This window comes from Tamandua tetradactyla, chromosome 5, assembly GCF_023851605.1.
Source record: "Tamandua tetradactyla isolate mTamTet1 chromosome 5, mTamTet1.pri, whole genome shotgun sequence".
Classification (NCBI taxonomy): domain Eukaryota; kingdom Metazoa; phylum Chordata; class Mammalia; order Pilosa; family Myrmecophagidae; genus Tamandua; species Tamandua tetradactyla.
Window position 1 is genome coordinate 148,953,226 of NC_135331.1, and position 72,089 is coordinate 149,025,314.

A 72,089-nucleotide genomic window follows, 5' to 3' on the forward strand; every position below is an offset into this window, starting at 1 on the left:
TCTATATGGTCATGTAATTCTTAGTGTGGTGGACCAGTGTCTGTTTCATGTCTACATGCACAGTTTTCAGCAGAACACCTACTATGGACTCAGGTAAAATGAGCATGTTCATATTGTGATGGAATGATTGAGGATCAAAATGCAAAGTATGCATTTACCATCACAAATCTGTTACATAATTTTATAAATGCATGTTGAATTTCCAGCAAAAATCCTCTGTAATCAGGCTGCTATCTTAAAGATCCTTGTGGTATAGAACTTTAGACCTATCCATTGGTACCTGGGGTTGGCAGAGAGACGTCTGCAGTGGTACTGACATGTGTATGTTTCACAGTGCAGAACCGTCAGACTAGAAATATTTCATCAAGATGCACATTCCGGGCAACTTTAATGATGCTCCCGTGGGTATCGGTGCTATGTGAAAGCCCCTCTCAATAGCACTTATAGTTCTTGGAAAACAGTTGTATGTACTGTACAGCTGGAATTATGGGCCTTGGTTAAAGAATGAAGGGAAATGAGAGATAAATAGCTCTACTGCTAATCAGCGAACTTTGACTCTTAGATTTCAATATTCATGGAACTGGTAGTATTTTATAAATATCAGATTGCATTATTATCTTTGAGTGAACTGTTTTTCTGCAAGTACTTACACCTAGCAACCAACTCTGAAATTTACTTTCCCATTTTAATTAGTGAAAGTGCCCCTTACATATTGAAATCCTGAAGTCCAAGCAATGTTCTCTCTGCTGATCATAGAGAAGCAGTGCTGAATAATGTTTTGTGTCTTACAAACATATCTTATTGTTTTGAGCCATTAAATGTTGATATAGTAGTTGCCTCTAGCATGTTTAAGCAATAAGCTCTGACTGGAGACTCTGCCACTTCATAATGCCCTGGGTATATTGTTGGGGAGAGTTTTCTAATCAGTCAGGAAGGTTCAACTCCCAAATATATTCTACTAAGTGGCTGTTCTTTCAGTATATTATAATAATCACCTGGGTTGTTCATTATATATCTATTTAAAAATTTAATATGTACAGTATCTTAAGTCAAGCAAAACCACGTCAAATATTTGCAGCCCTAAACAATGAAAAGAAAGAACAGGAATCAAGATGTACATATCCTGCTTTGGGTATTTCAAATTTTTTATCATTATTTCATGCCCTCCTCTCCTCTCCTCCAGGGATTCTGTCCCTCCTGTATCAAGGTTTCTTTCACCTCGGTCTGTAATAACACTTTCTTCTTTTATTTTAGATTTTTAAAAAGCTATCTCAGGAATTTTGGTGTAGCTCCTGATTCAGCTGTATTGATGGTAATTGAGAGGGGAATACAAACTGAACTCAAGTGCAGCTCCACTTAAATTTACTTCCCCTGAGAGATGAATTTCCAAAGCTGCCAGTCCAAAGGCTTCTATGAAATCTGTGTTTGTAAGAGCAGCCCTTCATTATACTTTATTCTTTTTGAAATGATCTAGAGTACTGTGAAAATTATCACAGCTTCCAAAGGGGATGGGCTGAAGTTTGTGGGCTGAAGAAAAAAACTATTAGGTCTTGAGAGCTTTCCTTTTTATTTAAAAATAAACACTGGTACCTCTGAATAAATTATTGAGACGAAAAAGGTGGAGTCAACTCATTCTATTTATAGATCTCCCCATGAGGAAATTTTGCTGCATTGAAATGATCTATGAGGATCATTGCTCTTGTATATTTAAAGATGATGGGCAGTCTTTGCTCCTTTTTATCTATCACTGTACCTGTATGCACCACCCCCCTACATACACATTATGGAAATAGAGATATATCCACCCACACTCTAATGAGAACCTTGATTATATACAGTGACAAAGTGGGCAGTAATTTCTGATAATTAGTTTATATGGATACATATATATATATATGTTAACTAAGTAGAAATATGTAGATATATATAATGAGATATAATAAATATATGATATATATTTAAAGAGATATTTAATGAATTCAAGCAGTTTGGTTGATGGTGAATAGGAAAGGGAGACTCTACTATTCTGATGAAATATTATAAACATAGATATCCTTCCTGTAAGCCTAGTTATTGCATATATGATAAATGTAATGTGTATTATAGAGATAGCTAGATTTCAGTATTGTCCCCCAAGGTACAGAATATTTATAAATAGAGATGGGGGATGCTAGCTAATTAAGTTTGTATTTGAGAATTAGAGGGCAAAATTAAGTTTGAGTCAAAGCCAGACCAGGGAGACACTCTCAGGAAAAAGAAGGGATTAATATTCATTGGGAAGAGTCCAAACCTGGGACAGAATGGAAGATGATACTGTGATGAGCTTCCAAGATGCCCTTCAAGAATGTGACATGTATTCTTCAAGTTGCTGGTGCATGGCTGCTGACAGCACATAGCTGGATCCATTCTAGGAATTGTACTTGCCAGAAGAAAGCTCTCTCGCCCAGTGGTATGCCCTTTTCTGGAGGAAGCTCACATCCAATGACCAATTGATTCAAATTTCAATGTCTCAGAATATATTTTCCCAGAAATGCAGCCTACAGCATGTATGTTCCAAAATTAAGATGTGATAGTATGTTATATTTCTATGTAATAGTATGTGATGTCTTATTTCCACAGAGCTTGTAAAATAGGAGGTTGGGAATAGACACACATTTGCCTTAGCCTCCAAGACATTGAACATGAAACTACAAAGCAGTTAGGCCCCACATAACATGGGGGTACACGATATCACCAACACAGAGTGTTTCCATCCCACCACTGTACAAACTGATATGTGGATGCTGTTTGCAGTTCTAGCTCTGAGAAATGGCTCTTTCAGTTGCAAAGGGCTCACATCATTTTAGAGAGCATACTGATCCCTGAGACAGCTGACACAATCACATGATTTGAGACACAGAACACTTTGTCGAGAGTAAAAGAGCCACAGAATGAAACAGCCACTCAGCATAAGGAAGAGCTTATGGGAAGAAGGAATGCCTTCCATGGAGACCAATGAGTAATCATCTCACAAATATTGGACTTGGATCAAGGACACATTTAAAAGATTAATGTACTGTGTCACAAAAGTGACTTAAGAAACTTAGTTATGTATAACTCTTAAGGTATTTTAGATAGATAATGGTAGCTACTGGTTCCCACAATATCCGCACCAGGCAATAATGAAAGCAAGTGTCAGATTCTAGCACACACACAGACATATTGAATAATCATTTATTAGAAAGCAGTCACAAAACCTTTTAAACAAATCATAAGATGGATGGAATCCTGGCTGCCTATCTTTGTCGGTACTGCTATCATGTTTGTCTGAGAAGCTCATTTGAAGCTGATATGACAATATTCCAGATACCAGTGGCTGGATATAAGCTCATCGAGGGGCCCTTTAGAATGCACCATCCCTAAGGGTACACTTTAAAGGGCTTACTAGAATTTTATATTCTGTTTATGTAAGAATAGAGACTGTGTCTGAAATAATTAAGCCAATCAACATATCTGAATAGTATGATTTTTACCAAAGAAAGCTGATTTCTGAATTGCATTACTCTATCTATCAAATCACTAAATCTACCACTGGAAACCCACTTTAAAAATGTATTAAGCTTAATAACAAAGCCTTTATAATGATCAAAGTTATGAATTGCTGAAGTGATTATTTTAGGTTAAGCCATATGAATTTAACATTTCACCATGTTTGACCCTCAAGAATGGTATCCCAGAGGATACTCAGGGAGTGCATCCTTTCTAAGTAGCTGTTTACTGATCCTTAAAATGGCTTTATGACTAGGACAACTGGACATCTCAGAAGTAGCTATTACATACACAGCCTATGTTGATGTATTTTTAAATGAATTCCAGTCATCATATGAAATGATATTAAGGACATTAAAACAGAGTACATCTATTACCAGATTGTCAGCTTCTTGAGGACAGAAAGAAAGTAGGAGAAGCAAAAGAGAAGTAAAACTAAACTATAGCTATTTATGAGGCCATGCCCACTTTTGATGATCACCACTTTGTTGGCCAGAAAGAACTAAAGACTCAGAAATCAATGCCCTCTCTGTAGGATTCACTGTAGATTAAGCATGGTTTTTATTAGAGAATTTGGGACAAATCGATATAAAAACAAAGTTTGATTAGCTCCATAAAGCTCTGAGTTAAAGAAGCCCCTGTAAGTATAGCTCTGGGGAGATAGGCAGATCCATTTGCCTATGACAATCCAGAGTCTCCAATCCAGTTCATGTCCACGAGAGGAAACTCTCTCACTGAGGCTTCAGTTTTTGTTGAATGTGGAATAGGTTTAAGTATAAAATAATGGGGAAAAAGGAAAAAGTTAAAGCCCCATGGTTAAGAAAATTTAAGAGTTAATACTTTTTTAAGATCATCAAATTGTATTTTTGAACAGTAATTATAGATATAATAAAAACCCAATCAATAAAATAGATCTAACAAGACTCACAAGACCACCATTTATTGATTTTGCAAGCATTACACTAGTATATTTGATGTGTGTGGTGTCTCTGAGTATTACTGATTCAAGAATCTGCTGAAGGTTGGAGAAATGCTAAATCAATCTCAAGGATGGTGACATTTGTACAGAGTGATTGGCCTTTGAACATCATTTATATCACATGTAGAAAACGCTTTTTAGTACTAATAGCTAAGAACTGTAGAAATTGGTATCTTTATATAAAAATATTTCTAACAAAAAGCAACCTAAGGGAACATCAAAATTGCCTTAAAATTTGGAAGGAAGCAACTTTATATAAAGAAAGAACACTGCTTTTCAAATTTGTCATTTGTTTTTGGTATTTATTAGCCCTAATAAGATATATGACGATAGTATCATAATCAAGCCACCCGGCTTTTTCAACATTTTTTTCTCAAACTCTATGACTAAGGATCTCTGAATAGAGGTTATGAGAATCCTAATTATTCCTATATATCTTTTGTTCTAAGATTACATTCATCTTTTTTGGGGATGTAATTTTCTCTGAAAGATATTGAAACTAATCTCAGGAATGTAAAATAAACTGAAGAACACATGGATACTTAGTGTTTTTTCTTCAACATGCCGTGGTTAAGTAAGAAAAGTCTTCTTGACTAAACCTCTTTTGTCATAAGAAACTAGTCAAAAGAAGGAGAAAATCAAATGCTTATTAAGCATCATCTATGTGTTAGGCATATGTCATATGTTTTCTCATTAAATTATATGAACAATTATAAACTACTTAATATCCTCATTTTATAAACACTAATATTATAAATTAGGACTATTAAATAAACTTGTTGAAGGTCATAGGATAGGTGGGACTCCCACCTTAAACTTGAGGTCTGCCTGACTACAAAGTCCAAGTCCATTGTTTGAAAGATAAGAATAATTAGGATTCTCACAATCTTTATTCAGAGATCTTTGTCAAAAAAATAACTGGTATCACCAATCACATATTTATCTTGATAATACATTTCTGTTTTCATCTCTCAAGGTGGCCAGAATCGAGTTAAAGAAATATCTGCTGACATTTGACTCCTCACTTCTGATTCTTCAAGTAATGAAATATAAAAAATGGAAGCTGAGCATAGAACTGATTCGATGGCAAAAGCAGTGAACTGTTTGTGGGACTGGGTGCTGAGTCTAAAGGCCTTCCCCAGCAATAGAGTTATGCTATTCAACTTTTAGGTGCTAAATGAATTTAGAGCAGTTGGAAGCCATTGGTACACCTGACCCCGGCACACAGCCTTCATCCCACATGTCAGGGTAGTTCTCAAGACCAGAAATGCCAGGACCAGTTTTGGAGCCATTTGAGAGCATAAATTAACCTTTGGCTTTCTGCAGTCAGGGACTTTGTCTTTTTTCTCCAATTGCATGCTAGACTCATTTGGCAGCCATTCTGTATGAGCGTCCTCTCAGGACTAGGCATATTCAGGGAGGGAAGCGTGGCACTCATCTACTTTAATAGGTGTTTTCTTGCCAGCTGGTGCTGTCCACCTACAGAAATCCCAGAATATCCAAATTAGGCCAAAACACATTTTGAGCACCACTACTCTTGTTTGTTTGTTTTATTGTAAAAGTAAATTTCTTCCCTTTTCAGTTTGTTATTATTTTTTTCCTATATATTTTTCCATAACTATTGTTTATTATTCTGACTTGGAAATTTGGGGTTAGGTTTTGGTTTTAAGTAATATAACAGTTGAAGGGAAAAAATGAAAATTGTTAAAATATTTTCTATTCTATATAAATACAAATACATAAGCAAACAAAACTTTTTTTCGACATAATGTTATGAAAGAAAACAGACTTTAAAGTTAGGCAAGACTGAAGTTTGAATCCTGGCTTGGCCAACATCTTCTTGGACACTCAGTTTATTCTTTCTGAAAAAAATAGAGAGTAGATATTGTATCTACTTGCAGAGTTGAGGAGAGAATTAGAAATAATAAAGTGTCCATCACAAATACCTAGCCTGCAGAGGGCATTAAGTGAATTATTTCTATCATTGACCTATTACCACCATTGTTTTTTTCTACCTTGATCAATTAAGAAAGTTGCTGCATCAGAGATTTATGAAATTAAAAATCATAAGTCATGGTATATAACCAAGATGGGGCTGGCCATCCATGCCTGTTAGTCTCCAGTAGACTCCAAAGTGCAGAGCCTACATGAACTGAGTTCCTCTCTCTCTTCCAAATTTGCTGTCCCCAAACATTTCACTGGGGTAACTGAATGGTTTGGGATTTAAAACTAAAGTTTCATAGCTGCAAATATTCTTTCCATTGCACGATTAGGCAGGCACTTGTGGGAAAGCACATAAGCACCAGAGGTTGATATTCCTTTTTCCACTTTGGATCTACCACATTCTCCACACAGCGTCCACAGCAAGCTTTTTATGAAGTTGTTCAATGTCCACAATAGTTTGAAGCATCTGTACCCCAGAAAAACATGAAGGATGAAATTTAATCCACTCCTGTGGGTGTGAACCCATTGTAAGTAGGACCTTTTGATGAAGTTACATCATTTAAAGTGCATCCCACCTTAGTCAGGATGGGTCTAAATCCTGTTACTGGAGTCCTTTCTAAGAGAATGAAATTCAGACAAACAGAGAAAGCAAGACGCTGAAACAGAACCCAGAAGAGAAGGGAGAAAGCAACAGACACCATCATGCACCTTGCCATGTGATGAGTTAAGGATCTAAGGTTGCCAGTAGGCAGCCCCAGAACACCACAATCTTTGGAAAGAAAGCATCATCTTAATGATGCCATAATTTAGACTTTTTCCCAACCTCAAATCATGAGCTAATACATTCCTAACCCATCTCAAGATATTTGCTTGGGCAGCCTGGGAAGCTAAAACAGATACCATTCTCCTGCTTTAATCCATCTACGCTTAAAATAAAATCCCAGTTCTTCATCATGGCCCAACAGGCTTTAAATAATCTGGTATCAATCTGTGTCTCAAAGAGGATCTCCTCCAGGAGACACCTTCCTCATCCTGTACTAGAGACACCATCCTGCCCTTTCATCATTTTAGCAAGATTGCTCTCCTCTAAGTGACATGATCTTCTCTCTGGGCTTCAAGTAACTGGGTTCTTCTCACACTCCATATCTTAGCTCAAGTATTACTTACTTGAAGAGGACTTCCTTGACCCTCATAACTAAAAATGGTCCTTCGCTCACTGACTATGTATTACTCATTATATTAGCATTTATTTTTGCCGTGTATTTCTTGTGCAAATATGAAATTATAATTTTTCTATCCATTCTAAAATGTATGCATGTGACAGTAGGAACCAACTTATAGCCTGGCCCATACTGGTCACTCAACAAAAACAGTTGTTGAATAATTCCTGTACTTGGAATGTGGGTATGTGAGGGAAGAATGGCAAAAGATTGCAGTAATGGATGGAAGTGATGGTAGCACAACACTGTATGCATAATTAACAACTCTAAATTATATATGTGATTGCGGTTTAAAGAGAGAGATTTTAGTTTGTTCATGTTACTAGAATAAAAATTAAAACAAAACAAAGCATAGAATTGTACAGCACAAGCAAGAAACCTAATATAAAACATGAACTATAGTTAATAGTACAATCACAATAATATTCATTTATGAATTGTAGCAATGTACCACACTCAAACAGTATGTTGAAAATAGGGAGGGTATACAGAAACTCTGTATTTTCTGCATGATTTTTCTGAAAACCTATAGCTTCTCTAATAAAGATAAAATAAAAATGAAGAAATTAGATAGATGAAGACTGACAGGAGCTAAATAATAGTTGGTCTTATGTAATAGGCTAAAGATTTCTCTTCTTTTTCTTTTTTTATTTCCCCTAGAAGGATAGAAATTAAATAAGTTTGAGTAGGTCAATAGCATTATCAGATCTATATAAAATCTCAGGTATTATATGACTAGCTCATGGATTAGACAGTAGGGTGGTGAAAGAAGAAGTAATGGGCCAGACATTGTAAAAAAAGAGCAGCCTTGATAGGATTTGGCAGTAGTTTGCATAAAAAGAGAAGAGGATATTGGAAAATAATTTTTAGTTATGAGTTATGAATTATTAACAGAGAACCTTATATATTCCTATAATTGATTTAAAATTAAACTTTAGTGACTCATCATTTCTTTAAAAAGACATCTCCAACCTATCCAGACATAAGCTTTTCATATCGTACTAGATGTCAGTTTAAGGGATGATCAAAGAATACATATAAATTCATAAATATTTTAAACTGATCTAGTATCAAAATATTATTTTAAATGGTCCCACAAACAGCTTGAGCCATAGTTCGGATTCCCAACTTTGCATTGATTTACTACTCTATTATTTCACCTCAAAGAAGAACTGTTTAGATAATTCATTCCTAAGTCCTAAAGCCTTTTCCAGAGGTCTCTACATGCAATGGAGTGTACGATTTTATACATTTTCTGATTCCTGTTGCCCATATTTCAATTCTTTATCTAATTATCTCTTTCAAAAAATTGTAAGAGAACATATCTTAGCAAAATAATCAAATATATAAAAAAAAAAAACAAGGTGAACTGAGAGAAAATTCAGGGTTGAAAGAGCTGTGCAATCCTAATTGCCTGGATGCTCCTTTCATCTCTTCTTTTCTCTTCCTGGGTTTTCCACCTCTTGACCTCACAGGTTTTATTTTAGAGGTGATTGTGAGCTAGCTTCATAGATAAGTCTAGCAGGCAGTGAAGTATAATCCTAGGACATCACAGAGACCTGCTACAGCAGAAAAGATTATAGATTCAAATCCTGGGTGCCTTATTGAGTTTACTCAGCCATCAATTACAGGGATGCCTGCTTTGGTGAGTAGAAAACTCAATGATTTCTTAAATCAAAACCTCATGGCCCCCAAAGAACTACCCACTATATCCACCTTTCGTGATTGAACACTGTGTAAGTCAGATGAGGTCAGTACTTGGTGTTATTTGTATAGATGAGATACATTTGACCCTCCTAGAGAGCAGAGACACATAGTGTGTACTAATTCTTCTCACTTCCCCAGGTAACTCTTGATGACTCATCCAAGCTCATTCCCTCATCTCCTCAATAAGGTGCAAAGTCTATGAATATAAAATGACCTTCAATTTAGGGCCTCAATTTCATTCTTTAAGTCAATTATAACAATCTTTCTTTACAATGACTGTTTTTTCCTTCTATTCTTAATATTGTTTAAAACTCATATCAGCAAGAAGGTATTTTTTTCTTTGTACTCTTTTAATAACATTTCTCATCTTTCCATGAAGTTGATATACATCTGCATACTGATACATTTGGAAAGTACAGGGGAAGGGAATATCATACTATGTCTCTCTCTCTGATTTCTCCTTCATTCATATAGTAAAATTGAACTTCGTGTTGGGTCTTTGAGAGTCGTTTCACATGGCCTGACTCTTCGCTGGCCTACACTGTCCCTTGCCCTTCCGAACTCTTGCCATTTTCCAAGACTTGGGACTTTTTGCTCCATCTGCTTTGAATCCCCTTTCCCCAGAACCACTGGGGCTGACTTATTCTCACATTTCAAGTTTTAATTTATAAGATCATTTCATTGACAAGGTCTTTACTGACTATCCTACTTGACTCTCCTATCTGAAATTTTCCAGATTTCTCAATTTTTGAAGAAAAGCCAGATATTTGGATATTTTCATGAAGACCTCTAATTTTTAAATCTTATCTAATGTCATCTATTTTACAATTGAAGAAAAAGAAAGTACTATGTAAGCCAAAGAAAACTGGCTGTTTGCTGTCCGCATTTGGTCTTCTGGTGACCAACTCGAGAACTCTCAATTACATAATCAGTACCTATCATGGTTATTTTGCTTCTTTTAAAAATTTATCTCTCACTATCAAATAAGCTCCATGAGAGCTAAGGCCTCATTTATCTTATATTATTCTAGTTTCTCAGTAACCTGACTCACAGCAGGTATTCAATTAATACTTGGTGGGTAAATGAATCTCAAAGCCTGAAAATAACATTTTAGTACCTATATATTATCCTTTCCTGCAGATCAACATTAAAAAGGATAAGAAAAAGTATGAAATTTTAACAGTATACTTTTTCTAATAACTAGATTTTTCACAAATTTATCAACTATATTTTCCAGTATTTTTGTACATTCTCCTACATTGTCACTCCTATTTGGAATTCCCAGGTAATTTTTTTTATTGCTTTCTATTCTCTTTAATATGTATGTCCTCAAGTCGGTGAAAATTGTAGTCTGGTTTGTGTTCAGATTGGAGCTCCTCCTAAATCTTTTTCATGCAGCCCATTTCTCCATTTAAGCTGGAAATTCTTTGGGGATTGGCTACTCTGTTAAGGAATAGTTGCAGTCTGGACAGAGTCACTGTTGGCTGTAATTTACAAAACAAAACATTACCTAGATCACTTTTGGAGGCCTAAATTCAGGTTTTTGATGAAGAGACCCGGGCTCTTAATCCAGCTCTGTTACTAACCAGGCAGAGTGAAATAAATTTTCCCACCTGAGACTTTCACATCTACAAACAAAGAAGTTATTGTCAATTGTATCTGAGGACTCTTCTTGCTTTAATGCTTTATGAGCTCACAATATAGACCACACAAAGCCACTAGCCGGCTCTTTCTCAGCCAGGTATTCTCTTCCCTAGAGGAAAGCCTGGGCCTGTGGCAGGCCTGGACAAACCACCCTCAGCTCTAGTCACCTTGTTCTCACAGCTCTGTGTCCCAGAAGACGAAAGAGGTTTTTTTCTCCTACTTCTCTCCACCCTGATTACATGTTTCCCTGAGGAAACAAACAATCCAACTTCTCTTTGTAAATCTTCTTTCCTTCTTCTTTAATGCTCTAGTTTTAGTTTCCCTTTCTCACTTTTGCTAACACTTTTCCTGGCCCTCACCCTCTTCCCCAGCAGGACCATGGCTATTTTCATTGGCATTTTATACTTTCATCTCAAAGAATCAATCTACCCTCTTCTTTCTGCTCGTTTTGCACATTCAGTTCCCCTGAGCTCTGTTCAGCTGTCAGGCTCAGCGATGAGTGGCACCAATTCCCAGAGTTATTAGGGAGCACTCGGAGCATCTCTGCAGCGCTGATGCTGACAGTTGAACACACAGGCGCATCGGGCTCAGTGGGGAAAGAACGAGGAGGAGGTGAGCGCTATTCATTGCAGTGTATTTATAACATGGTCCTGAAAGCAGCTACGGCAGTATTCAAATAGGAGAGAGTGAAAAGACATTTTATTCTAATTAAAAAGGTAATTAAGTAGCACATCGAAGAATTTAAATCAGTGCTTCTGGTTTTTATGACAGGTCTGATGCTATAACTACCCAGAAGCCCTTTTGGAACAACAAATGCTTCTTCTTAAGCTCTGTTGCTTGTTGAGTGGCCAACTATGGATGACAAGTTACAGTAGGAATCCCAGGCAGTTAGCGGCTGAGATAAGTAAAGGTCCCTCTCAAAGGAAAACAATGCTGGAATTCTCCAGCCAGGCAGATTAAAACTCTATGCACAGATCACCGCCATCGCTCCCATCCCCGCTCAGATCTGACTGGCCAGCCTGATCTGGCTCTCACCTAGAAGATTGTCTAGTCTTTTTATAAATTTCCTTTTTTTTTTTGCTGCCTCTTATTTTTTATGCTTTTTAAATTTGTATTCTAGTGACATATATACAACCTATAATTCCCCCTTTCAACCACATTCGCATTTACAGTTCAGTGCTGTTAATTGCACTCGGTGTTGCGCTCCCATTTCCATCACCCATTACCAAAACTTTACAATCGACCTACAGAGAAATTCTGTACAACTCAAGCATTAACTTGGGGCTATGCATTTCCAGGCATGCCCTTTACTGGACTTTTGTTGCCAAATCTATTCTATCTGACAGTAGGTTAAACTTTTCTTTTCTTTTATTAATTAATTACTTAATTTATTTAATCACTTTAGTACTACATCTATCTTTCTGAGATGTTTTCTGAAAACTAAGAAAACAGACCATTGATAATGTTTCAAGTCCAAAGGCCTGATAATTCTTGATTCATGGCTGGCCAGATTTTGAATTTTTCAAAAGTTTCTTTACAACTTGATTTGACTTGACACAGTAACTTATTTGTCTTTTGTGAATGAAATTGTTTAAATTATGTTTACTTGTAAACTACTGATTATTTATAAAGTGCCATAAATAAGCAATTTTCCATTCTATTTTTCACACAATTCTCAGTGCTAGTTATGTTAACAACACTGACATAGCAATGGTTGTTTTCTTTAGGTTACTTCCATAACCGATTCCTAATTATTTTCACATTTTCTCGATGTAATTGCATTACATGTACATATTTTGCTTGTCGGTTTGTTTCTATAGCTGAAAATATATGATGCAAAGGTATGACCATATGTATATGGTACCAGATTTGTTATAGTTATAAGTGCAAATATTTTATCTTATGCTATTTAGTATGAAAAACATCTGAGAACCCTGAATAGGACAAGGTAATATGAAAATCACATCTTAATGTGACTTACCAAAGCAAAATCCAATCAAAATATTTGAAAGAATATTATTCCTATCAAATAATAGTTCTTATTAATTTTCATGTACTATTTTAGTTTCCTAGGCTGCTTAAACAAATACCATGAAAAGGGTCAGGCTAAAACATACGAATTGATTTGCTTACAATTTTAAGGCTAAACGAAAGTCCAGATCAAAGTGTTATCAGAGTGATGCTTTCTCCCAGAGATTGTGGTGTTCTGGAGTTTGGCTGCTGGTAATCTTTGGCCCTCGGCTTGTCACATGACAAAGCACATGGTGGCATCTGTTGGTCTTTCCCTTCTTTTTCAGTTTCTGTTGATGTTCAATTTTGTGCTTCCTGTGATTTTCTTTCTCTCCATCTGAACTTCCTTCTGCTTATAAGGGGCTCCAGTAATAAGAGTAAGATACACCCTGATTGGGCTGGGCCACAGCTTAACTGAAGTGGCTTCCTCAAAAGGTCCTACTTACAGGGTTCATACCCACAGGACTGGATGAAATTTAAAACATTTTTCTGGGTACATACAGTTCAAACCATCACACTCTTGGCCCTCTGAACCTCCAAAAGACAAGTTCTCTCTACATGAAAAATACATTTATTCTGTCACATGTACATTCCTTTAAATACTCAAGGAACCAAAGAAAAGTTGAAAGGATGTTTCTCTTTCTGTTTGCTAAAGCCGTTGTAATACAATATACCAGAAATGGACTGGCTTTTTCAAAGGGAATTTATTAAGTTATAAGTTACAATTCTAAGACTGTGAAAATGTCCAAATTAAAGCACCAACAAGAGGATGCCTTGTTAGAGGAAAGGCAGCTGGCATCCAGGGTTCATCTGTCATAAGGGAAGGTCCATAACACCATCTGCTGTCCTTCTCTCCCAGCTTCCTGTTTCAAACTACTCTCAGCGTCTGTGGGTCCTTCTTGCCTCTCCCCTGTGTGTTTTCTTTCTAAACTCGCTCTTTTTCTCTCTCTCTTGCTCCCTCTCTCTTTCTCTCTCAGCTGTCTTAAAGGATTCCAGGAAAGGATTAAGACCCATCTTGCATTGGGTGGGTTAAATCTCCATGGAAGCAGCCTAATTAAAAGATCTCACCCAACAATAGGTCCATCCCTTTATGATTCGATAAAATAACATAAGCTTTTCTGGAGTACATAACAAAGTCAAACCAGTATAGTTTCTCATAAGAAATGCATCATACTGTAGTATACAAAGATTTCTGAGGTGTGATAAATACTGAATTGTACATTGCTAAAGAGCAGAGTAAATGTCAACAGTTCCAATTCATCTAAGAAGATTAGCCAAAAATTCATACCTCTTTTTAGCTTTATGGAAATTTATTAAATTACCATAGCAAATACTATTTTTATTAATGCAATAGGCTCTTTTACCCACTAGTTGCGTTTATCCTGATTTTACTGTAAATGTGCAAATTTCAAGTGAGGGAAATAAAAAGTGTCAACATTTGACAATGAAGTTTATTGCTTTTAATAAAATTTGATGCTCTCTTGGATTCAGCTCTGCACCCTGAATTTCAGATTTCAGCTTGTTTGTCAGTAATCACATTGTTTTTCCATGCCAATGGTAGTTAGAAATAATTTTGAAATGGTAAAGTATGTGTAATTACAAAGTTGAAATTTTTTGTTCAATGGTTATGTTTGTAAATCTTTGATACCTAAATATCTTCATTTTCTAGGGGCAACACAATAAAGTCCCATACAAATGGACAACTTGAAACAATGGACATTTATTGTTTCATAGTTTTAGAGGCTACGACTCAAGGTGTTGAAAGTTCATGCCTCTCTCCTGGCTTCTGGTGGTGGCAGTAGTCCTTGGCATGCCACTTTCAGCCTCTGTCTTCACATGGCCATTTTACCTGCTTATTATAAGCGCGTCTATCATAATGCATAAGGGACCACACTACTTACTGTATGATCTCATTCTAACTTAACTAGTTCCACTTGTGATGACCCTATTTCCATATAAAATCACATTCACAGGTACCATGGCTTTGGACTTCCCCTATCTTTTGGGGGGCCATAACACCAGGTAAAGTCTGTGAGATGTGCAAGATACAGTAGCATGCCCTATGGGTAAACACATTACCGAGAAAATTGAAGTCTTTTTATCTATAATTTGCATGGAGATAAGAAAAGACATATTCTGTGCCTACCAGAAAAGCTATTTTATTTGACGTGCCCAAAGAAGCATTTACTTGAAGCCATGTTCATTTTCAGAAATTTGCCTTAATTTAGTTTTATTGGATATTTCTATGGTTTATAGTGAATGTGTCATATTTGAATGAAGACCCATGTCTCCTGCTTTATAGAGCCCTGTTTTAGGGGAAATGTCATTTTAGGGAAAAGAATGTTTATATTTTTCTATGACTTTTTATTTAATAACATATGTGCCCTGAGTGATGCCCCTGATTTTTCCCAAACCTCAGGAACTAGTTAGATTTTTTTTTTAATTAAAACCTTTGTTTTTATTTTCTCTAAACGGAAAGTAACACTGACATTTTCCAAGGTAAAATAGAACTTCTACATGCATTTCTTTCTCTTGTCTACTTATCACCATAATAAATGAAGCCATCAGATTATCTAAATTCTAAGTACAAATATTGTCAGTTTTCAGCATTTTTTTCTTTGCATCTCAAGCCTAATGAGGGTGAACAGTAGTGAGTTCATGAGCGTCTCCAAGTGAGCCCAGAGGGCCAAGCTTATCCCTGATGAGCTGTTCTCCGAAGCTCTGGTGTTTACCAAATGTGTCAGATGGATAATGTTCATTAATGAACCTGAGTATCTCAAAGCAGAGTGATTCCTTCAAATATTATGATGCTTTAATAACACTTGTAATAAGACCACCAAGGGCTTCCAGCAGCTAACAAATATGCATTTCTAAATGTAATGTTACTAAATGTTTGAACGAGGCAAAGCCTTAAAACTGGTACATGAAAGTCTACTTCCTTTGCCTCCTGAGGACCTCAGAAATAAATAAGTGATGAGGAAGACAGCGCTGCATGCAGCAATGCGACTGTGAGGAAATGGGGCAGCGATGGCACTTCCAGCAACTTGCATTTAATACATAGAAAAAAGGAAAAAGAAACAAACTTAGATAGAGACATGTAGAGGAAAGTAGAGACATTAAAATGGGATATAAAATATATAAAATTATATTATGAGTAAGAAAATGAATTTCTGGATGGTCTTACTAGAATCCTAGTGAGGATGTTATTGAAGTGTCTTTGCTTGGTCCAGCCATCTACTGATCTCCTTACACCAAAGCATTGCCCTGAGACCACCTGTCTGTCTGTGGCATTGCTTTCTTCTTCCCTCCTTCCTCTGTGGTTTTGTTAAGCACTGAGTCCTCAAAGTCAGTCCTTCCCTACCTCATGGAGAGAAAAAAAGTGGTTCAACTTTTCAATGGATCTCTATGGAATTCCATGGGCAGCTTTCAGATTCCTGAGACTGCACTTTCATACATCAATTGAATATGGCAGTTTCTTTCATTCTTAAGTAACCAACAATGATATCACTTGAGCTATGTCTGCTCTTATTTTTTTCACACAGTAATTATTATTGTAAAAATACTAAAAAATAAGAAAGCTAATTTCTCCTTCCTTGTTGAAAGATTAGTACAATGTTTTCTAAAGGGTAAGAAAGGCATGTCCATCAATAAAGTGAAAGATGAATTTAATAAAATGTCTTCTTCCTATCTTATTTTTCCTCTTTTAAATAAAAGTCTTTATATCTATCATTCATTCATTCATTCATTTATTCAATAAATATTTATCAAGTCTATTTAATGCATAAAATGATAGAGTAAATGGTTTTTGTAAATTATTTAAAGTAAACCTTTATTATAGGCTCCAAAGGACATAAAATAATGGTTGTGCTCTCCAAAATTGACCTTCAGATAGACTATCAAATTGCTATCCACCAAACTTAGGCTTTCACATATAATTGTGGTTAGTGTTCTTAAAAAGAATTTAAACTTCGTATTTCTTATAAATGTGAACATTTTTTTCTTCTTCCCTTACTCTCCTCTCTCTTTTTAAATTTCTTTTTCAACTTTAATGACGTTTCTTGTCCACATATACCAGAAAACATTGATAAAAATGTTTCTCTCTTTTTCTTGTGTTCTGTAGACTTTAACTCTAATTTTCACTCCTTTGTATATCTAGGTACTTACTGATATAAATATACCGATCATACAAATATTACTTAGAGTATATAGTTGACTTAGTACCTCTCTGCACCCCCACAACCTACTATTTAACAATAAACAAATTTTGCACTAATCCAGGACATCTCCTTTGAACTTTCCCTGTGCTATCACTAAAGACTATAATTATACCTTTGAAGTTTACTTAAACAAAGATGAATTCGCCAAATAATTTATCACACTGCTCCATACACTTCTGATTCAAAAGGCAGCTAAAAATAACTAAGAGCTGTTATCATCATGCCTTTTAGTAAATGTAAAGGTTTGTATTTTACCCATCAACATTTTCCAGTAAGTAATTAGATTCAATAAATGTTTTTCACTTAGCAAAGAACACTAAATAAGATTATGATTTGGGAATAGATTTAAAGACAAAGTACTACTGATGGATTTATATTTTGTTCTCCTTTGTTATCCTTCTCTTAAATGCAATCTAAGGATAAGACCATCACAGCTAATCAGATTCTAGTTTTTGAGCTCTCAGAGAAATGAGTTAAAACATATATCTTACATCTAACTTAAAATATTTGTCCTGAAGCTTTCACTGATTTTATTTGCTATCTAAGTCAAAAGATATATGACATGAGCCATAAGCTGCATTCTCATGGAATCTATATTTCATTTCCGACCTCTGTTTTCAGTAACATGGTAAAGCATTGCCCTTAACAAGCCTTCATTCCTCACAACTACCTCCAATACAGCATTTCCTTTTCGACTGAAAAACCTAGAAAGTGGGGTTGATTTTTTTTCTTGCTCCCTACTACCATGTATCTGCTGGTGGTTCCATTCTTTGCACCAATAGTAGGATCTCCCACTTTGTACTGATGTTTCTCAAACATCCTGCCCTTCCACGTCCTTAGTGTCAGCTTTTCCAATGGTCTCCACCTCTACTCAGTCACCCAATGGCAAAACCCCACCTCACAGTTGCCATAAAAAACAATGATATATTTTCCAATGTCATATCTTGAAATTATTTCTCTATGGACTTCTCTTTTAGTATTTTCCAGCTACTTAATACTAATCCTTCAGTTTAAAAGGCATTTTAAACTCCTCTTCCATTTCTGATCTTATTTATTTGCATCCTCTCTCTTCTTCTTTTTGTCAGTCTCGCTAAGGGCTCATCAATCTTATTGATTTTCTCATAGAACCAACTTCTGGTTTTATTGATTTTCTCCATTTTTTCCATGTTCTCAATTTCATTTATTTCTGCTCTAATCTTTGTTATTTCTTTCCTTTTGCTTGCTTTGGGGTTAGTTTGCTGTTCTTTTTCCAGCTCTTCCAAGTGGGCAGTTAATTCCTGAATTTTTGCCCTTTCTTCTTTTTAGATACAGGCATTTAGGGCAATAAATTTCCCCCTTAGCACTGCCTTTGCTGCATCCCATAAGTTTTGATATGTTGTGTTTTCATTTTCATTTGCCTCAAGATATTTACTGATTTCTCTTGTAATTTCTTCCTTGACCCACTGGTTGTTTAAGAGTGTGTTGTTGAGCCTCCACGTATTTGTGAATTTTCTGGTGCTCTGCCTATTATTGATTTCCAACTTCATTCCCTTATGATCTGAGGAAGTGTTGTGTATGATTTCAATCTTTTTAAATTTGTTGAGACTTGCTTTGTGACCCAGCATATGGTCTATCTTTGAGAATGATCCATGAGCACTTGAGAAAAAGGTGTATCCTGCTGTTGTGGGGTGTAATGTCCTATAAATGTCTGTTAAGTCTAGCTCATTTATTGTAATATTCAAATTCTCTGTTTCTTTATTGATCCTCTGTCTAGATGTTCTGTCCATTGATGAGAGTGGAGAATTGAAATCTCCAACTATTATTTTCAGTTTTTCAATTTTTTCAGAGTTCATCATCCTTTTCTTGGTTTCATGTCCTCTCCTTTCTGGTTTGGAGATACAGCTCAAACACATTCCTTATTTACTTATGGCTTGTAGGGATTAACTCCTTTACTCTTTGACCCTTCTGCCATTCCCAAGGGTTTTTCCAACCATCTACTTTCTTTTTTCCCAGTGTTCACTTCCCAAGTACATCTAATAAAATTAAGTAGCATACATATTTGTACTCTTATAACAACCAACTTTCAACTCTATGTCTGCTCTTTGTGTAGTTACTCTTAGCTTCAAACTTTTGAAGAATTCTTGCACTCCTACCCCAAGGATTCCTATTCAGAAGTAATAAAAATACTCCAGTAGAATTTTTCAGTTTCACAATATTTTAACCATAAATGAAGCATCAACAAGTTCTTCTCTAGCACTCATTTTCTCCTCTCTGCAGACCACAATTAAGATATTTCCCCACCTTCCCCTGCAATGCAATGTGTCCTTGTTATTGAGTTCTAACCAATGGAATATGAGTGGATATGTGCTGTTTCTGTTCCAAGGGTTTTAAGAAGCAAGTATGCCCTCCGTACCTTCCTTTTCCCTTTCTGCAGGATAGATGAATGTAAAAATGAGGCTTTAATGGGTGGTGACCCCACAAGATGGAAAGATACTGGATCCCTAAATCTCTGCATGCAAGATGATCACCTGCTTTGAACTTGTATGTAAATAAGAAATTATCTTCTATTATATTTGCACCATTACACTCCTTGCCTATTTTCTGCCTATTAGCAAGCCCAAACTATTACATAATTTACAGCAATACAAAGAAGAAAACTAAGGGTTTCTCAAAATATTTTAAAATTTCCTTTTGATACATCAGTCATTTGTATATTCAGAAATTTTCTTCTGTTGCATTTTAAATTTCTTTGTTCAAAAAAAATAGCACCTTGGACTGTATACATTTTATCACCAATAAATAATGTCAGTAGTATTCATTAGAAAGAAGGACTATTATATTCTATAAAAATTTCCATGCAAGTTCCTTAAGATTATATACTAAGAACAGGAATATAGCAATCCTCGTCTTCAACATTCAATGAAAAAAGTTTGATGAATTATTTTAGTGACAAAATATATCTACCACAAGAAATTGAGACCTGTAATGTGCCTTATTGTGTCATTTACCCTTTACCACCCATTCTAATGACCATGGTTCAAATGGCTGTCTACCACTCTTAAATATTATTAAAGAAAGAGAATCTAAAATCCTCACTGGCCAGGTTTCATCTATAAAAGCAATCCAATTAGAAAAAAACTCCAGCAGGCTATTTATCTCATAGAAATCCTACTGCAAGGCAACTGGGTTTCTGGTTTATAAATAAGCTTGCACTGTACTTCACTTGTTTATTTATTTATTTATTTTGGTAAATGAATTCACTTGGGCTATATTTCATAAAAGTTTTGTTTACGAGAGGTTCAGGAAGAAATAGCCGGCTTAAGTAGCTGTGGCAGATAATGAAACAAGTTATGATGCATATGACAACACAGGATGGAGAACCAGTTTATGGATGATCTTCTCAGAGCACTCTCATCCAATATTTGTAAGCACATAGCTGGCAAAACTCCCTGTATTTCTCAGAGACTTTATTGATTTATATAGGATTAACAAATAGGACCCAAGGCAGACATTCTCCTAAAACGGCATTATCAAAAGGGAATAAAAAGTCTCTTGTTTGGTCTTATTTGGGGCACAATCTCCTTAGTGAAACACGTAGGCCCTTTAAAACCAGCCTGGTCTTGGCCACACTGGAAATAGGAGTAAGACTACTCTTAGTAACAAAATCATTCTGGAAAACTTGAGATTTTACAGCCCGTTGGCCTGCTATTAAAGACCACGGATGGGAATTTCTTAGGAAAAAGAACTAGCATTGTGCAAGAAGTTAGCAGTGACACCACAAAGAGAATTTGGCCATGGAAGGGGTGGGGAGCAAAGATTCTTATCAAAACTCATGCTATTAAAGAAATGAAATCGAAGCGCCACAAAGCTGAAGATAGAAATGACAGGTAATGGTGCAGAACAAGGTTACATCAGCATTGAGTTTCAGGCAGTTCCCATTCCATTTTACCTGCATTCCCCGAAAGTTGAGCCAGTGTCAATTTCCACTTAGAATGCAGTTGATCACAATGCTATGGGAAGTCAAATTGACAGTTAAGAGGAAGCAAAAGTTCAGGGTCATGTCTCAGCTGGATTTTAATTTATTCTCATTAGGCCCACTAATACAGTGAAGCTACAGTAGTGTTTTCTCCCCCCGTTTATTAAGACCACAAATCATGAATATGAATGTAGTTCTGTTCAGGTTGCCACGCAGTTTGCAGGATGGTGGTGGAGGGGTAGGTGGGCTGCCAAGTTATGATGCTATTGGGTTTGTTTAAAGAAAGGTTCCTGACAAGGTTCTCCAAATGCAGCTGGGTGAGCAGTCCCCATTCTCTTTGTGTTACATAATGTCCCATCTGTGCTCATGGAGTGTAGCTTGATGAGGCTGCCATCAGGTGATGTGTCTGACTTAATGGTATTCTTTCAGAGCTGGAGCAATAAACATTAAGAGGCCTTAATTGTATTCTTTGCAGAGGGAGCAATAAACATTAGGGGCCCTATTGTACCCTTTCCCAAAGTGTCCCTCAAGCCCTATTTGGGGAATGTCTTGATAGCCAGTTATAATTTCAAATCCTCCCTCCCATTCCATGTGTTTTGAAATTGAAAGAATGGACAAAAACAAAGAAATTAGATTAACAGGCATATCTGCACATTACCAATTCCTGGAAAGATTCAGTAGCTCCCATCACTTACTCGACCCACGGGAGCCCTAATGGAACAAAATAAAGCATGCTGATTGACCTGACTTGTTTGTCTATGGGGACAAAATTTAATGAACTGCAGCTACTAGCCACAGAAGCTCAGGGGTAAATATTTTTACTTAGTACAAAGAGGTGATCCATGGGACAAAGAGTTAAGCTGCTTTGGAGATAGAGAAGACACTTTATTGAATCAAGCATGAGTTGATAACTCATGATAATCTCCTACTCTGTATTTCATCTATATATTTCTGCCCTTTCTTTTCGGTGTGTGAACGTTTACGCTAAAATAGCCAATTTTCCATCAAATTACATGAGTCCCAGTTTAACATTTGTAACATCAGACGGTCAACATGCTTTCAGAGAAGAAAGACAGTTATTAAAATTACTTTTTAGATCTGCACTTGTCATATTCATCTCTGTGAATCAATAATTTAGTGATTATTATTAAGTGCCTGAATTAAAGGTTCTCCATCCTTCCTTTTTAAAACTTGTTTAGTTGTTTTCATTTTGCTCTCCTCTCTTTGACACAATTCTGTGTGTCTGACCTGGTGTGTGGTAGGGTATCATTTAAAAGTGATAATTCCATCATTTCTTCTGTTGTATATTCCGTCATAATTGTTCATAGTCAAAATACTTAGCAAAAGGAAATTGCACATGGCAGATTTACTGAGACAGCACCCTGGTCAAATATTATGTACCATGCAGAAGCTTTTTGGAATTGGGTTCTAAGCAAGCAAAACTAAATGAACATGAAATGCAATCATATGATATATTATGAAGAGTTTAGACAGTGTTAATAGTTCTAATTCTAGCTTTACTCCAGGTTGAACTGTTTTGGCTCTCTTTTCTCAAACAGAATTGTAATTCCTTCAAAAACAAGAAATGAGCATGTGAATAGATTTGTGAAAGAGAGCAGAAATAAATTCCTGTTGATTATTTTATTTAACACTGTGGTTTCTCACACAAAGACGTTTAATTTCAAAGTGCTTTGACTTGGCCAGAGCCATAATTGTGCATAATATCCATTATCTTTTAATTGGAATTATCTTTTAGCTTTGGCTACATTTATCTGAGGATCCCTTCAGAAAACCCACCAGAAGCTCAAATTCCAATTTGTTCTCTCAGCTTGACTAATGATGAAAAGTATCAAAAACGACTATTATGTGTTTATAAATCACCTCTTTTATCCTGATGAGGTTCTGGGATTTTATGCTGTTAAGTATCATTTCTCTGTGGAATGTAAATGCGAAAACAACAACAGCAAGTTCAGCATATACAATGACACAAAACAGAAAGGAACAAAAATTCTTTAAAGGAAGCGGCACAAAAGGGAAGTATGAAAAGAAAACAGCTTAACATATCGATGGGAAAATATATTTCTCACAAATTTAAAAAAACAACACATGGTCAAAAATAGTCTCCATTCCCTTAACATCTCACAGTTCTACTTGGAAAAGCATAGAATTTGTGACACAAAAGCAAATATATCTTAATTGGGCCACTTTCATGCACCTGCTGCAGTTCCTTTTTATTCACATTGAATTTGTCTAAGAATATTTGTTTATGTTTCTTTGTGAGCACATTAGCATTTATTCCATTTTATAAAATAAGAAATATAGGCAGTTAAAATGTTGGTGATAGTGGCCAAGAAAATTTAGGTCAGCTTGTTGAGCCCAGCCATAAACATACACTTCTCACTATGAAATATTACCCTTACATCATAACAAGCCTACCAGTCTCAATTAATTAAATCATTCATCCAACAATTATTTATTGAGCACCTGCTGTGTGCCAGACAATCTGCTAGGAATTCAGGATGAAAGAGTGCACAGGGCATAGTTGCAGCTCCTTTTATTTCCCCAGCCTTTGTCTATCATAGCTCCTCACCACTTCCTCCGCTGACCTGTGCATTTCTTCTCAACTCAGCCCCTAGTCCTCATGACTGAGTCCTTAGTTGAGCCCCGAGGTAATACAGACAGTATGCCACTCCACAAAATACAAGACACCACAGCCTCTGAAGCTAAATATTGAATCACTTAGTCAGTGACTCATTGATGTTTGTGAGGCTATTGCACTGTGCCCACAGCCCATTTATTGCCAACTTGACACAATGCCTACAGGGCCAGTAAACAATATGAGCGCTTGTGATACTGCTAAAGTTCCTATGCAGCAACTGACTGGAGCCTCCAGATCTCATAGATAGTAGTGGAAAAGGACCTCATGGCTTAAAGTCATGGGATTTTGCCCTATTATACAACAGAGGCAGCCTCCTATGCTGCTAAGAGATGGACTCAAATCCAGCACAGGTGTCTATCATTCAGTCTCTCCAGTCACTTCTAGCCAGCCCCCTTCCTGTGTATTCAAACATGACCAGACTAAGCCCCATAGTCCTCTGGCCACATTTTTTTTAAATATGTATCTCATCCTCAGCACAGCATGGCATCACAAAGTCTGTCTCCCAAGTACAGCCCTGGTAACTGGTATCTCCTTACTCATCTTGCATATTGATTCCTATCCCTCCTTTTTCAAAGTGTGTGTGCTACCGACATAGCCTACTTTCATTTTTCCTATTCCAATCCTAAAACCTTTCACAATTTGCTTTGTCCCCAGGCCATAACACAAATTCCTTCATATTTTCATGTCGACTGGAGTACATGATGGGTCTTAGTTTCAGCCCAGGAGTTTCACCTGGTTATTCTGTGTCCCTTAAATGGATTGAAGCACTACCCTGAGCCTCTGATAAGATAATTGAGGTCTTACTATTTGTTATCTGAGCTCATTATGATGAGCAATGACCTACTTTCCTGGGCTATTGAACATCTCTGCACATAAGCATATTCTTTTAATCATCTTACCTCTTGGTACCTCATTATCTCACCTTGACATTCCTGGCACTAAACAAGGGCTGAAGCATAAACTAATATCCCCTCTTGGTACTGTAATTTGCCAAGAGATTAACCAATCTACTACATCCTTTTTTTTGACCTAACTGGTAGGTCTTATTCTCAATTGAGCTACTTCCATTTTTCTACTTGTTTGAACAGCAGGTTATCCCACCACATCCAAATTCTGAGGTGCAAACCTTTGAGCTGAAAAATACTAATCACCTTCTCCAATTACAGTTGGATCCATTAGTATTTATTTCATCAACAAACACCAAACCTTGTCTAAACTGACTTAAATAAAAATATGTCATTATTTCACCTAATGTAAGTCTGCAGGTAGGGTAGTTTCAAATTTAGTTAGTGTCATTAAGAAACCACTCTTCTATCTTTCTGTCCTGCTCTCTGTAGCATTTGTTCTTGTCCTCAAGGTCAGAGTTGGCTGTCTCAGTGTCATGTGATCAAAGTAACATCAAAGGCATAAATAAATGAGATGTTAATTCCACTGCATACATTTTACATCCATGAGAGAAGCCTTTCCCAGCATTATTGGATCTGGAAAGTAGCTTTTGTTGAAGCATCTGGATGTCTAATGAAGAATGAAAACTCCATTCTCCAGAAAGAAGAGGAGTCATGCCTGGTGGGTAAGCAGCCAAGCACATTTGCCAGATTGGAAATCCATGTATATATTGGACACAGAGACAGATGCTTGGCTGAACACACTAATCAATCCATCCATGGCTTGCTCATGTGGCTGTCATTTGGCACCACTTCATGCTACACTAGGAGTCCTTCCCTTTCTGTCCTCTCTCATAGCCTGAGGCATAGGCTTTTATTCTTAATGAGAACATTAAGAGTTTCCTACTTCCTTTACATTTTTTGTTGAACATGTTAAAAGTACTTTTCCCTAACAAAGTATTTCATTTGAATAACAGTGAGAGAGGAAGAAGGAAGATCAAAATACCTAGGAAAGATGTACTTTGGCGGATCAAGCACAGTCTGGGGAGTGAAGCATGGAAGAAGGGTGAGAAAATTTTTAAATATAATAATGACTACTAGTGTTTTGGTTTTATCTTCAGATCCTAATACCATGCCTGGGACACAATGAGTGCTCAATAAATCCTTGTGGCAGGAAGATAGGAGGGAAGAAAGGAAGGGTGTTCCACTGGAATTCTATAGTAAATTTTCAAATTGTAAAAAGTCAGATAATCAAATCAACTAAGTAATCTAGATTTGATTAAGTCTGAGACTAAATAAAATTATTCAAACTATCAAGTAACCTTATAGAGTTTGATGATTTTAAATGGCGATACATTCCTTCTGAAAGGTTGGGCATCTGTATTCAACCTGAAAGCAATGGCTTTCCCTTGAGAAAGGAAAGGAGAAACCAATTACCATGAGAAGATTTTGAGTTATGCATGGAATCAAATGCTACTAAAAGATGATTTTATACCCCTCCCCGGCAGATCATATTTAGCTATACTAAACATATGTTACAGGGAAGCAAAAGGACGTGGGGACAGAAAGCAACACCACCGTGCAGTAAGAGGCAAGAATGAGGTAGTGGGATTGGGGTATTTAACCACAAAAATGTAGAGTCAAGATCAACAGTCATAAATTACTGCACAATCTCTTGATTGTTTTCCTTAAAATAAAAGATACACTATTAATTTAATTACTAAATTTTTCATAATGAATATTCACTATTTTTATGTATTTTTCTAAACATTTACAAACACATGCAGAAATTGGATAATGGCACAATGTATACTTATTCACTCTTCACCTAGGTTCAATAGTAGCTATCATTTAGAAAATAATATAAGCATAATATCATACACACACGTACACATGCATATGTGCTGTATATAAGTAGTTACAGGCTTTTAATTCTATTAAATAATTCAGTATGCATCTCGTAAGGATAGGTGCATTTGTTTATAAAACCAAAATAACATTATCATATCTAGAAAAATCAACAATGATCCCATAATGTCATTTAATATCCTCCAAAACATTTAAATTTCCAATTTGGTTCACATATTTTTAGAGAATTTTTTCAGGAGTTTGGATAGGATCCCAAATTGCTTTTGGTTGACTTGTCTCCTAAATCCCTTTTAATTCCTCCTCCCCAACTATCCTTTGATTTTCTTTCATAAACTTGTCTTTTGAAGAGTCTATGCATATTGTATTGTAGAATATCCCATGTTTGGGCTTTATCTAATTATTTTTTTATTGTGTTAGTTTATTTTTCCAACCCTTATATATCTTGTCAACCAAAAGTCTAAAGGTTTAATTAGACTTTAAATATCTTGTTTATCCATTTTTTTTTGGCATCATTTGATGGGTTGTATAATTTCAGGTTTTCCCACTATTGGTTATGCTAAGTTTGAATACTTGGCTGAGGTATTGTGCTGGTTTGAATCTCGTGTATACCCCAAAAAAGCCATGTTCTTAAATCTTCATTCAATATTGTTGGGAGAAAGCTTTATGATTATCCATGGAGGTGTGGCCAACCCAATTGTGGGTGGTAACTTTTGAAAAGATGGTTTCCATGGAGATGTGTATCCACCCATTCAAGGTGGGATTGCTTACTGGAGCCCTTAAGAGGGAACCACTTTGGAAAGAGCCATGAGAGCCCATGCAGCCAGAGACCTTTGGAGATGAAGAAGGAAAACACCACCCGGGGAGCTTCATGAAACAAGAAGTCAGGAAAGAAAGCTAGCAGATTTCACTATGTGCCTTTCCAGCTGAAAGAGAAATCCCGAAATTCATCAGCCTTTATTGAGTGAACATAATGTCTTGTTGGTGCCTTAATTTGGACATTTTCATAGCCTTGCTTTAATTTGGGCATTTTCATGGCTTTAGAATTGTAAACTTGCAACTTAATAAATTCTCCTTTTTAGAAGCCATTCTAATTCCGGTATATCACATTCTAGCAGCTTCAAATTAGAATAGGCATGGTTTTCTAGTTTTGTGTGGTAAAACTATAGTTTTAATAATGATTTATTAGAGAATACATACTGGATAATATTACATACTTTTTTCCCTTACCTTTACTTTTTTTCATTATTAGTCCTTCTTAAAAAAATTTACCCCTTAATATTTTACCACAACATTTTTTTTATATTTATAGCAAGGACATTTGAAATTCTACATGAATATGGCTATTTAAAAATCTTTCAAAGCTATTTGTATTTTTATTCTTTAAATTATCCAGTTTATTAATTTTATCTTTAAAAATAGCCCTGTTCTACTCCTGAGATTAAATTTCTTATTTTAGATAAAATGTGAGTGCTGTAGCAATTTTTCATTGATTGGCGGTATAATTTTTCTAACAAGGTATGCTGGGTGAAGTAAATGGTTGGTGCACTGCTCAGCTCTCAGCATGAGCCTCATCCCAGCAGGGGTCTGTATTGAACAGTTACCACACCGATTGCTCAATCTGCTGAAATATAAATTATGAGGGAAAAAATTGAAAAGCGAGTCCTGTTTTAATTGGGGAAATATATACGATTTAGATTGTGATGGAAATTAGTTTTAACCAAGAGAAAAGTATGAATCTGAGTTTCTGTGTGAAAGAAAACTAAACCCAAGAGAACTGTGACATCCTTCCTATGATATTTGTCTATAATGCAAATAAAGTATACACTTCTATAGAAAAAAATCCAAATGAAAAATGAAAGCTTAAACATATTTTCCTACAGATAGTCACAATTCCTTATTTTACTATCTTTTTTCCTTTTTTGCTTGGGCAGACACCGGGAACCCAACCCGGGTCTCCGGCATGGCAGGCAAGAACTCTGTCTGCTGAGCCACTGTGGCCTGCCTACAATTCCTTTTAAGTAACAGAATTTTGCTTTAAAAAATTTTTTTGATTATTCACTGGGTACAAGAGTAGCTCAGTGGTAGAATTCTTGCCTGCCATGCGGGAGACCCAGGTTCGATTACCAGCACATGCACTTCCCCAAACAGACAAACAAGCAAAACAAAGAAAACAAAGAATTCAACAAACAGTGCTGCAATAACGGGATACTCACATGGAAAAATAATGAAATGTGACCCCCTCCTTACAGCATACAAAAAAAATTTCTTTTATTATTTTGCCTTTTGGAGGATTTTAATTTTCTAAGGAAAATTTCTTATGAGCATTATTTATTTATTTATTTTTTTGCACTGGGCAAAACACTGGGAATCCAACCCAGGTCTCTGGCATGGCAGGTGAGAACTCTGCCTGCTGAGCCACGGTGGCCTGCCCTATTATATGCATTTTAATTATAAAGCCAGTTTACTTAAAATTGCACAAATATTATGCTGATATCAAATATTCTTGGCATGCTTCAATATTTAAGGATGAAAGTGTCTTATTCATAGACATCCACTTCTTTTGACTCCCTGACTCCTCCAGTAAACCTTTGCATTCATTTTTCACTGGCTAAGTTTGTTGTTACAAAGAGTGAGTACTATATAGAGTAGAAAATATAGAGTACAGAGTAGAAAATATGGGTGGGGAATCTGTAGCTTTTGAAAGCTGTCTTTATTGTAGTATAAGGCTTAGCATGACATAGATACATTTCTTCAATTTTATTTTATTAGCAAAGTTGTAGGTTTACAGAAAAATCATGCATAAAATACAGAACTCCCATGTAACAATCTATGATTAACAACTTGATTTAATGTGGTATATTTGTTACAATTGAGGAAAGCACATTTTATAATTGTACTTTTAACTATAGACCATGGTTTAACTTAGTGTTTATTGTGTTGTACAATTCCACAGACTTTTTAAAATTTTTATTCTAGTAACATATACACAACCTATAATTTCCCCTTTCAAACACATTGAAATATAAAATTCAATACTGCTAATTACATTCATAATATTGCATACCGCAACCACCATGCATTACCAAAACAGTTCCATCATCCCAAATAGAAGCTACATTTAAGCATTAACTCTTTATTTCCTTCCCCAACCTCAAACCCTGGTAACTTGTACTCTAGATTCTGACTCTAAAAATTTTCTTATTCTAATTATTTCATATCCTTGAGATCACATAATATTGGTTCTTTTGTGTCGGGCTTATTCCACTCAACATACTGTCTTCAAGACTATCCATCTTGTCATATGTCATTATTCACAGTTGACAAAAGACGGAATCAACCTAAATGTCCACCAATATTATATGACAATAATATTCCATTGTATGGATGGATCACGCTTTATTTATCCATTCATCAGTTGGTGGACATTTAGGTTGATTCCGTCTTTTGTCAACTGTGAATAATGCTGCTGTAAATATTGATGTGGGAATATCTGTTCAATTGTCTTCTTTCAATTATTCTGGGTATATACCTAGACAGGAGATTGCCAGGTTATATGGAAATTCTATACTCAACTTCCTGAGGAATTGCCAAACTGTCTTCCATAGCAGCTACACCACTTAACATTCTCAACAGCAATGGGTAAGTGTTCCTGTTTCTCCGTATCCTCTACAACACAAGTAATTTTTAATTTTTTAAAAAATAGTACCCATTTTGTTGGATGTGAAATGGGAATTCACTGTGATTTAATTTGTGTTTCCATAATGACTAATGATTTTGAGCATCCTTTCATGTGCTTTTTGGTTGTTTTCTCATCTTCTTTGGAGAAACGACTATTCAAGTCTTTAGCTCATTTTTAAATTGGGTTGGCTTTTGGTTGTTGAGCTTAGCATTTCTTTATATATTTTGGATATGAAACCCTTATAGGGTATGTGGTTTCATGTATTTTATTTCATTGTGAAGATTGTTATTTCAGTTTCATGATAAAGTCCTTTTTGTGCAAAATTTTTTAATTTTGATGAAATCTCATTTATCTGATTTTCTTTCATTCCTTGTACTTTGGGTGTAAAATCTAAGAAACCATTGCCCAATGCATCCTGAATTTGCTTTTTTTATGCTTCTTTCTAGGAGTTTTATGGTTCTAGCTCTTATATTAAGGTTTTTGATCTGTTTTGAGTTGATTTTTGTATATGGTTTAAGAACCTTCATTCTTTTCCATATGGATATCCAGTTTTGCCAGTATTATTTGTTGAAAGACTGTTCTTGGCTAATTTAGTGGTGTTTACATCCAGTCAAAAATCAGTTGGCCATAAATGGGAGGCAATTTTTAACTGTCAATTAGATTCCATTGGTCTTTGTGTCTGTCCTTGTGCCAGTTTTATACTCTTGATTACTTGTAGTAAGTTTTAAGATCAGGAAGTCTGAGTCCTCCAATTTTGCTCTTCTAAATTTGGTAGTTGGCTTTTTTATTTTCTCACAGAATGCTGTTGGAATTTTGACTGGAATTGCACTAGATCTAAGCTGCTTTAGGGAGAATTTGGATCTTAACAATAATATAGGTTCCTGATCTATGAACAGAAACTATTCTTACATTTATGTAGGTCTCCTTTGATTTATTTTAGCAATGTTTATAGTTTTCTGCACACAGCTCCTTTATATTATTGGTTGCATTTATTTGAAGATGATGATTATTATAGCAGCTAATGTAAACGGAAAATTCCCTTGAGTTCTTCTGATTGTTCATTACTAATGCATAAAAATACTACTGATTTTTGCATGTTGTCATTGTATCCTATCAATTTGCTGGGTTCATTTATCAGTTCTTGGTTGTGGATTTTTCTAGATATTCTGAATATAGGATCATATCATTTGCATATATGTAATCTTTGCTTCTTCACTTCCAATTGGGATGTTTTTATTTCTTTTTCTTGCCTAATTACTCTGTCAAGAACTTCCAGTACAATGTTGAATAGCAGTGATGATAGTGGGCAGCCTTGTCCGGTTCCAGATTTTAGAGGGAAATATTTCAATATTTCAACATTGAATGTTAGCAATGGAGTTTTCATACCTATGCTCTTTATCATTTTGAGGAAAATTCCTTCTATTATTAGTTTCCTAAGTGTTATCTTTTTTATCAAGAAGAGGTATGCAATTTAGTTAAACACCTTTTCTGCCTCAAAGGAAGTTATCATGGTTTTCTTTCCTTCATTCTCTTAATGTGGTTTATTACATTAATTTACTTTCTTGTGCTGAACCACCCTTGCATACCTGGGATAAATCTCACTTGATTTCTTTTAATATACTGCTGGATTTGGTTTGCTAGTATTTTGCTGAGGATATTTGCATCTATAGTCATAAGAGGTACTTGTCTGTAATTTTATTTTCTTATGGAATCTTTATCAGACTTTGGTATGAGAGTGATGTTGGCCTCTTGGAATCAGAAAGTGTTCCCCTTCTTCAATTTTTGGAAGTGTTTTAGCAGTATTGGCATTAATTTTCTTGGAATGACTCTTAGAATTCTACTCTGATGCCATCTAGTTCTGTGCTTTCTTTGTTGGGAGCTTTTGATTACTCATTCAATCTTTTTACTAGTCATTGCTTTGTTGAGATCACCTGTTTCTTCTTGAGTCAGTGTAGGTGGTGAATGCTTCTGGGAATCTGTCCATTTCATTTAGGTTTTCTTATTCTTTGCTGTAAAGTTGTTCACAGTATCCTATTATAGTCCATTCTATTTCTGTTGGGTTGATAGTATCACCTCTCTCTTTTTTTCTTTGTCAGTCTAGGTAAAGATTTATCGATGGTATTGGCTTTTCAAAGAACTAACTTTTAGTTTTGTTTATTCTCTCTACTGTTTTGTTATTCTCTATTTAATTGATCTCCACTCAAATCTTTTCTATTTCCTTACTTCTGCTCACTTTTGGGTTTTGAATTTTTCTAATTCTAATTTTGATTTAGAATTTAGATTTGTTTAAGAGTACATTTATATCCACATGTGTATGGTTTGAAACTTTATGTACCTCAGAGAACCATGTTCTTAAAGCTAATTTATTTCTGTGGGTAAGTAGTACCATTTAAATAGGTAACTTTAGCTAAGGCATGGTCAAGGATGACTCTTAATCTTCTTGCCAGAGTTTTTTATAAATGATATGAGCACAGAGAGAGTGAGGAGAAAGCCATGAAAGCAAGAAGCTGAAATAAAAAGAAAACAAATAACACAGAAGATACAGCAGATGCTGCCATAAGCCATGACATGTGACAGAATTGCCAAGGACCACCAGCAGCTAGTCTACAGGAAGAAAGCATCACTTTGCAATACCTTGGTTTGGAAATTTTTCTCGATCTCACAACTAAGTTTCTAAACTGATAAGGTCCCATTTTAAAAGCCAATCCATTTTATGGTATCTGCTTTCACCAGCTTAGTAAATTAAAGCACCACATATTTGTGAATTTCCATTTCATCACATTATTAATTCTTATTTATTTCTACTATGATACATTGCACGATTTCAGTATATTTTTCAATTTATTGTGACATTTTTGTCACCTAAACTATGGTCTATCCTAGAGAATGATCCATATGCACTAAAGAAGAATACATTCTTTTGGGTGAAACATTCTATGTATTTCTGTTAAGTCTAGTGAATTTACAGTATCATTTAAGTTGTGCATTCCCTTATTTATCTTCTTTCTAGATGTTCTATTCATTATAAAACTTAGTGTTTTAATCTCTTATTATTAATATATAACCATGTATTTCCTTCTTCAAATCTGTCAATATTTGCTCCCAGATATTTTGGGGCTCTTTTGTTAGGTGCATATATATTTATAACTATTATGTCCTTTTGCTGAATTTATCCCTATTTCAATATATAGTTACTGCTTTGTTACCTTGGAACTGTTTTTGACAAATTCATTTTTGTGATGTTAGTATAGCTGTGTAATCTCACCTTTGATCACTGTTTGCAGGATGCATTTCCTCCATCCATACACTTCAAATCTATTTATGCCTTTGAATTTAAGGTGAATCTCTTATAAACAGCTTTATGATTGTGTCATGCTTTTTTTTATCCATTCTGCCAATTTCTGCCTTTTGACGGCAGTGTTTAATTCATTTATATTTAAAGTAACTACCGATAACCCAGAACATTCTTCTGCCATTTTTTAAATTAGTCTTTGTAATTCTTATGCCTTTTATATCCCTTAATGTTTCTATTAGCTCTACTTTCTATTAAAGCTTGATGTATACTAATGTATTTGATTTTTTTTTTTGTATTGTGCTATATTGAGTTCCTTCTCATTTATTTCTGGCTGTATTTTTCACATACCTTCTTTATGGTTATTATGGGGTTGAATTTTAATAAATTAAATATACAATCATATTTTTCCTTACCAACTTGACTTCAATAGCAAATATCTACACTGTTCCTATACCCTTTTACTCCCATCATATTTTATATATTACATATTATATTTTTGTATGTTGTATGCCCCCAAATATAGATTTATCATTATTTTTTATGCTTTTGAATTTTGACACCAGTAAGTAGTAAGTGGAGTTACATACAAAAGCATACAACACAATAGTATTGGCAATATAATTATGGTTACTTTCCCCATAGGTCTTTAATTATTTATGCCACTTTGAAACACTTTTTATTACCCTTTCCATTCAGTTTAAGGAGCCCCCTTTAGCATTGCACGGGTCTAGTGGTAATAAACTCCCCCCAGCTTTAGTTTACCTGGGAATGCCATAATCTCTCCCTCTTTTTTTTTTTTGCATGCGGAGGCAGTGGAAATCAAACCCAGGTCTCTGGCCTGCAGGCAAGGACGCTGCCTACTTAGCCACAGTGGCCCGCCCTCTCCTTCATTTTTGAAAGAAAATCTTGCCAGATATAAAATTACTGTTTGACAGTTGTTTTCTATTAGCGCTTTCATAAGTTCAACCCATTGCCTTCTTGTTTCTATGGTTTCTGGCGGAAATCAGAACTTAATCTAAATTAATACTCCCTTGTACATAACACATCACTTTTCTCTTGCAACTTTCAAAACTGCCTCCTTTTGTCCTTTGCATCTGAGTTTGACCAGTATGTGCTGGGGTATGTTTCTTACTAAGTTTATACTGTTTGATGTGCTCTTGGCTTCTTGGCTATGCATAATCACATCTTTTGTTAAGTTTGGAAATTTTTTTGTCATGATTTCTTTGAATATTCTTTCTGATTCTTTAACTCTTTCTTCTTCTGGGACTTTCATAATGCATGTTTTATTGGTTTGACAGTGTCCCATAGCTGTCTTATGCTATCTTAGGCTATTTTCACTTTATATAATTATTTTATCTTTCTGTTCCTCAGCCTGACTCATTTCAATTGTCTTCTCTTCTAGTCCATTGGTTCTTTCTCTACCATTTCCAATCTGCTTTTGAAACCCTCCTGGGAATTTGTCATTTCAATCAGTGTGGCCTTTGACTACAGTAGTTCTGTTTGGTTCTTTTTAAAAATTGTTACCTCTTTATTGAAATTTACATATTTTTAATTTATTATTTTCTTGATATCCTTTAGTTCTTTAGTACCTCTTTGGGCATGTTGAAAACGATTTGTTAAAGCCTTTTCTGGAATGTCCACAGTCCGGTCTTCATTGATGTTTTCTAGAGTTTTTGCCTTTTTCTTTTTGATGGAACAAGATTTCCTGTTTCTTTGTTCATCATGTACTCTTGTTGCACATTGTGCATTTTAATACTTTAAAACATAATCTCTAGTATTTATTCCCTGAGATGTCTGTTTCTTGAATTAGTATCCAGGTAGTGAAATGACAGAGATTTTCTTGATTTTCAGAAGCTAACAAAACTAAGCAAAGTGGCTTTGCTTTGGCTAGTGCTCTCCAGAGTTCAGCCCTCCCTGTCTTTTCCAGGGCTGTGTCTTGTTCTGGGTTTGTGCTTCCTAGTGCTCGTAGGAGTTCTTTTGTTTATAAGAACTTGAAAGTCCTTTTTACTCCCAGGAAACACCTTCGCCCTCCCCTGGTTATTCCATAGGAATACTTATAGCAAGTAAGCCTTTGTCCTAGGCTGTCAACTTGATGTTTTTCTTACACTGATTTCCTTCCCTTTTAAGATACTTTGCTGGAGAGCAAATTCTGTGAGAGTGGGCAGCTTACCCTAGAGGAGTTTTCCAAGTCAGCCCTTCCCATCTGGAGCAAGGCCTGGAACCCACAAAGGGAAGGTCAGCCAGCTCCATACTTCCTTGGTGGAGGGTAGGGTGGGAGGGAGGGACTGGGAAGCATGCAGCAGCTTCTTCCATGGCTCCCCAAAGATGTGCTTTCTTGACTTGGCACTAGCCTACCAAATGTAACCCTTTACCTGTCCTCTGTAGCTCTGAGGAAATAAGCTGTCTTTAAGTCTCTGCTGCTAATTGGAAAGATTTTAAAGGTGTTTATAAATAATATAGACTTCAATCAAGCATAGAGCCTGATACATGCTTTGAAGTTTTGACCAGTTAGAAACATCACCATTAACATTTGGTTCCTTGCAATAAGGCCTAGCAATGTTAATTCCCTAAATTTAAGGAAAATATATATGGTGTGAAGAGGTCTAGCAAGAGAATGCAGAGGGAACGCTTCAATTGATTAAGGTTTTTGCTGAGAAAGCCATCTTATGGAAAACAATGAACTAATCTAAAGCTTTTTTTTCTACTAACTGGTTATTTGTTTGCTAAATAGAATCCTCTGAGCAAGACCTCCAGAAATGTGATGTAACTGATCATTTTGGTCTATACGCTCCCAGATCCCAGGAAACTAGTTATTTATATCTGATCCCAGCACCAGCAAGCTACGTCAGTACCTCACTAATGCTTGCTGTGAGGTTGGGGGATGGATGATGGTAGCCAGTGCCCAGAGAATGCAATTCACTGTTATTTACCTCTGTTTACCAAGATCTTCCTCTTGCTGTTCCCTGGAGGCTGCACAGTGTCCTCCTGAACTCTGGAGTTTCAAAATAACTGATTCAGGCAGATCGTTCCTATAACTAGTTCTTCTGGTGGAGAGACTGATTCCTGCAGCTTCCTACTCAGCCATTTTCCCACAATCCTTAGTTTATTTCTTCAATTTTAAAGAAAAGATTTTACTTATATATATTTGTCCTTAAGTATGAAAGCTACTCTTCAAAACTGTCCTTGCTGTTTTGGCTGTTATTAACTTTGTAACATAAACACTTGTTGCTTGATTCAGTCTTTTCCATGTAATTTTCTGAAGCTTCAGCAAATGCTTACTAATATAGTCAACCCCAAGTCAGTGGGCTCTACTGGGGCTGAACTCTAGAATGAAGGAAAAAGAGATTAAGTTTTCCAATTACTTTTGCTGTCCATATTTTCTTGTTTCCTTTTACAAATGATGGAAATTTTAGGAAAAGTTTATTTGAAATTTAGCAATAAAATTAAATAATTGAGTTAAAAATGGCATTTAAATGATAGAACAATCTCTAAATTCATTTAGCAAACAAATAACCAGTTAGTAGAAAAAAAAGCTTTAGATTAGTTCATTGTTTTCCATAGGATGGCTTTCTCAGCAAAAACCTCAATCAATTGAAGCTTTCCCTCTGCATTCTCTTGCTAGACCACTTCACACCACATATATTTTCCTTAAATTTAGGAAATTAACATTGCTAGGCCTTATTGCAAGGAACCAAATGTTAATGGTGATGTTTCTAACTGGTCAAAACTTCAAAGCATATATCAGGCTCTATGCTTGATTAAAGTCTATATTATTTATAAACACCTTTAAAATCTTTCCAATTAAGCATGAATTGCTTCCATAAATCTTCTCATAGAGAAAACAGGTGGGCTTCATTTTATTGGTGAGATTGTTCATGGTGAGCCATGGGGAGAAATAAATATTTTGTAAAATGAATATTTTTAAAAAGTATTAGAGTGAGGGTTCTCCAGAGAAACAGAGCCAACAGGATATGTATGTGTGTGTGTGTGCATGTGTGCAGACATATATGATTGTATAAAGAGATTTATTTTAAGGAATTGACTCATGCAAATGTGAAGCTTGTCAAGCCTGAATTCCATAAAGCAGACTGGTAAGCTAAAAATTCTGGTAAAGATGGTATGGAACTCTTGAGTTTGAATTCCTCAGGGGAAGATGGTAGGCCGGAAATTCTAGAAGAGTTGTGTTGAAGTCTTGAGGAAGAAATTCTTTTGATACCCAAAGAATTTGGTCTATCCAAAAGAAGGGGTAAAAATCTGTAAACCTCAGTTCTCACTTTGAAGATCTCCAACTTACTAGATGACATCCATCCACATTATGGAGGATAATCACCTTTGCTAAAAGTCAACTCACTGTAGTTACTAATGCCATCAATGAAATACTTCTGCAGCAGCAAACAGGCCAGGGTTTGACCAAATCTGGGCTACAACCTAACCAAGTTGATATGTAAACTAACCATCATGCTCTGTATTAATTGTCCCTTGCTAAATAACATTCACTGCACCAACACATGGTGATTTAGAAACAACAACCAATTTATCATCTCCTGGTTATATTGATTGGAAATCTGGGTGGACTCAGCTGGGTGGTTCTGGTGATCTCAGCTGGCATACACTGGGTATTTTGGCAACAGGTGAATCAGCAGAAGTCTGGCTGAACATTGACTAGGATCCTTTGGCCAGGACCTGTTGGTTCTCCTCCATAAGGCCTTCTAACAACCAGCAAGTCTAGTATAAATGGCAACAGATAAAAGGTTCTAAGAATGCTACAGAATGCAAAGCCTCTTGATGACCAAGCTCAGTTTGCATGGAATTTCTGCCAAACCAGGGAACAAGGTCAGCCTGGATTCACAGGGCAGAGAAATAGTCTCTACCTCTTAATGGGAGGAATTGCAAATAATTGTGCAATTGTGTAACCTACCATATACTTAAGAGATTTTAAAGGAGTTTTATGTGAAAATGCTTAATATAATGCATTACCACACACTTTTTATTATTTTTATGTCTGCAAGTCAAGATTTTACATTAGAATTCTAAAAGTAGTAGTGCTTGCTACTTTTAGAGTGAAGTTTGCTTTGCAAAGTACTCTCAACTAATTATTATTTACTTAAATTTCGATAACAAACTCATAAGATAAATGAGATCATCATTATTCAAAATAATGACCCAGCTTAATGACGTAGCTGAACACCATTGTGCTTCCCTTTCTTCTATGCTTATCCAATTTTAGCCATCATTTAATATAACTTTCTTGTAACGGTTTGTCTTATGGATATATTTTTCTTACTTTGGATTATAAACAACACCTTTAGCAGAATAGAAAACAAAAATGAATTATAAATATGTAGCTAGCATCTAACACATGCCGTTAGTGAAATTTCATGTTTTCATTTAAATTAATTACATTTAACTAGTATGATAAATACTATGGTAGGTTGTTTTTATGGTTTGAGATATGTCTCCAGAAAGATATTCCTAACCATTAGAACCTCAAAATGTGACTTTATGGGGAAAAAGAGTCATTGTAAGATGGAATTACTTAAGTTAAAATGACGTTCTAGTGGAGTAGGGTGGACTCTGAACTCAACATAATTGGCGTCCTTATAAGAAGGGGAAACAAAGCTCAGACTGTTGAGGATCCAGCCCCATGTGATGGCTGAGGCAGAGAATGGCATGTATTGCTGGCCGGAAGCCAGGAGAGAAGCATGGAACAGATTCTTCTCTACAGATATCAGAAAAAGCATTACCTTGTCAGCTTAGATATCATGCTTGAGTCCAGACTTCTGGCCTTCAGAGAAGTGAGACAAAACATTTCTGTTTGTTACAGCAGTTCTAAGAAACTAAAACACTTAGAATAGTTGAAACATGATAAGAGAAAAAAATTATCAAAGTTGATCCTTCATGTACAATTCTAACTCTGCATTATTTTAATTCAGAAATGATTGCTTAATTGTTTGTCTTCACTACTAGACATAAAAACCCTGTGATGGCAAACAGCAGGTTTTTCTTGGTTTCCCTGCTATGACAAATACTACACAATGTGTTGCCTTAAACAACAAACATTTTTAGTCTGTTTCAGAGTCTACAAGTCCAGAAATAAGGCATTGGAGAGGCAATGTCCCAGAGTCTGTTGTATTCTGGAGCTGGCTTGCTGCAACCTTGGAGGTTCCTTGCTCGTCTCTTTGCTTCTCTTAACTCTTGAGCTCTCCTTTCTTGAGTCTGTACTTCCAGTTTCTGCTGGTTTCTGGCTCTTCCCTGTGACTTTCTCTGACTCTGGCTTTAGGTTTCTTCTCTTTATAGGGTCTCCAATAAAATGGATTAAGCTCTACCCTCATTCAACTTAACCAAAAATAACATCTTTGAAAGTTCTTATGTTCAAACTGCTTCACATCCACAGAAATGCCAATTAAGGTTAAGAAAAGGTCTTCCATTAGGGTGCATAATTCAGCCTACTGTGCAGGTCTTTCAAATTCACCAAAGTGTCCTTAACCTACTGCCTGACACAAAATAGGTGCTCAGTAAATGGTTTTTAAGGAAAAAAATAAGGGACTACTGGTCCTTGTTGCATTATACTGCATCAATTATAAATAATATATATGAATCAACAAACCATTTGATATAAGATGTTTCTATGTTTAAGAATCAATTAGATTTATTTTATATGGGTCAATCTGTCATGGAAGGTACATATTTATTTGGTAAATTTTAAGCAATCAAGGAAACCAACCAGATGAATTTGTGAAAGTGTATAGTCTTAAATTGAAATCATCATTTTCATTTTATGATTGTTAAGGATATTTACTATCTAAAGAAAATTTTATGAAATTAATTTTGCTTTAGAAATGGAAAAATTTGGAAAATATTAATATTCCTTTGGAAAAAACGAGACTACCCAATGATGTAAAATCAAGATGGGAAGTCTGCAACTTTATTCTTAATAATAGTACTAAATATATAATAAAATATAAATAAGTATTCAATTTTTATCATTGAGATTGATTTTTGTTTAATTATTCTAGGATGTATGTTCTGTGGAAAAAAGATTTCTAAATGTGATTTATGAAAAATAAGGTTTCCAGTAATAGAAAGTTTGAAAGATGCAGCATATCATGGTCCTTTTAAAGGGCTTCCTTTCTTTTAATATGTTGATGTTTCCACTGTTTAATGCAATGAATTTTACATTTTTGGGACTATGGGACTCTAAAAGTAGACGGTAGCAAAGTTCCATTTAACTCATTGTATGTGAATCAAATCACAGAAAAAAAAAGAATTTGAGATTCAAAATACTTTTGATATTGTACTAAATTGATTCAATATATTTTGAAAATTGGCAGCTTGCTAATATCAAATATAAATTCAATTTGAATTGTTTCAAGACACTGGGAATCGAACCTGTGTCTCCGGCATGGCAGGCAAGAACTCTGCCTGTTCAGCCACTGTGGCCCACCCAAGGTATATGTTCTTTTAAATTTTGAAAAGCTTTGCTTCATTTTCTTTATTAAAATTTGTATATTCTATAAGGATGTTTCTTAACACAATTTTATAAAATATATAAAATGTTAGGGAATTTTGTTTCAGTATGTTTTCATTATGATTAAATGAAAATTCAAGTGGTTGCTAAATTTGCTAAAATGAAACTCTTCCTCTAGAGTGGTTCATGTTTTAAGAAATACTTTTAAAAGATCTTATAAAGACATTTTATGCTAAGCACAATGATGTGCTTCTAAGCAAGAACTACAAGCTATTACTTCTGTATAATGTAAAGATGCAAATAAAAATGTGTTAGTATACATTATGGAGTGGAGGGCATTTATATTGTAGATAGGTGAAAAATGTTATTATCATATATGAGTTTCAATTTCAGCAGCATGGCGATTTAGCAAATACAAATCACATCTATATGTATTGTTAGAAACACTCCCACTCTATTTGGTCTTAATCTTTTAATAAATTCAGTATCCTCTATCTGTCTATGCTGATCTCGAAGATTGGCAGGGGCCCAAATTATATTGTTATGTTTGATCCAAAGTTATGATTAGAAAAATCCTGTGAATATTTCTACAACAATAGCTCTAGTAACAAATTTCCCTCTATTCTTAATGCCTGTACTGATTGACTTTGTCATTGCATTCAGGTCACTTTTCTTTATTATTTCCATTTTTTAACAAGGTTTCCTATAATGACAACTTGAATCATTTAAGTATTGGGAAGATTGAGGAAAGAACGACTGAACAATATTCTCATATACTTGGTTGAAAAGAACCATAACAATTAGAAAAAATGTGAGTTTAATTTGTTTGCTGTATATTTTTGAAACTGCAATGTATTTCTAAAAATATAAAACGTTATGAATTTTAAGAAGGATCACTTTGCAAACTCTGAAGTGATCTGCAATCACAGGATTGCATTATCCTTACTGGTTATGGCAGTAAAGGATAATAAAGCATGAAGGCCATAAGTTTTTAAGCCTGAGATGCTTTCATTTCTTAGTTGGTATGTGAGGATAGCTAGAAAAGAAGTTGATATCCTGGCATGCAAACAAGAACTATAGTACATTTTAAGCTAACCATAACCCCACCCAAAGTGGTTTGTGCTTATTTGATAGAATGATGTGAAATAGCCAAACAAATATATTTATATGTTATGTGGCAACTCAAGTAGAAATAGCTTTGATTCAGGCAGCGTTCTGGTTCAAACATTACTTCCTAGATCTGCTAATACTCAGTATAAGGATCTTGACCACAAGTGCCATTTTAGTGTTCTTCTTTCACAATTATTTATTTAACAACACCTGAAGTTTTCCTTCCTTCTTTCTCACTGCCTTACTCTGTCTCTCCGTCCTTTCTTTCAACTCATGACTGTATAATGAGTGAAAAAGTATCAGTGAAAGAACTAAACAGTCATTACAAAAGCAATAATACACAGCTAACTAAAACAAGTAAGTATGTGTGTGAGTCTAATGAGGCATTTAAAATAATCATGCATTAAAAATAAAAAATGTAGTAACTAATTATACTTAACATAATCAACAGAAATATATAATTTAAATATTATCGCTATAGAACACATTTGTATGTTTTGCAGGTGAGCATTTTAGCTGGTCTTAATCATTTTGTCTTGATAGAAAAGAATGGAATTAAAATGTGTGGCATGGAAAAGCTATATATGTCAATGTCAAAGAGAGGATAAATGTTGGCCTATATAGTGTAGAACGTTTTATCTACCATAAAGAGATAACTGAGTCTTTAATAGATCAGTGAGACTCATTTGGGAGGGGAAAAGTCAGAAGCTTATTTCTGTATACTTTATCTAATATGACCCCTAAAAGTATTTCTATTTATATAAAGTTAAGGGTCAGGCTACGTGAATATTTTAGGTTACATAGACTATTTACCACTAAATCATATAAATCACAGTTCTCCGAACAACAGAAAATGAAATACGTTTCTATTCTTTGCCTGTGCCCACTCTGTCACACCCAGTTTGCTAATTAACTACCTTCACCTTGAAGATAATGACATTTCAATTTTTTTGGATGAAATAAATTTGAGGATAAATTTACATGATATTAAATGAAAACTGCACTGCTGAGAATAACCTTGAAAGGTACCATAATATTTGCTATTGCAGCAGAATAAGGTGATTCAGGGGAAAAAAAAAAGAGAGATGATTATAGTGGTAAGAAAGAAAAATCAAAATATTGGTAACCTTTGATAGTCCTTGAATTTTTATCTCTGACTCTAATTAATTATACATACTTCAACAAAGATGATCATGCTTTAATATGTTTTATTTTGTAAGATATTTCTGTGGAAAAATAACATTCAAATTTTCTTCATTCTTATTTATGTACCAAAAATATTTGTGATCTTACAAAATGTCCGAAGATTAAATAAGCTTTTCTTGGGGGGGGGGGGGGAACAATGTAAATATTATAGGTAATGAGAGGGTGTACTTTATTTCTCACATCCTTAGATAAATATTCTAGTTCAAATATGGCTGCCTACATTTAAGAAAGAATTGAAAATCTGCACAAATTTAGGAGTCCTATGTTATATATTCTATTGAACCAACAAGAATCATGATGAATCTGGCTATTCTTATCACTAAACATTTACCAGATGCTTTAAACTTACATGGTTTTATTTTGAAATCAGTGAATATCCAAAATATCTCAAAAACAAAACTATTTTCTTATAGAATGCTCTTAAATTTAACAGTGATGGACTTATTCCATAAAACACCCAGCACTGTCTCCATGATGTTTAAAAGGTATTTAAAAACTTTACATTTTCATTTTATCTTCAATTGAGTTAATGTTCTACTTCGGAGAATTTTTGTCTTTCTTCCCAAGTAGAACTTCTAGTTACATTTTAAGCTGAGCAAAAGAGTATGAGAATATAATCTACCTGAAAATGTAATAATAACCTTTAGAGTCTCTGACTCACTGACACGCATAATGGTCTTTATTTTGCTTAGTAGTGTCGGATCAACCTACCAGCCCCTAATCTTTCTAATATCATGAAGGCCCACCAGTAATATGACAACAGACTAATGCTAAGCAGCCAGGAACCTACAATGAAACAGAATAACTAAATTAATCTGTAAAGTATGAAGTTTATCTTAGTAATTATCATAAAAATAACTTGAGTAGCTTGGAGCAAAGGGCAACTGGTTTACTGTTTCTTTTCTTTCTACCCTATCCGCATTTTCTCACCCGTCCAATCCTCCAACCTCCCCTGGAATTCACAATCTGGTGTTTCTGGAGACCTATCACAGTTTGATGATTTCTGCAATTAAAAGTTTCCCAAAATGAACTATAGTTTTATCTGACCATATGTTCTAGAATATTCTGAAGTCTTAATAGTTTGGGTGGATTAACTGGGAATTCTCAGCAGATAATACAGGAATTTTCACGTCTCTCCATGTGACAACTTGCCAAGAAGTATATGAATGGTTTTATGGGCCCTGATAAACCAAAATCCTCAAATAAAGTTGAGCATTTGTTTTCAAACTGACTGTAAAGATGTTTTAGAAATCATGCTCTGTATAACATGCTAATTTGGAAGAGAACAGATGTAGGCATTCGCATCCTCTGTCTAAATGTTTTAAAACTATAAATCAAAGTGGAGAGGGCTAAAGAATGTTTTGTCCTATCTTAATTATACATTCATAATGGCAATATCCAAGTTCAACTGTAGTATTTATATGATGAAATGTTGGCAAAATATCAAAGACAAATGTAATTATTCTTGTGTATGATGAGGTGCTATTCTTGGCCTAGCAGTATTTGGGTAAGATGAAAATAAAGATGCAGATAATCTTGTAACTTATTATGTTATTCCTTAAAACTTTTCTTGCCTTTATTTCAGCAAAATAACTAATTGTATCATTATATTAAATAATTTACTAAATGTGTGTTCTATTGATAGTAATCATCTGCAAGATTAAAAATAAAACACAATTATATATGTACTATATATATACGAAATATATATATATATATATATATATATATATATATATATATTTTTTTTTTCACATGGTCAGGCACTGGGAATAGAACCCGAGTCTCCAGCATGGCAGGCAAGAACTCTGCCACTGAGCTGCAGTGGCCTGCCCCAATTATATTTTAAGTGTACACATTTTGAATATATTTTAATAAGAAAAAAAATTAAAATAAACCCAAGAAATAAAAACGTATTTTTCATGCTTCAAAAGTAAATTTTTGTTAAAATATTTAAAATATATGTACTCGAGACTTAATTTATAATTTTTGAATGCCAAATTATAAAAATAATGTAAATAAATAATTTTTTAAATTAATTACATTTTATTAAATACATTTATAAAATAAAACAATTGACAGTTCTTGCATGTCCCTTTAGTTAGCATTGTAAAGCACTGATCTCACATTTCATGTATGTTTAATGTACGCATGCCAACATACATGCAAATTGAAGTGAAATGAATTGTTTAACATTTAAAATGTTTCTCAGCTGCCATTTGTGTATGTGCTAATTCCTTAGTTTTCTGGAACCACAAATTGGAATACAAATAGAAGCAAGAAAATCGACACAGAATTACTAGGAAACAAAACTTCACCAAAGAATTTATTTATTTCCGCTGAAAGAAGGGATTGACAAGTTAATTAATTTGAATTTTTCTTATGCATGTGTACCTGCAAACTCAAATTCTTCCTGTCCTCTGAAACATTAACTATCTCTAAATTGGGCAAGGATATTATTGCACAATTCATTATTGCATTTAGGCTTGCTTACCTTTTGTTGGGAAGAAACAGGGCAAATGAAGTATAGAGCACGGTATCCTTGGAACCAGAAAGGTTTTAGGTATCTGAGCTCTGTGTGCCAGTGCTGACCGACTGCTCTACGTTAGGAGCATCTGCAGTCTTCATTACATGTATTTTCTGTGGGGTGGTGATATGTGAGGCTTTCTAAAGCAAAGTAGGTGGGGTGCGAGGGTAGATCAGTGGTAGAATTCTCGCCTGCCATGAGGGAGACTCAGGTTCAATTCCTGGCCCATGCACTTCCCAAACAAACAAACAAATGAACAAAGAAAACAACAAAACATTCAACAAATCATACTGCAAAAATGGGATACTCGCATGGGAAAAAAAAAAGAAATGTGACCCCGCCCTACAGCATACAAAAATAAATAAATAAATAAATAAATAAACAAAATAAAGCAAAGTAGGGCAAGGGACCCCTTTGCTTGGGTCTATAATGGTACCACATTAGTATAAAATTCCACGATAATTGAAACAGGCCTCTAAAGCAAATGCAGAAGTCTCTTTTCTCCTCTGGGTTCCATAGACTGCTGGCCTCTGGCTGCTGCCTGTGGTTTTTCTTGCTGTGGATGTCCAGTCTACTTGTAAAGACTCCAGTAATCTGGACTAAATCCCAATCTAACTCAGTTGGACCACATCTTAACTGAAGTAATATTTTGAATACATCTTATTTACAATGGGTCTGCAACCACCAGAAAGTGAAGTAAACTGGGGTATACAATTCAATCTATCACAGAAGGGAAAGTAGGAGTTAGAGAAGAAAATATTTCTTATTGAATTTGTTTACTAGCAAAAAGTAATATTATAATAAGGCTTTAGAACCATGAGTTTAGGGACAATACAATCACTTCTATTAAATGTATATTCATTAATTTATTGAGCAGTTTCCCACCACTATGTGACTGTTTTACTCCCTGATGTTGTTACACAGGATGCAGCTATAATTAGAAAGGTAGGAAAGAAGCTCAGGAGCATTTCTCTTTGAAATCCCATGGTGAAATAAAGAGCTTAAAATCTGTCTACTGCTTAGGGTAGTTATCACATATGTTTTTATATCAACTGTGTGTAGGAAATACTTGAAGAGAGACCCTCAAAAATGTTTCGGTTCATCCCCTGGGATAACCACTATGGCCATCAGTGGTTTTGTATAAAACAGACAGATGGTGGATACTTGATGCTATGTTGGGCCATTACCAAAACATCTGATGCAAATGTCTTGTTGTGGAAGAAGGCTAATGGTTGCAAGCTGTCTGTGGGGAATTTGAAAGTAGGGACCATGAAAAAACAGAAAGCAATTCTCGCAACCTAGTAAGGCAGGTTTGGAGAAACAAGGAAGTACAAGGAAAGAGTTAAGTGAGAGTACGTTGGGAAAAAAGGCAGGGTGGCTATATAAACGAATTAGTGAATTTAACCTAAAGGAAACTTTCTTAAAAATTCTGTAATCCAAGCTACATTTTTCACCTCCAGGTTTATTCAATCTGAAAGCATCCCAAGATCTTTTGGGGATGGCATTTTTGGCCAATATTTGCATACTCATGCAGCACCACGAATACAAAATAATAGTTTAATGTTATTTGGGGGAGGATAAGCATTCAAATAGGTGAGCAGGGATTAGCTGCCTTCTGATTATAAAGAGGGCTCTTACAACTTAATCCCCAAGAGCAATTTGCTCCAGTGTTTTTAATGGCCCTTAATAGCTTAAGCTTGTATAGAACACATATGCAAGTATTTATATTTGTATTGATACATATTTCATGTATCAATTTCTATTCCCTGGCTGGAATTTGTGCTTTGAATTACCACAGTACTCTTTTGTCTGAAATGTAATTATCTAATTATGTGTTCTGGGAGATGGCATAGCTAGACTCATAGAGCACCAATTCACAAGCTTTTAATTTTTGTTTTTAATAAGAGACTATGAGAAAAGGGACTTTTGTCCCTCTGGAGGGGAACGCAGTACTCACGCTTAAATGATACTTTCAGAGCAAGAACTTTCTTGCCAGCCCTTCTGGGCATCTCATTAAGTGTTTCTTGCAGCTCAGGGCAGTTTTGCCCTCCACTATGACCCTTAAAGAAATCCTGTTAGTAAATTGCAGGCTAAGAAGTCATGCAATATGAACTCAAAGTAACTACATCACATCAAATCATGCTATCAAGTCACCGTCTTAATTTTTTTAGGGATGATAAAATCCATGTAAAGTACCCTTTCTTTGAGGTTCACTAAGTTAATAATATTATGAGCCGGCAATGATTCATCCAGATAATTTGGTTGAATCAAAGAAGCATGTGGAAATTTATCATGATTGGCCAGTAATCATAAAAGGGACAGAAATGGATCTCAGTGGAAACATGTCAGCTCCCCTCCCACACAGGCTTTGAAAGGTTTGAAATGCACAGTCTCCAATTCTTTAAAAATCTGAATGTTACATGTCTTCTTTGATAATGAAGTTCAATCTATGTTTTGGCATTCTGATAGATGAATGAAAACCTATTTAAAGTTGGTGTATCCAATATTAAATGTCACATTTTATTGTTTAGCATGCATTTATCACTTCATTTCACAGTACAGTAAACAACTCGTAAGTCATCAGTTAATTTGATTGACAGCAGCCTTGGGCATTTCTTAGCACTCATGTACTGTATTGCATGGAGTCAACTTGCCTGGTAATTGGCTTCAACAACAATAATAATAATAGAAATAATGATTCCAGTGTTAAAGGAGGAAAAAGAAGCAAGTCAAATATTAGAATAATAAATTATGGGAATTTCTCATTTGAGTTAGTAACAGGTTTAATGGCTTTCTCTAAGTACTGAGATCATTCAATTGAACATCTGCTTTCCAGCTGTGCGTATTGATATATTACCAGGTTTTTATTCCCTTCTATTCTAAATGTACCCATAAGTTTTTAGGAGTTTCAGTACCTGACTCTTTGACAATGCCTTGATTGTGAAAGACATAAAAATGTCAAAAATTCTGTAGGCTGTATTATACCCAGGATATTATTTTTCAATAGACTCCAAAGACAGATGTCCATGAACAATTAAACCATTTTCCAATCACACCTTGTACCAGCTGGGATAAGAGAATTAAAAGGAAATAAGTCCTCATAATTTACTTATTGCTAGAATTCTTATAGTTTCCTGACTGCTAATAGATTCTTATTAAATAATTCTATCAGTGGAAAAAATATAGTGTAAGTTGCTTGAACTTCTGAAGTTGGCTCTTTGATATTGAATTTAGTATTTCTTCTCTTATAATAATTCATATACTGAGAAACTACTTTGAGAAAAATCCCATTAGATGGAGATTAGGTTATCTAAAGCTTGCTAAATCCCACATCAAGTTTTAGATAGTTTAGTCATAAAGTGCCAACTGAAACAATCCGCACTAAAAATGTGAGGCTTGCTAATCAAAACGGATATAACCCAATATCTTATCTAATAGGGAAGCGTGGAATATGCTCTTCTCTTTCAACAACAACAAAAATCCCCAATAACATGCTATCCTCTTCCAATCAGGTTTTATCATTACCATCACCATAGCAACTAAATAGCTCAGAGTTGTAACCTAAACAAGGGACCAAATAACATGAGCTTATGAGCCACTGCATTATCAGTGTTCATAAGATAGCAATTCAAAAACGCTCAAGTCATAGCCACAAAGGAAAAGCCTTTATTCTCTCTTCCCCTGACCAAAAATATGGTTAATAAAAGTATTCCACCATGTTCTAGGCTTTATGGATTAAACAGCTTAAGTAGTGGGATGTTGTACCCTGAAGGGACTGGATACTCAGTGGAGTCCCACGACACATTTCACAGTGGCAATCTGCTGGCTTGCAAAGTAATATCCAACTGAAGATGAGATTTATTGATTGATTGGTTTAATTTTATTAAATGACAACGAAAGAAGCATGTTTTTTTTTTAACAACATATGCAATTAGGAGAATACCATATATGAGAGTGTAAAGTAGGACAGATTTGGACTCCTAAAGAAAATGAGTTTTATAAATAATAAACCCTTGAGCCCCTGCAGCTTTCCAGATTCATAAAAGAGCAGTGTAATTTTGAAAATGTCTTTTTCAAAATTCTGTAATTTATTATGATTCGAAGACAAATAAGCTTCTGGGTAACTATGCACTCTAGGATCATATCTGAGTAGAATGTTCAATAATCTTAATTATAATAAAAGCACTAGTTAATGAATTTTGTGTACCTTGTAATACACCACTTTACATGTACTGTTTCTTTCAATTCACACCATTACTGTCCCCATTTTACTGATAAGCAATCCTATTCACAACGAGAATGAGGACCTTCCCAAGTTTAGGAAATGGCAGGACTGGGATTTGAATCCAGACAGAGCAGTCTGGCTCCAAAGCCTGTGCTCCAAAATTAAGTACTGTTCAAATATTTTTGTGCTATGCCCAGAAGACCCAATACTGTGGCTGAGAGTAAAGTTGATTTACATTTCCCTGATCTCTTTTCATCACTAACTTTTGAGCTTTCTGTTTTTTTTCTGTTAAGATTGAACCTTCTTTGTGTGGAACTTATATCAAATTTAAGCTCTGTCTTTACATCATTCTTGGCTAGATGAATTTTGTTCACTTTTCATGAACTTACATATTTACAATGGTAGCCTCTGAACCCCAGAAGCTTATATGTCTATACTACCAATGCACTCATACTTTAACGTATGTAATCTTCAATCACACTTGTGCCTTTTGTGAGAACCGAAGATTTCCTTTCTCCCTGCCTCTCAGGAAACAAACCTACCAGTGGAGATGAAACAGCAGGCTGGACCATTTCAAGGGGCCAGAGGGCTTACCCAGGAGGGGTGATTTAGAACCACTGAACTTCTGGGGACAGCATCAGCCCAGAATGAAAGGAATGGATCCTCAGGGAAAGTCTTGGCATGAGTGGGAGAGAAGCCAATACGCCAATAGCAATCCCATTCCAGCTTTTCACACCGTGTGGTGAGGAACAAAAAAACAAAAGCCATCAGAGTCAGGTATCTGCCAGAGGAGTATCTCCGACAGGCAGATTAAAAGTATTTCTCTGTGGTTTTCTGGGGACAATCAGTGTCAGAACCACTGCAGATCCTGTAAAAACAAGGGATTTTGTTCAATAGGGAAGACAGAGAAATGAATGTGAAGTCATAACATACTGTGGTTATGTTATAAAAACTATTGAGTGAAATTATGTATGAAGTTGAATTGCTTCGCTAAATTATTTCACAAAATTCTAGATACATATTCCCAGGTACTTAATCAATACTAAACCAAGATGTCTTTCATAAACAGTAAAAAAGATGACAAAAATGTTTGTGTTTTATCTCAAAAGGATTTTATTTACGTTTAGAATTGCGAAAGCATGCTGAGTTATTTCACCCAAGGCAATGGTCGTCTGAACACATAAGGGAGTTGTTGGAGAAATAGAGGATTACCGCATCTGAGATCAACAACAGAAGCTTAGATAGAGATGGACATTGAGAAGTTACAGTTCATTAAATCCTGAAGGTCCTGCAACTTTAAGAGGAAGCAAAGTATGAAGAGTCCATGTAATTACAACACAGTGTGTCAAGTTCTGTGTTAAGACGTATTGCATAGAGAACTGATATTTCAATCAGGACGCAGGAAGGAGAGCTGAGGAGGAGGCAGAAGGCAAGGCGTTATCAAGGATAGCTTCTTGGTAGACTTGATGTTTCAACTGAATTTCGAATAATGAGAAGGAATTTGTCAGACAAGGGGCTGGGTAAGAGAGGGAAAGTTCAGTAGATACAATAACATGGCACTTTCAAAGATTTGTATATAGTCGAGCATGGCTGGATTGTAAAAGTTCATGAGGAAGAAAAGTTGAGTCTCCAGAATTTGGGAGACCCCAGATCATGAGCTCTGCTTTGGAATTTGAATTTTATCCTGAAGCTATTGGTGAGCCACAAAGGGGTTTTAAGCAGTAGAATAACATTGCTTTAAATGTTCTTTATGTTTGAATTTTTAATTCATTTTTTTCAGCAAGTATAATAAAGAAAGGATCAGAGGCCAAATCAGCCTGGAGACCACCGGGCCAGTCACGATAATTTAAATGAGAAATGAAGCGGCTGACAGAAGAAAGGATGTGGGAGCCCACATGAAGGGATGCAGATGAATATGATTAAGAGTCAAAATTCATGGGACTTTGTCACCGTTTAGATCAGGAGAGGGGAGAAGAGCAACGGCTTGGAGATAGCAGCAGTGTGACCATCCATCTATGCATGGGACACAAAGTTTTTCCAGGTCTTCAGGTACTGAGACTCCAAACCTATAGTTTAAAAAGTCTGCAGGTGGAGAAATCTCCTTGTGGAAAAAAGTAAAGAATTAGTGGACACGATCATTGATACAGCCTCGCTTTTGAGTCAGGGTGAAGGCATAAAAACTACTCAGCCCAGAGTCAGTATTCGACTAGAAGTTTATACCCTAGCCATAGTCACAGTCTGGTGCTCTGCAAAAACATTTATTCCATTTGTGTATATCTTTTCTTCTCAGCTAGAGTCCTTAGAGCAAGAATTGTGTCGTATATCATAGCAGTTCTCAACCTGTAAAAGAAATGCATGTTATGAGGTTAAATCTTCAAAGACAATCTTCTTTAAAGTTTGCAAAGTCGATTTAGCATGCAACAATGTTCATATAGCATTTCTAAGATGCAATAATTCATATAGCAAGTATATACTGAGCAGATATTTCATGTTAGGTGCTGTTCTAGGGGCTGAGGATATAGCAGCAAACGAAGTAGAAAAATATTCTGTCTTCATAGAATCTATGTGCTAGGGAAGGAGACAAATAATACTAGAATAAATAAATAAGTTAAATAGTATGTGTGGTAGGTTGATTTACGTCCCCCATTAATTACATGTTGTTATTCTTTATCCGTGTCCCTGTTGATATAAACACACTGTAAATACAATATTTCGAAAATGTTATTTTTAGTTAAGGTGTGAAAGCCTTATTAAGAGAACCTGGAAATCACAGAAGCCAGAAAGGACAGGACATAGCCATGGATGGGGACAGAGTCACAAACCAAGGAATTCCAAGGATTGGGGCAGCCTATACTAGAACGCACAGATTCTGGGAGAAAAAAAGACTTGCTGATATCTCAATTTTGGGCTTTTAGCCTCAAAACCATGAGTCAGTAAATTCCTGTTGTTTAAGACACCCCATTCTGGGATATTTGTGATAGCAGCTCTGGCAAATTAAGATAATATGTTAGGTGTCAGTTAATGGTAAAAGGAACAATGAAGCAGGAAAGGTGATGGGGTATCAGGCTGAGGCTATAATTTTATATGATGATCATGAATGTGCAGACTAGAAAGGTGGTATTTGAATAAAGAGCCAAAAGGTAATAAGGAGCAAGCCCTAAAGACACTGGGGAGTGTGTGTGTGTCCGGGTGAGAACCTTCCAAACAAAGTGAGAAGCAGGTACAAAGGCTCTGCGATGGGACTGTGCCTACTGAGTTAAAGGCACAGAAAGGCAGAAGGGGGCTGGGCAGAGAGAGAGAAGAAGAAAAGGAAGACAAGAGATCACACCACTAACAAGTGGCCCCACCGTGTAGGCCTGGGGATATGAAGTTGTAGTCTGGCTTTTACTCTGAGTGATCTGTGAGCTACTGGAGAGTTTTAGCAGAGGAATGACATGTTTGCAGTTATGTTTTAATGGGATCACTCTGGTGGTTGTGTTGCAAATTGACTTAGGCGGCCAGGGCCAATACAGGAAGAAAATTAGAAGGCTATTGCAATTATCCAGGCAAGAAATGAGGGTAGCGCCAAAATTGGACCAGGGTTGCAGCAGGGTTAGAGTGGTCAGCTTCTCAAAAAAATCTTAAAGTTTCCAGGCTAAGGGACAGAAGTCCAATTCAGAGGATAGCGTGTGGTAACCTTGTTTGAAACTACCTTAGTTCCATTAACCACGTGTTGTTCTAGCCTAGCCTTAAGAATGGATATAAATGTCAGGCCTGTCCTATCAGCTCCCAGATTTAGTAGGGGATCAAGTTTGCTCCGATTTAATCTGGAATTTGGGCTAAAGCATTACTTTAGATTCATAGTGATGAATAGATGATAAAGTCAGAGAGAGGACCTCCACATTTTAGTTGATCCTGTTTTATGACTATAATCCCAGAGTAGAACAGATATGACTGGAAGCAGGAGATCAGAAAGATGATGCAAGCCATGGAGGTGATAGCCACAAACTGGGTAAACTGTTATCACCCACAGTGGAGGCCATTTCTTCCATACATGATACTGAGTGTAATATGCAAAATGCAGCTAAAATAGTTATCACGCAGGAATGATGTTTAGGTCTTAACCCACAAAATAGTTCTTGAAAATATGTACCATAATCTTTTAGATACTGACCTTGATGTTACATTTACTATCTGATAGACACCAACCTCTGTTTGATAAACTGCCAACAGATGGTCAGGGTTTCTTCATATGTTTTCTCCTCCCTTGCCTCTTGGTGCATCATTTGACAGAATACTTGTGAGGCAGCAAAATTTAACTGAAGACGTTATGGGTCATTGTTTCCAGCAGAGGTCTTGGCTTTATCTAGAATTCTTTGATCCAAATTGACATTTGACCCTAATCTTCTTCAACCTGATCGTCAAATGGTAAGGATGTGACCACTGTATAAAGTTTCCTGGTCCATTGTTGTCTTCTATCGTGCGCATTGCCAGGGTGCTGTCATGTTGTCACTGCTGAACAGGAATTTTGGGGGGAGTTGACTCAAAAATGCTGTGACTGCTAGCAGCCTTCTGAGATGAATGCACGCAACTAAATGGCTATCAAGTACTGCAACAATGTATCCCTGGTCAATATAAAAGTCTTATCAAATGTATCATTATTTACTTAGAGATAAATAGTGGCACACAGATTTTTGTCACATTTTCTAATGGTTAGCAAATTAGCCTGCTCATTCTTGGAAGAGTTCCCTGGTAACATGCAAGAATAATGGGGAAATTTAAAGCCAAAATCAATTAGGAGTTACACTAAAATGAAACATTTGGCAAAATTCATTATATGTGCATGATTTTGGAGCACTTATCAAGAAATATCACTAAAATAATTTGGCAATACGGATTAGAAAGGATGAAATTTCATATCATTCATCCTGAGAGTTCTATTTTTTATCCTTATGAAATAAATATTAGAAATGTGGATCAAATATTATATATAAAGATTATTTTCACAGCATTGCATATAACAACAGAAATAGAAAGGAAGTTTAATTATACAATATACCAATAAACTATGGTATATTTTCATGATGACAATTAATCAACCAATGATATAGGATTTTTGAAATATTAATAAATAGAAAAGTGCATGTATATGTGTGCAAGAAATACATAAAAATTAACAATGTATCTTTGATAGTAAGACTATAAGAATCTTTCGTTTTCTCCTTCTTATTGAATGTTTGCCAGATTTCTACAATGACATACAATACATAAAATGAGGGAAAAAACATAATGGCATAAAAAATAAAACATGTAAAATATTTCAATGTGTCATTTTTTACCAGCTAATAGGGGATTTCCAATTTCTTTGATGGATAGATTGAGGTGACTAGAAAGAGCTCCCAAATTTTATCTGCTTAAGGATCAGTAGTATTCTGATATTCTAACAAATTATAAAGGTGTCTTAGCTTATATATTTTTTATGAACTTAATAAATGAAAAAGTAAATGCCTCTCTCTTTTGAAGTTCCCATGAGAATTAAGCCATATTCCTTGTGATTTGATCAACCTATTATTTCAGTATCTTCTGAATTTGAATGGTACCTGCACCAAAATACAAACAAATAAACAAATAAATATATGAATGGCTGAATCAATTAAAACAATATAGAGGAAATTACTATTCATTGTGAAATATGAGATTCAAGATATCATTAGCAGGCCTGATGATAATTTACATAAAGGTCTACAGTTTATATGACATCTATGAAACGAAGCTGTGCTCAACAGCAAGTCATATTCATTAGCCAGTTAACAATTATTCTGCAAGTGTACAGTTGAATGACAAATTGGTACTAGTCACATCTTCTTCAAAGGAAATTTTATTCCATATAAAGTACCACCACATATTAGAATTTGTTGTTTAAGTTGTATGTTTCTTTATTTATAGGTTAGGCAATCATTTTATTTCTGTCTTTTTAGATAAAGCATAGAAGTACTTCATTTGTTTCCCTTAATTGTTTACTAAGGTTTCATTGTATATGAATGCCTTGTGTTAACCTCATTATTCTTTGATCGATTTTCCTTTCAATGAATTCCTCAGGGAAACCCAACAGCCTACATAGCACCAGGAAAGAATGAAGTTCTGAACGTAGATTAGCGTCAAGTCTTTATTCCTATGACATCTCTAGAAATAACTAGGAGAAAAATGAATCATGATTTCAATATATGCATATACCAAATCTTCATATTCAAATTGATAAAGGAAATTGCAAAAATTAGGGTTTTTTTTTTTTTTAAATAGCAACAGGTGGAAAAGGAAATTAGAGAAATGGAAGCATTTACCAAAAAAAACTTGGATATTTTACCAAAAATCATTCTTCCAATTGAAGACTATTCTGTAACCTGACACCATTTAAGTTTTATTTAAAACTACATTATCAGGTAGACTGATTCATCAGATATAAAGATGTCACTCTATATTAAGAATTTTTTCCTAAGTGTTTTTTTTTGCTACAGATTTCTTAAACAGCTTACTAAATTAAAGAATCATAACAATTTTTGATCTAAGCCAATCAGATTTAGAGAAAATAAAACCAAATATTAAATGACATCAAAAAACATTTATCACTTCAAGTGGATCAGACCCACAGGTGTGAACTAACTGCTGAGGGTTCTGGAGTCTGATGATTTTCTGTTCGAATATCATATTAGCATTATTTACTATAATTAATAAAAACATGGATTAAATATATTTCTATTTCCCATCCCATTTATCAGGATATGGTTGCAGAATTAGCAAAATGAATTTGCTGCAAGATGGTTTTATCTCAGAATCCCAGGGTAGCATGCTGGCCTCATATGCTCCCTAAATGCTTGAGGATACCACTAACATGATCACAGACACCATCTATTGAGGACACAATTGTATCTGGGACTGCACTAATCTATTTTCAAAGAGCTGAAAGTCTATTCCTGCCCAAATAGGAGAGGGTCCAGTGCCAAGACGGCAAGTGAATACTGCTGTTAGTAGAGTTGTTGAGAAATAGGTGGGCTGTAGAAGAATTGGTGTTAAACAAGGGGTGAGGGTGGTATTGAAAAGCAAGGACTGGCTGATGAAAACTAGCAGTTATTTCACACGGAACCTGCACAAACAGAAATAGCTGGAGGTCCTTATAGGAAATCTGAGGAATAGGGGTAGGATGAGAACCCTGGTCAGTACTGTTTAAAGCTAATAATCCGTGGTGCGTTAAGACCACAGGAAGAAATATCAAAGTTTGTTTTGATTATTGAATTTTTAGGTATTCAACAAATGTGGAATAGTTGAGTAGGTATAATGTGGAAGGCACTGTTTAGAATAGTCGCTCTTAATCTTTTAGTTCTACTTTTATGTGTCAGTCATTTTTAAGGGGCAAATAAAATAAGTTTTAACAATGTAATATGTTCATTTCTTTTAGTTTTTCATTTTCCTTGTGAATGTGGGTGTTAGAAATCATGCATACAAATTTTGGGAGTTTATTAAATGTTAGCTTTCAATGTACAAAAACTTGAGTTACCATATACTGACATTGACTCAAAGTGGTTTGAGGAGATGTGACATTGAATATCCTAGAAATAATTGGTTGCTGTTAAAAACAAGTTGACTCTAATCTTAAAGAAAGCAAGAGATCCAGGTTGAAGAAACTGAATTGCTTCAACAGTCTTAGAGAGAGTTACAATGTGAATTAGAGCTATAGTAAACAGCAATCAAACAATTAGTCCAAAAATATCTGTATAAATTGTTTTAAATTCTTAAAATTCTTATAAATAGGGACAACAAAACTCTGTGTAACATCAGAATTATTATATTGTTTTATATTGTTTTTTTAATGAAAAACAGAGAGCAACCGAGTTTGACTTAGGTGTTCTAAAGATTTTATGTCCTCATGTGTAAAACCAGGATTGTATCTGTCCTATTTAACTCTATGATGTACAAATGAGAGAATGCATGTAATTGTTATGGGAAACTGTAATAATTCTCTCTAAATATGCAAATAGGATGATAATGATTCAGATTATTATATATTCAAGTGCCATAGATGAAAATGGAAAGAGCATTCATGGGTTGAAAAACAAGGGTTGAAGAATCATCGTACATAAAAGATTTTAAAGATGATATGGAGAAGAACATGCTTTTCATTCAGACAAGCAGCACTGATTCTAATAGTATCATTTAATTTAATATTTTTTATCAAATCTACAGGCCCATGTAATGCCATTTTGTAAACAAATTACTATGAAGAAACTGATGCATTTTTCTAAGAGGCTGTTCTGGGTTGGGGAAAAGGTAATGAAGAGGTCAGAGTCTAAGAAATGAGTCTAGGCTCCTGAAAGCAGATTCTGAGATAAGGATTTGAGTTCAAGCAACAGTTTGGGTGTTAATTCCAGGAAGTGTGAAGTTAGTGAAGGGTGAAGGGTGGGTGTGTGAGACAATGAACAAGTAACTACTGTAGGCAACCTGGGCTCAATCCATCTGGAAACCTCTGAGAATATTGTAGAATCATCCTTAGCAATTTTTCCTTACTGAGAAAAGATTCTCCAAGATTCCCAAAGTCTTTGTTGATGGTTTTAACATCACCTGGCGATGTTAAATCCTTGGTAAATCCAGGCTATATATAGCCTTCAAGCAGAAAACCAGAGAGTTGCTGGAGCTAAAGGTGGCAGGCTGTCAACATGCATGGGACCTCTCCATTTTGACTGTAGTCGAACTTGAAGGTTAGCTGAGAAAGTATAGAGCATATTAAATGGAAAAACTCATGAGATAAATTAGCTCAGATTCAAAACAAAACAAACAGGAAAAAGTCCGGAACATGAAATAACCAAGGACTAGAATATGTAACTATTTAACCTGTCTTTTCCAAGAAGTTGATAAAGTAGGAAAGCTAGTTTTTAAGCCAAAAAGATCTGAATACAAATCCTAACTTTCAAGTAGTAACTGTGTAATCCTGGGAAACATATCTGAAATTCCTACCACTGTGTCTTAAGAAATAAAGTAGGCAATATTCAAATACTTTCCAGTTTTGTTGAGAGTATTAAATAAAGTGCCAAGCTCAGGTTTTGGCCCATGGTAGGGATTTAATATATGTTCTCTCTATTCCCATTTCACCTCTTTTCTAAATCAATATCTGTGGTAGATAGAGTATGCTACTTTTGACCTAAATGGAGGAAATAATTTATGCTTTAGTTCATGGTTATTTTACTATGTGACAGATTTATAGGCTACTCCAGAATTGTGTTATCATCACTGGCACTATGTATTTGATTGTAGCATGGTGTCCTTTTCACTTACCATATTGGTTTTTTTGTTTTGTTTTGGGCTTGCTTTTTTTTGTATTTTAGAACCACCATTAACTTAATTATGTTTTAAATCTAACTTCATGTTTTAAATAACTCTCCTAGCTCCCAAGCTCTTGAATAGTTCAGAATCCTATTTTGTGACACAGATTTGTTTATATTGAGCTGCTAAAACCATAGAATTCATTTAACTTTATGCTTTATGAATAATACACTATAGATTTGAAATCTGCAGGAGTTCTTAACTTCCAAATATTATCCAAATATTTATTTCCACTAACAATAACCTCTCTGCTGACTAGCAATTAATTACAAAAACATGTATTAAGTAACTTTTATGTGCTAGGTGTCCTCATAGGGACGTGAATCACACAAGATCTCCACCAACCCCAATTCCCACCATGAGCTAACAGTGCAGTGGGACATATAAAGAAACAGATTATTGTAATTCAGGGTATAAATCAATGATAGAGGTATTAAAAAGCTGCTATTTTCAGTGAAACACATCTGGGTAGAAATAAATCTTGTTGGGACAGAGTTTGCAAGGTATGATGCTAGCCTCATTTTCTCATGCTAGGTACCAGGATCTTGACAGTAAATAGTCAGACAGAGTCAACCCTGATTATAGATGTTGGAAGGTTTCTGCTTGTTTGTTTGAATGCTTGTATTTTTCCTTAGAGCTGTGTAAAGATGACAAAATGATTTATTATCAATGAGTGAGCACATGTTTTGTAATGACAACTATTTTAGAGCCGACTATAAGTATAAAATATATATCCATGGACAACAAATCATAAAGGTTATATAGTAGATTCTGATATCAGTGTCTTCTCTTCTCTAAATAAGGTACAGATAATAATTCTCAACTGATGCAGCTACAGGAATAAGATTCCCTTCAGTGGGTCCCACATGACTCTTTTCCCATGCCATCTGCCTTGAAATTTGTACATGAGTGCTAGGATAAGATCTCTGGAGTCCTAAGACAGAGACAAGATGTTGATGTCCACCCCTGCTCTTAATCAGATGTTATGTCATTCAAAATAAATATAACATTAAATTCTAAAAGAAGTGTTAAGAAAAGTTCAACATGGCCTCATTTTTGCTATGATCACTATGACAATGCATTTAACAGCTTTCTTGAGGGATAACTGATATTCCATAAAATATGCCCATTGAATTGATTCCATTTTTTGGGCTGTTGTGAATGATGCTACTGTGAACATTGGTGTGCAAATATCTGTTCAAGCCCCTGCTTTTAATTATTTGGGGAATAAACCTAGTCATGGGATTGCTAGGTCATATGGAATGTCTATACTTAGCTTTCTGAGGAATATGAACTCATTGATTTGAAATCATTTGAATAAGCAAACTCATAAAGTCAGAATCTAGAAAATAGGTTACCAGGGGACAGAGTAGGGACTGGGAATTGGAAGTTAAGGCTTAAAATGTATATACAGGGTGGGGGGTGGCTTGGTGGTGGGTGAACATAATTAACAGCACTGAAATGTATGTCTGAAAGTACTTAAAAGGAGAAATGTTGGGCTGTATAGATGATAACAGAATAAAAATTAATTTTAAAAATCCATGTAATTGGATGGGCCACAGTGGGTCAGCAGGCAGAGTTCTCACCTGCCATACTGGAATCTGGGTTCAAGTCCCTGTACCTGCCCCTGCAAGAAAAAAAAAACCCATGTAATTACACTATGCAGTGAACCCTATTCTAAACCAAAGTGTATAGTTAATAATACAAATATAAAAATGTGCTTTCATCAATTGTAATAAATGTACCACACCAATGCAAGGTATTACTAGTAGGGCAATATATGGAAATCCTGCATTTTATGAGTAATTGTGTAAAAAATACACCCATTAAAGGACAAAAACACAACCATTGAAAAAATACACCCATCAAAAGTGTGCAATTCAATAATTTTTAGTAAACATATGGAGTTGTGCAATTGTAATTATGTGCAGTTTATTATATATCACTTCTACCTCAAAAAGCTTATAAAATGGGGGTGCAAGAAGACAGGTGGAAGGGGTGTGCTTCATCACATATTCCAGGTAATACATGATGGTAGAAGTCCAGGTTCACCACTCAGCCATAACTAACATTCCATGGTGCGGACAGGTAGCTTAATACTGTTGGATAGATAAGCCCAGTGACACTCCCCAGCAAGGAGAAAGTGGTGCCTAGTTATCTCTGGGTGAGTGTGGAAGTCGAGGGCATTCATATGGTCTCTACTGATTCCACATAGTAGGGGATCTCTCATCACATCCGCTTGGGGATGAAAGTCCTGAGTCCTCACCCAACCTTCTCTGATACCACCCCAGTGGAGAAGGAAGAAAAGGAGTGGGGAAAACTTTGTTAAAGTCATAGAAGGGTAGAAGTCTAGGCTTCCCACTTGCCTTTGCTGAAAAGTGTGGGAATAGGGACCTCATTGTTTTCCATATTGCTTGGTTGGAGTGGAGCAGTTTTTATCTAAAAGTTGTCCGCCCTGCTCAGCTGCCCCTTACCTGGCTATAGAGAGCTGGCTTTTCTCTGGGCTTTATTTGCATATGCTCTCACTGGCATTTCTAACTTCACTAGTACTCTGGGATATGTGGAGCTAAAAGAAAATCCAAGAAACTTGTCACTGAGCTGCTCCTTGGATCCTGACTTCTCTGGCCAGCCTGCCTTCCTCTCCCACTTTTCATTCTTCTTATGTTTGTTTAAAATATAATGTTGTGGGTTTTGAGCTGCACTTACTGAGAGGAACAGGAAAAGTGCTTCTACTCCATCTTGCCTACTCCTCCAACAATTTTTAAAAATTGTCATATGGGTTTTTAGATCATCTTTATTTCTAGATTGCTACAGAATCATGGAGTCTGCAAGACTCGTAGAGTAGGGGGCAAGAAAGTTGTCAAAGGACTTTAAATACATAGCAGTTTTTAAAGTAGTCTGATATTTCTTTTTTGTTGGTGCCCGGAGAGATGCTTAGTCTATTGGCTACCCTGACATTGGTCCTCTGATTGCTACCGAGTTCCTCTTATCAGTGGGGCTCCATATTTGTTCTTGCATGTGCTTAACATAAAGATTTCAAGTACTGAGACTGCATTGTTTCATTGTTCAGGAACCATTATTTCCCTTGATAGACTCTCACACCATTGCATGTGATTATGTGAAGCCACACATCTTGGACTTCCAGATATCCCTTTTCTCTCTTTGTGTAATTGCTCTGGCAGTTTTGTTACTTCCCTAGGAAAAATATCATCTTGAATACATTTTAACACTCCCTTCTTCAGCTTGGAATTTCTTCACACAAATTGACAATTCTGCCTGGCAGCTCCACAACCTTTCTTTTTCTTTACATGAGAGTCAACTCCTTTCTGAATTATGTTATTTCCAAGAGCACCATTGGACCAATTCTCATTTGAAATTCATTCACCCTCTCATTCTCCCTACCTTCTATGCCATGTCTGACTACTGGAATATTCCTCAATCTTCTCTTCTGTCTTCCTTATCTCATAGTCTTCAACCATGTCCACAGAGAAAAACTGCTCAGAAGTTTTTCGTCCTTGAAGAGGATCAACATTCCTGATGCCAGATTCTGTGTCCATCTGCTATCACTGAAGAACTCAGCAGTTGAGGCAATGATTTTGATGTATTAACTGGGATCCCTGAGTAAGTTTTGCACAGGGACACTGATAAATATAGAGGTTATGGTATTTACTATTCTTTGTATTATGCCTAGAGCATTTCCTTTATGCCTTTTTCCTTCCTTAATTAGACTTATGTGAGCTAGCTTCAAAATATAATGACTATTGATGATAATTATATCAAAATATGCTCCAAGTTTTGAAAAACTGGCTTTAATAGAATTGTTAGAGCCCAATTAATTTATAATTTCTGGCAACATTATTAATAATATGGTTGATTACTTGGTTACTTAATTGAAGTACTAAGGTTAGTAATTTTGTAGCTTTCTAAAAATGAAAACACAAAGTTAGAGATGTGCAAATGTAATTACATATTCTAGAAAGGGAAGCTCATGCACCCACAGATAGTCTATCCAGTAAAGATATACTAGTATTTGGTGATCTTAAGTGGGCTAGTTCTCAGTTTACTGGAAAATTCAAACTAATCCAAATTTTCACTCCTTAATCATGCAGTCATATCAAATAAATGAACTCTAACTACATTCATCACAGAATACTCCAAAGGATTTAAAAGTATGTGTCTGGAATCCCATAAAATATGGCTCATTATTTCATGCAATAAATTATATTAAAAGTGAATATTTGTCCCCTGCAAAAACTATCTGAATGAAATCTGTTCTGTCTAGATTGGCCAACGACGTGGTTATTCATGCTGTCATACTCCATGGATGTTACAAAAAGGTTCCACTGTGTATTTCAGTTAAAGATAACCTTTAAAAAGCCTATCACAAAATAACAGTTTTAGATAAATTTGGGCTCAGCACTTTGTTTTGTATTTATTTTTTGTACAAGATGCTCCTGTTCTTCAGTGAGAGAATTGTAATTTTCTTATTTGACAAGCACCATCTCACCTGCTGCTTCCAGTAATTGCGTAGTAGTACTCCTGAAGTCCCTTGACCTCTTATTAGAGTCTACATTCTCTCCCACCCCTCAGTCACCCGTGCTCACTACCTGTGGAGTCTTGATGACATAGCTCAGTTCTGCATGTCAAACAGTCACTTTAGTCCAATTAAATTTTCATTGTATGACATTGGGGACTGCTGATGAAAGCTGGAAGAAGTACTTCCATTATGGGGTTTAATAATATGGCTTTTTGACACAAAGTATACATAAGTATTCCAAAGTTGTTCTGCATGGCTATTTTCCCTTTTAAAAAATAATCATCTGACAGTGCAATATTTTTTGTCTCAAACACCATAATGAATAGGAATTTGACCACAGCGGTTAATATAGAAGCCCCATGGACTGAAAAACTGAGGTTTTATTATTGACTTCTCACCAGGAATTTAAACTGCCAGGATATTTCAGTGATTAAAGCCTTGATTGATTACCTGTTAACTTGTCAGATTTTACTTGCTATGGCAAGGGGCACTTTCCAAAAATAATAGGTGAAAGAAATGCTGAGGAAAAATACCATTTATAGCTAATCAGATCCTTATCCAACCTCCATGCCATGGATTAACCTATTTAACAGATTTTCATCAAATGTTTCTTTGAATGAATAGTTCCACAAACAGTATCAGAAGAAAACAAAGAAAAAACTTTTCTATTTATATTCCATTAAACACCCAATTTTTGTTTCGTATTTTAACATCAAGTAATGATATGACATATATTTGTGAGAGGGCCAATGATATAGGAAATAGACTTATCCAATAGATCATTATAAGTAAAAATGTTACTTAGTAAATGTTCAAAAATTAAACAGTAGCTATAAATGGTGGGAAAGCAGCTGCTCGTTTTAGGTTCTCAGTGCTAAATAGTCATACCATTTGCCTGTGAATGGTAAGCTAGTGAGATTCCTTGAGTGATTACACACTCTGCCATCAGGTTCACAAATGACCCAGAACATGGGAAGGCTTCAAGAGGGTAAATTTAACCTTACTCCTCATACTAAGCCTCAACCTTTTCTTCTTGAGATTTTTTCCCCATCTCTCCATTATTTTAAAGGAATAAGGGTAATGATCTGAGGGTGGTATAGCCTTCTTTCCCTCCACTTTGCTTTAATAAGGTAACAGTAAAGCAGCTTATAAAATGTACAATCTCCTTCTCTGGATGTTTGTCAGCAGCTAAACTAGGTCTCTGTTCTCCATATCTCAGGTTAAAGGGATTGAATTTACTTAATGCCACTGGAGATAAGAACTCTTCATACATCTTCTATTCTCAGCACCTTCATTTCTATCTACAGTAGTTTCTTACACAAACTATGCTATCTTTGTTATATTACCTTAAAATATTAAAGCAGAAAAGTTTGGGAAGAAGGGAGGGAAACAGGCTAAGTGACACCTGTTTTAAAGTCTGAGTCATATTTTCGTTATGAAGATTTCAAATTTCTTACAGAGGACTCTGTCTAAATCTGTATCTCACAATCCAAAGGCAGTGATCTTAAGATCTTGGAATAATACACCGCTGGAGGTGGTAGAGTAGATACAAAATGTGTGTCTCTTAAATGAAAATCAGGAGCTCATATTTTGTTTCACATCTTTAGACCAAAAATATGGTATGAGCTAGAGAAAGATACCAAAATTGTACAATTTCCACTCATAATTAATGAGTGGAGATATTTTCTTTTTGTACACTACCATTATAAAAATCTGACCACTTAATATTTACATAGTTCCTTCCAGTTTACAAAATATTTCAAGTAAGCTTTCTCATTTACTTGTACCTACTGTCTGAGATAGTTATTATTGTTATTTCCACCAAGCAGATGAATAAAAAAGACAAAACAGGATCAATGCAGAGAGAGGCAGGAATTTGTTGGCTTTCATCACAATAATAAATGCAAACTCAAAATTTGAACACATTTATTCGATATTTATTTATTCGTGCTATCCTATGCCAGCAACAATGGTAAGTGCCAGGTTCAATGACCCATTCTCCACAAGAAGTTCAGTTAAGAGCAAGAGAAGCATTTAAACCATTAAACCAATCTTCTAAAGCTAAGGTAAAACTACTGAAATATATGTACCTAATGGAACCTAAGACAGTCTGGGGTAGTGGGTTAGACAGTAGTGTCATGGAACTCTTCATTGTGATGGTGAAGACTGAGCTGATTTTTCTTTTTTTTTTGGTTATCTATTGCAGGGATTGACTAATTTAATTTTTGGCTACATGTAGTGTCCACTAGTGTACTGGTTTGAAAGGATGTGTGCCCCCTAGAAAAGCCATGTTTTAATCAAATCCTATTTCATAAAGGTAGAATAATCCCTACTGAATACTGTATGTTTGAAACTGTAATCAGATCATCTCCCTGGAAGATGTGATTTTGTCAAGAGTGGTTGTTAAGCTGAATTAGGTGATGACATGTCTCCACCCATTTGGGTGGGTCTTGATTGGTTTGTTGGAGTCCTATAAAAGAGGAAATGTTTTGGAGAATGGGAGATTCAGAGACAGCAGAGAAGAATGACATAGCCATGAGAGCAGAGAGCCCAGAAGCCAGCGGCCTTTGTCCTTCAATCCCATAAATTCTGTGATTTGTTTTTTCAGACTTTCTATTTCTTCTTTTTGTTCAGCCCATGTCTTCTTCATGTCTTCCCTCAATTTATTGATTTGGTTTTTGAAGAGGTTTTCCATTTCTGTTCGTATATTTAGAATTAGTTGTCTCAGCTCCTGTATCTCATTTGAACTATTGGTTTGTTCTTTTGACTGGGCCATATCTTCAATTTTCCTGGCGTGATCCGTTATTTTTTGCTGGCATCTGCACATTTAATCAGATTTCCCTGGGTGTTGGACCCAACAGGTTGAAAGACTTTCCTGTGAAATCTCTGGGCTCTTTTTTTCTTATCCTGCCCAGTATGTGGCGCTTGTCTGTCTGCGGGTCCCACCAGTAAAAGATGCTGTGGCTCCTTTAACTTTGGAAGACTCTCGCTGTGGGGGAGGGTCGCCAGCCAAAGCAGCTTGGGGGAGTGCCGATCCAAATCTCCCAGCTGGCCCGGGAATCCATGCATGGCGGGGGCACCAACCTCCGCAACTTGGGGGACCTCCGATCCAAATCTCCCAGCCAGCCAGGGAGGCCGCACGTGGTGGGGGGCGCCAGCCGCCGTGGCTTGAGGGGACCACCTGTCCAAATCTCCCAGCCGACCCGGGAAGGAGGGAGGGAGGGGCTCCGGCTGCCAGCCGCCACGGCCCGGGGAAGCGTGCGCCCCTCGGGGATCTCACCGCAGCAGATTCTCCCAGCCGGTTCAGCCATTCCAGAATGGAGTACGCTGTCTTTTTGGTCTCTGTTGTGGCTCCAGGAGCTGTTCTGTACCGTTTCTGTTTCTTTAGTAGCTGTTCTGGAGGAGGAACTAAGACCCATGCGTCTTACTAAGCCGCCATCTTCTCCGGAAGTCAGCCAGCGGCCTTTGGAGGTGAAGAAGGAAAATGCGTCCCAGGGAGCTTCATGAAACAGGAAGCCAGGAGAAAAACTAGCAGATGATGCCATGCTCGTCATGTGCTCTTCCAGATGAGAGAGGAACCCTGACCATGTTCACCATGTGCCTTTCTAGATGAGGGAGAAACTGACTGTGTTCGCCATGTGCCCTTCCACTTGAGAGAGAAACCCTGAACATCACTGGCCTTCTTGAACCAAGGTATGTTTCCCTGGATGCCTTAGATTGGGCACTTCTATAGATTTGTTTTAATTGGGACATTTTCTAGGCCTTAGAACCGCAAACTAGCGATTTATTAAATTCCCCTTTTTAAAAGCCATTCTGATTCTGGTATATTGCATTCCAGCAGCAAGCAAACTAGAACAACTAGCACTTGGTTGTATTCAGCTGGCAGCTAGGATGATCTAGGAGGGTTCTAGATATATTCAGTCCTACATCATCACTTTATCAGGAATAACTGGAGGAACGGGCTGAGTCTGTTCTTTTGATCAGAGCTCCGACACATGGCCGTTCCAGAACAGCAGTCTCAGCCCTCACACGTTCACTCAGGATTCCCACCAACAGTGTTCCAAGAGGCCATGGTAGGAATGGCAAAACATCTCAGCCTCTGACCTACGAAGTCCCGGAGTGTCACTCCCACTGCTTTTTACTGGTCAAGCCTAGTTTCAAGGGGGCACACTCTACTATAAATATGAGGAAATACAAAGAATGTATGATCATCTTCAATCTGCCAGAGATTGAAGAAGATGGGGAGTCTCTTCTAAGTGGTGGAAACACCATGAACAAAGGCACAAGTGTAAAGCAACATGGTGTCACGATAAAATGAAAGCTAGTTACAAATTAAGTGTAGCGTGTGGAAAAAATTAGACAAGTCTGGAAAGTTAGGTTGATGGTAGGTGATAGGAAAGCTTTTGACTATTCTAAGAAGCTTGACGCTATCCTATAGACTTCTGCAGGATTCAGCAGAAGGATAACATGATAAGATTTCTACTCCATATTTTTTTCTAGTTGCAGTTTTTGAGACAGAATTGTTTGGAGGGGAGGGCATGCGATCAGGGAAATCGGCTATTTTTAAGAGGAATCTGCAGGGGTAAACGAAAAATGAGAGGCTCTAAAACCACAGCAATAGCAGTTGGGATGCAAAGGATTAAGCATATTCAAGAAAGTTTAGACCGGCAGTCAGCAACCTTTTGCTGTAAAGGGATGGACAGTAAATACTTTAGGTTTTTTAGCCATATGGCTTTTGTTGTAAGTACTCAACTCCGCATTGTAGCTACTCCATTCTAGCTTGAAAGTAGCCAGAGTCAATAACAACCAAATGAGTGTGTCTATGTTTTTAAAAGCCTTTATTTATAAAAACTGTTAGAGTTAAATCTCTAATATTTTGTGACTGAAGTGAGATGAAGTTCTTTCTAGGATCACACCTACATTTTGGGTATGAGGAGATGAATGTATGGGGGTACCACAAAGTGAGACAGACAACACAGGAAGAAAAATAAGATTAAGGGAGAGAAACTGTGTTTCTGTTGGGAACACTATATTTCAACTACCTATAAATAACCAAGAGAAGATTCTTGAAGGTAATTTAATGTAACAGTCTATGGATTTTTAAAATATCACTTCAGCTACTTTTACTTTCTATTTAAATTCTATACTTTTTTCAGATGTATTCCTTATATATGGTTGGTTGGCACAGAAACTCAAGGCATTGGGTCATTGTTTGGTGATGCATTTTATAAAGAAAAAAGAACGATGAGACATTAGCTTGTTGGAAATAAAGGGAATTAATTATTCTCAGGTGGTGGTTGGCTGTTTAGTAGGGAGAAGAAGAAACACAGTAAAGTAAGACAAGAGTGAGATTCATGGAAAATCTGAATTTGTGAAATTGTGACAATTATTTTATTACATGGCCATTTATAGGGTGTGAAGATTAGCCACACTAGTGATTTTATTTTTAGATAGACTTCATTTCAGTTCTTTTGTATTATTGTGTCATCATGGCAAAATGACTTAGGACTATATGACTCTGTTCACATTCACGCTTCTAAGTCAATTGAGCCCCTAAAGTTAGTTCAGTCACTTAAGTTAAGAAACATTCACCTAAACCTAGTAAGCTCCATTTATCACTTTTTCAGTGGTCTTAAGAAAGTTGCCTTTTCCTGATAAGTAGCCTCAATTTGGGACCATTGTGCCTTCCTGCACAGTGTCCACTTTTCAGGTTCTCAGCCACATCACTAATAATAATGGCCTTTTCTGAGTTTAAAGTGCCACTCTGGGTTGTATCAATCAGTAGGTCCTATTCTTCCCCAAATCCTTGTCTGTTTGAGTACAATCATGGTAGAAACCATATCTGTCTACACAAAGTCAGTTACAATATGTAATATTGGTGCTTAATTTCAAGAACATTTGATCATCGTTTTGCTAACATTGTTCCGTGCATGGTTTATTGGTAGTGATGAGCAAGGGCTTTTACTCAATTTACAATTGCAGCTCTTTTGAGCTTTCAGTTGTACGTTCACTTGATGCTGCCTCCAACAAACCCCTTATGCAGAAAAAGGGTGGGGGATGGTGAGGTGGAAAAGAGATTTCCTCACTGGGTGTTGTGGCCCCCACATGGATAATGAGGAGACAGCCAATATACAGTAACACAGAAGAGGAGGAAGTGTTCAGATGAACAGGAAACCGGGACTTGGGGTCAGATAGCTGAATAGATTGAAAAATGCTCAATATAGTTTTTTAGGTAGAAAATGCTTAGTATAGTCTTTAGTAGCTATAAAAATGAATGTGTTTAGTTTTTTGTTTTTTTTTTGATGACGACTTCAGTCAAGCAACCTTGAAATTATTTCTAGTATAAGAAGCCTTTGTTGAAATAGTTCACTGTTAATCTAATCTCAAAAATAAAAAAAAACTTACTCTCTGTTCCCAGAAACTCTCCCTTGCTCTACTTGCAGGAATGAAGCATCACATGAATTAATATTAGCCACTTTCTCCCTTCTGAAGGACATGATCATGTCTGAATAGTCAATAAAGAAAGAAGGGCCTACCAGATTACAGGATATGCTGGCGAAACAAAATAAAGCAAGCCACGGTTACTCAACTTTAATGAATCCTATGACTTTTACTTAGTTTTTGTTTTTTTTTCTGCTTTCATCTGGATCTTTGCATTTTTTTTATCTGTTTAGGTTATAAAAGCCCCAACTGCCCTCCTCACTCCAAACTGGTCTTGGACAAATTTTTTTTTTCTCCATTTCCTTCATGGTGCACCTTCAATAAACTCACCTTCTCATCACAACAGAGAGGCTTGTTTCTCTGTTTCATGTGGAATCAGGTGGGCCTGACTATATACGACTGTGTTTTCTTAGGGTACCAAGAGAGATTTCTTTCTTTAGCAGGCCCCAAGAGGTGAAGCATCAAAGAAGGAATTACCCTTTTCTCTTTATAATGGGTAGTTAATTGTTGCAAGATGAACCTGGTTGGTTCAGTCTTTACCCCATCTTAATCAGTGGCGTTCAAAACAAGTCTTAGACCATCAAAACAACATTCGGTTTACCTCCTAGGTCCTCAGGCTTAATAATTTATTCATTGGCCTGGGATCATGTAAAAGTAATTGCATTACACAGTTCGAAAACAGCTACATTAAACACTGGCCAGGTAAAATTCTCCCAGTATTTCATGCCTGCTGCTTTGGACTATCAAAGACCATTATGCATAAAGCGTATTGAGAGAAACACTTCATGTTTCAGTTATTTCTTTTATTGTTAATGATTCATATGGTGATGGTTATAGTAAGAACAGTCGGTCACCAAGTTTTCCAGGGCATAAAGGAAAGAGAACTTTACATTTAGGAGTATTTTACTTACCAGCTAGATAATTTCAGTTGTCTTCTATTAATCACTTAATTATGGTTTAGAGTTTGTGTCTTAGGTATTGCTGAGTTACCAGCAAAAGGCAAGAAAGAAAGGACAAAACCGTAAAAGCAGAGGGAAGAAATGAAGAAATGGGGAAGAAAACCTCTACTGACTACAAGCTTGGTGATCACGGTATGTTTACTCTTGTTTTCTTATGTGCATTATAAGCCTACTCTAAAAGTTACTTCAGAAGAATAAAAGGTCTTGCAGTCTAGGAAAAGAGTCACATGGTATCACAGGTGTTATCATACAGCTTAATAGAAATTATTTTGTAGAAAAATATTTACTTGGTTGCATACATTAGATTGTGCTGGTTATTAAAATGTGTTTAATTTGTAACAGCAAATAATGCATCATTAAATTGAGTAAGGATTACAACACATTGTGCTAAATCAAGAGTTTGTGTAGAGAGGAAGTTTGGTATATTCAGAACACAACAGGCTGTAGAGAGCACACTTTTGGCAAAGTGAGAGATTTCACGGATATTGTTTCAATGCAGAAGCCTGGTGCTATGATGTGGTAGGTGCACTGTTCTTTAGAAGGACTGCTTTAGGGCTGATTCCTCATATGCTTAGAGAGATGATAGCTAATTCTCTTTTCCAAATTCAACTGCCCTTTCATCTCTTTAAAAATATTAATATGATCCATATTTAAGCTTACAAGACATAAAACTTG

The 72,089-nt window shown here is 35.8% G+C and overlaps 1 long non-coding RNA gene across 1 annotated transcript; it reads left to right on the top strand.

Annotated features, from left to right (window-relative positions):
* Positions 1–9,204: 9,204 nt before the first annotated feature.
* Positions 9,205–41,860, top strand: LOC143682815 (uncharacterized). The gene is made up of 4 exons (XR_013175293.1): positions 9,205–9,316; positions 19,663–19,769; positions 25,725–25,813; positions 41,757–41,860. It is a non-coding gene; the product is annotated as an uncharacterized LOC143682815 (long non-coding RNA).
* The last annotated feature ends 30,229 nt before the right edge of the window (positions 41,861–72,089 follow it).